The sequence below is a fragment of the Ovis canadensis genome, chromosome 15 (genome assembly GCF_042477335.2).
Source record: "Ovis canadensis isolate MfBH-ARS-UI-01 breed Bighorn chromosome 15, ARS-UI_OviCan_v2, whole genome shotgun sequence".
Taxonomy (NCBI): Eukaryota; Metazoa; Chordata; class Mammalia; order Artiodactyla; family Bovidae; genus Ovis; species Ovis canadensis.
The window spans coordinates 80,443,483-80,515,305 of NC_091259.1; the positions used below are offsets into that span (position 1 = coordinate 80,443,483).

General features: G+C 41.9%; 2 protein-coding genes and 1 non-coding gene across 7 annotated transcripts in view; all 3 read left to right on the plus strand.

Annotated features, from left to right (window-relative positions):
• The first annotated feature begins 19,823 nt into the window (after nt 1-19,823).
• Nucleotides 19,824-19,895, plus strand: TRNAC-GCA (transfer RNA cysteine (anticodon GCA)). Its single transcript has one exon. It is a non-coding gene; the product is annotated as a tRNA-Cys (tRNA).
• A 2,173-nt stretch (nt 19,896-22,068) lies between these two features.
• API5 (apoptosis inhibitor 5) lies at nt 22,069-49,992 on the plus strand. Of its 2 annotated transcripts, none has more exons than XM_069553946.1 (14): nt 22,069-22,310; nt 31,103-31,264; nt 32,344-32,437; nt 32,935-33,000; nt 33,528-33,679; nt 35,542-35,748; nt 36,443-36,547; nt 37,637-37,726; nt 38,878-39,059; nt 40,634-40,727; nt 41,573-41,629; nt 43,341-43,417; nt 43,931-44,067; nt 47,858-49,992. In XM_069553946.1, exons 1-14 carry the CDS (start codon nt 22,242-22,244, stop codon nt 47,938-47,940), a joined length of 1,575 nt encoding a protein of 524 aa, XP_069410047.1. In that variant the 5' UTR covers nt 22,069-22,241; the 3' UTR covers nt 47,941-49,992. The 2 variants fall into 2 exon arrangements, with proteins under 2 accessions (XP_069410047.1, XP_069410048.1); XM_069553947.1 differs by having other exon boundaries at nt 22,070-22,310; nt 47,863-49,992.
• An 8,552-nt stretch (nt 49,993-58,544) lies between these two features.
• The window catches only part of TTC17 (tetratricopeptide repeat domain 17), a 125,598-nt gene continuing 112,319 nt past the window's right edge, over nt 58,545-71,823 (plus strand). For 3 of the 4 annotated variants that reach the window (XR_011249252.1, XR_011249253.1, XM_069553945.1), the window contains exon 1: nt 58,548-58,774. Coding sequence is in view for 2 of the 4 variants with exons in the window: in XM_069553945.1 (XP_069410046.1) it covers nt 58,616-58,774 (159 nt within the window). In the remaining 2 variants the exon portion in view is untranslated. Of the gene's footprint in view, nt 58,775-71,823 lie in introns of all 4 variants that reach the window. The other variant, XM_069553943.1, reaches the window with a different exon arrangement.

Below are 71,823 nucleotides of genomic sequence, written 5' to 3' on the forward strand. Positions count from 1 at the left end.
CAGTGCATGGTCAAACATGACTGAGTGACTAAGCAACAACAAGCGTTACTAAGATCATCCATCTCAGAGCGCTGTTGAAGGATTAAATGATGAACCCATCCAGGCCATGGGTCTCAGTCCTGCTCACTAGACGTGGATGATGATGAATTTACACTAGACTCATAAGAGGAAGAGAGAAACAGCTGGAGCCTTGGGCCAGAGCAACTCCATAGGCAGGAAACTTTAAAAAGTCAATATTCTGGGTTCTACAATTTTAACTTCAAAGCAAGGATTCTGAAGGTAGCTGAGCTGAATGAGCCTCCAGACTGGTAACTCCCTGGGGTGATAGCTCTGTCCCCTTCCCTCCCACACAAGCCCAAAGGCCCTGCCTCCCCCTGCCTCCTGGTCCAGCTCTGGGAGTCCCCTGAGGGTTGCTGTGATGAGTGATACAGTTCCCCCAGCTCCTTCCTTCCTTGGGGTCCTTGCCATCAAGCCCACAGTGTCTTTTCCACATCAAAGGTTTGATTCCTAATCTCTGAAGGAGAAATAAAATACAACAAACTGGGGGCGGGGGCGGGGTGGGGGGGAATAGTACCTTAACATACTACCTTAAGATGCTACCTTATCCCAGACATAGATCATCGTCTAGGGCAGTGATCCCCAACCTTTACAGCACCAGGGACCAGTTTCGTGGAAGACAATTCTTCCACAGGTCTGGGGGGTGGAGGGGGGATGGTTCAGGCCATAATGCTCACCATCTACTGTTCGGCCCAGTTCCTAAGAGACCACAGACAGGTGATGGTCCGGTCAGCCTCCCAGGGGTTGGAGACCCCTGTCCTGGATGATGCCTGCAAATCTGACGGCCTCCTCCTCCTTCTTTCCTGAAGGCGGTGGTCACCAGTCCTCTATCACAGATGCCAAGCCCTCCTACCCGCGCAGGAATGACTTCCTGCTGGTGGAGTTTAGGAAGGCTCAAAGTGAATCATCTGCATTCATTCATTTGAAAGATATTTATCCACCATTTTCCAAGGGCACGTGCTACATCAGGCTCTGTGGGTGCAGCCATGAACCCTACACCTTCCAGGGCTTTACTGTCCATCAGGGAGCCACTAGTGATGGGGGGATATTTCTACTTAAAGTAATTGAAACCAAATAAATTTAAAGTAGATTTCCTCACTTTCACTAGCCACATTTCAAATACTCAAAAGCCACTTGTGGGACTTCCCTGATGGTCCAGTGGCTAAGACTCCATGCTCCCAACGCAGGGGGCCTGGGTTCAATTCCTGGTTAGGGAACTAGATCCCACGTGCTGCAATTAAGACCCTGTGAGCCAAATAAATAAATAAAAGCCACTGCGACTCTTGCCCACCACGTTGGGCAGTGGAGGTATAGAACATTGCCATCGTGGCAGAAAGAGCTATTGGAGAATGCTGGTGTAGAAAGGGAAAGATGCATTGAGCAAATCCACAAAAAAAAAAAGGGGGGGGATTAAATAATTGCTTCTCTCTGCGTCTCCAGAAAGGGTGGCATCAATCTTAAAGGGCCCCTGACCCACACAGGAAAAGCTGTGCCCAGTTCTCTCCCTGGGTCTCCTTACACCATGGGGGTCTGAGAGGGAGGGGAAGGGGGCACCATTTCTTGGGAGCCCTTCCCCACCTGGGCTCTGGGCTCTGAGTCTCAGGGCTGGGGCTGCGATACCTGCACTGATACAGCTGCGGGGACAGAAGCTGAGAGAAGTTACACCGAAGGGAAGCTGAGCTGAAGTCTCGCAGAGCCAGGACTTGAACCTGGATTTGACTCCAAGCCTGGGCTGCCTCCTGGCGGGGTTAAGAGCTCTCTTCCAGGAGGCAGAAGGTGCTGACAGAGAGAATCCGCAGATGGCTCCTGAATCCCAGGGCCCCGCTGCATTCGAGTGGATCCATATTCTCACTGTTATCCCTCGGATGGTAAGCTTTCTTGGGATTCACAGCCTCAGCTCAGTTCAGTTCAGTTGCTCAGTCGTGTCCGACTCTTTGTGACCCTGTGGACTATACAGTCTATGGGATTCTCCAGGCCAGAATACTGGAGTGGGTAGCCTTTCCCTTATCCAGGGGATCTTCCCAACCCAGGGATCGAACCCAGGTGGATTCGATCCACACTGCAGGTGGATTCTTTACCAGCTGAGCCACAAGGGAAGCTCTCTAAAAGGGTGAGAGGCCCCAAAACACAGTGTGAATAGTTTTTTGTTTATTTTTAAAACGAATCATTTATTTACTGAACCTGGGGCAGAGCAGATACGCATTCAATTTTACATTTACATCTTTTAGCTCAGTTATGGAGTGTTTACACACACATGCACACACACACACGCACACACACGCGCACACGCACACAAATTGGCATGCTATAGTTGTCCTAAGGTAAAACACAGTCACCCTAAACTGTTGCAAGTATTTTCACCCTAGGTTGAAGAACTGTTTATCCTGCACATGAAAACTTGTAACAAATTTAAAGTAACTATAGAAAACTCATTACTTGTAGTTTTTCCCTTGCAAAGATTCAAAACAAATGTACAGATAACCAATATATCTATCAGTCACACCATAATCCTGGCTCATCCCCACACCAAAACCAGATGCTCCTTGAATTTTAAACCCATCATCAGAGACCCAGAAAAAGTCATTCTGTGACTAGTGTGAATAGTTTTTATGATCTGGGTAATTTCATAGGCTAACAACTTGGAGGATTATTTCAACTATTTTGGGGAAGGGGTGGAGATTTCCAAGGATTGGACCACCGCCCACATTTTTAGCTTTTCTGGTTAGCCTCAGAACAGTCGTGGTGCTGGTGGGTGGGTCATTTAGCACCTGCTAATATATTACAGTGAGCATTTAAAGAGGCTAAGTGGTCTCCTGGAAGTCGAACCTTCCACCGTCTTGGACCAAGTTGGTTCTAACGGGCTTTTGTCCTACGGCTCTATCATTCTTTTAAAGGCTGTGCCCTGCCCCCTCCATCCTGTTTCCAAAGGACTCCCACAACTGAGGTATGGATCATCCACATTCATCATCTCACACGTGTGTGTGTGTGTGTGTGTGTGTGTGTGTGTGGACACTATGAGTTTCAAATGAAGCAGACTTTATGAACCACTTACCAGTGTCTGGCACAAGGCTGGCACTCACTTGCGTCATTATGGGATGACTGGGGAGACAGGAGAATGGGCAGAGGTTATAAGGGAACAAAACTTGCCACCCCAAAACGTGTCTTTTCGGCTTGAGAATTAATTTACACTGAAGCAAAGGCTCAGGATGAACTTTTACCTTCTCCCCATAGCTGTTCAAAAGAATTTAGATAAAGGGCCTGTTTTAGGAAAAACTATTCCCACGGATACAGTATAACGAGAGCCAGGTGCAGTAGTCAGGCAGGTTAGCAAGGCTGCCGGATCCAAGTCCTCTCTGCCTCGCGGTTTCTTCACGGCCCAGCAAACATCTCTACCAAATGTTTGCTCTTGCTCGTTTCCCTGTAAATGGCCCTCCTTTCCTTGGCAGTCCTAACCTCTACCCTCCTTCTCCTCCTCTTGGATGACATAGAAGCTTCAATTGACTCACTTGTTCTTAGGACCCATATTCTTATGAAACTACTGCTTGTATGTAATTAAATTTTATTTTCTCCTGTTAACCTGTCTCATGTCAATAGACCAGCCAGAAGAACCTAGAAAGGAAAGTTTTATTCCCTCCCTGACAAGCTCAAAAGTATATATTGGATGACCTCGTTTAAATCCTGGTTTGACCCAGCCAGCACTAGCTTTGTTTCCTGGGCAAGTTATGTATTGTCGTTGGTAAATTAAGGATAACAAAGTCTACCTTAAAGAGTCCTGGTAAGAAGTTAATGAGATGATTTCCATAAAGCACGAGGTATAGTAACTTACTAGGCACACAGTACCTTCTCATTAAAACCCGAGCAGGACCCTGTGGTGGAACTCCAGGGCATAAAAGTTTTTCCAGGTCCCCCATTTCTTGTTTGTAGGAAAAAAAAAGCTTTCAAGCATCTAGACCTTCACTGAGTTCTAAAGGGCAGATTCAAACAGTTACTAATTAGGAGAGTGAGGGAATACAGAAAGAAATAATATGCAGGATGGAACGGGGGCATGCCTGGTTCCTCCTCAAGGGTTGAACCTAAGAATTTGATACATACCTCTGAATTCCTCAACAGGATGGTAACTTCAGGCTGAGCAGCCAGACCTCAGACTGGTTGGTAATAGAAATTCCTGGCGACCACCCTGTTACTTCACCACCGACCTATCAGAGGAGGTTTACAAGCGCTGCAGCCTTCCCCACAGATTTTGCCTATAAAACCTCCCTGAAACCTATTATGGAGAGTTCGTGTCTTTTGAGCATGAGCCACCCGTTCTCTTTGTATGTTGTTGTGCGTGCTGAGTCGCTTCAGTCATGTACGACCCTTGCTATCCCACGGACTATAGCCAGGTTCCTCTGTCCAGGGGATTCTCCAGGCAAGAACACTGGAGTGGGTTGACATGTTCTCTTCCAGGGGATCTTTCCTACTCAGGGATCAAACCCTCGTCTCTTTACATCTCCTGCATTGGCAGGCAAATTCCTTATCACTAGCACCACCTGGGAAGCCCTGTATCCCTTGTAGTAATCCTTGCAATAAATCTTTCACTGCTCCAAACCCCGACATTTCAGTTTGGCTACAATCTGCACTGGGCGCATGAATGTCACTGTTAGCCATTGATAAGGCTACTACGTGCAGAGAGGAAGATGACCACGCTCCTGGCAGACAGGTTTCAGGAATAGAGGATGAGCGCCATCTAGTGGTCTACAACTGAAGGTCAAATACAACAAATAGCACGGCCAAAAGCACCAGAAATGTAATTCAATATTGTCATGAAAGATCTAGCCACCTCCTGCCCACTTCTTAATGTCAAGGCTTTAGAGGCTGATATAGAAGTAGAAAATGAGGAAAAAAGCAAATCAGACAGGTAGTTTTCTAAAGCCTTCTTGACTAGCCCTAGTAAAATGCTCAAAACCCATAAGCTATACCATCAGGACGTCTCGAAAGCCCTTGAAACATTATGGATGAAGTTAATGGAGTTCAGAGAAGTTAAGTACATGTACACCTGTACACATGTACACCTGTACACCACATGTACACCTGTGGTGGATTCATGTCAATGTATGGCAAAACCAATACAGTATTGTAAAGTAAAAAAATAAAAATTAAAAAAAAAGACTAATAGGAATTCTGGAGTGAAGGATGAATACATTAAACCTCTTATTAAGGTAAAAAAAGAAAAAAAAGAAGAAAAAGAAGTTTCATCTGAGCTGCCTTTTTCCCCCACCAAGTCATGGTCTTTCTCCTCTCTCCCAGTGTGCAAGTTGATGGCTGGGAAAGACCATCTCATATCTGGATTCAAGCCCCAATTCTGCCCACCTCTAGCTCTGATCTCCAGGAAAGTCCTTTAATCTCATTAAGCCCCAACATCCCCATCTGTAAAGTGGGTCTGTACTTCCCAGTGGGAGGAAAAACCAGCTCGACGTGAGAGAGCTGGACTCACGTCTGAGCATCAGTTTGGCTTTTCTAAACTACTTTTCTCTTCCACCAGGTGCAACAAGTAATTCCAGCCTTGACGGATTGTTAAGAAAATAACAGGACTGAAAATTTTTAAACCACCTGGCATTTAGAAGTCATTAAACATACGATAGCGTTCCTCCTTAGTTATTCTGCAGGTTTGTTGTGAAGTTTGAATGGCACAGTGTACATGAAAGCTCCTTGCATTTTGCCTGGTCCATAAGTAGAAGTTGTGTGTTATGGATGCTGTGGGTTGCCACCCAGATCCCCTCAAAACCATCAGCACGGAGTGGTGATAACTGAGAGCTCACAGCTGAGTCTCCCTCCGGAAATTGTTCTAGGCTAAAGACAGCAGCCTTGACCAAGGTCATATTCCTTACCAGGGTGGTTCACACCCAAAGAATGCTCAGTGTGTGGGTTAAAGTGGCCTTTAAAAGGCCCAACCCAATTGCCTCACTTAAGTCAACTCTGCAGGTTTATTCCAACTTCAGAGCTCGCCGTGGGATGACTGAGGCTTTGTTGCAGCTGAATCACACCGCTTCTTCCCCCTCTGCCCATTTCTGCTTTCTTCACTTCCCCACAGCTGTCATTCAGAGAGCACTTCCCAGTGAACTTGCTTCATGCAAACCTTCCCAGAGTCAGCTTCCTGGGGAATTGCCCTGCAACACTTCAGTGTGGGTTCTTTCTTAAAGCCCCCCCCCTCTTTTTTCCCTGCCTGCAAACTGAGGACCTGGAACACACACATTTGTCTCTTACCGGTTTCACTGGATGAGAATAAAGATAACTGGGGCAAAAAGAAAAAAACTTAATACCTCAATCTCACTTTCCTCCCCTTTAAATTGAGATTATTACTGTGCTATATCTTTCTAGAATGTTTTAGGCAAATCAATAAGACATGGAAGTGAGAACACTTTGGGTAAAAAGATAAATAATCTATAAAAATCGAAGGAATTAGGAAATGCTGCAGAATTGACTGACAGGTAATAATTATAATAGCGACAATTTACTGAATAGTAAGTGCCAGGCACTGTGACGCTTTACACGGTCTGTGTCATTCGTCACAAAAACCATAAAGGTGAATGCTAATATTACCATCATTTGATAACTGAGGAAACTTGGTCGTAGAGGATTACACGACTTGCCCAAGGTCATGGAGGGATTGAGCGGTTGGGAGGCAGGCTTGATTCCAGAACCAAAACCCTTCTCAACAGGTACACAGTCAACTAGGACTGAAATAATAACAGGGCAAGACTCTCTATTTCCTTGATGAGTATGCAGTCATTCTGAGTTTTGAAAACCATTATTTAGAGTTCCAGCAATTCCAAGAGAAATTCCAGGAAATCCAAGACTTCTGGGCAAAATGTGGATGGGTGGGTCAGAGCCACTGTTTTATGGGGACAACTGAGCCTCTCTGATGAGATAATGAGACTACCCAGCTAGGAGCCTTCCATTACATCCACTTCACTGCCCACTTACGCAGCACGCAGTCATCCCGCTCAGACTGCATGGAGCCTCGGGGTCCCTGAGCAGGGGGAGAGGGTGCCGCCCTCCACTCATCGGGAACTTAGGGGTCGGTGGCTTCCACTCCCGGTGAAAGGAACACTTCCACGACCGTTTCTTTCTGGCTTTTCTGGAACCTTTTGATGGGAAGCTCGAAGCACACGCCGCTGACTTTCCGCTTTTCCGAGGGCCAGGTCTGAGAAAGGAGGGCATTCCACCCTCGGGAGCCATCTGGGATGAAGGCACACGGCGGAACCGTCTCAGGAACGGGGACACCTGGGACGAGCCGGAGACTATAAAGCACGTTGCCTCCCTTATTTACTGCAGCAAAGCAAACCGTCCCCAAACTCACTGGCCTAAAACTGGGCCGGGAAACCGCAGCCCGTGGACCAGTTCAGCGCCCACCTGTTTTTGAAAACAAAGTTTGTTTGGAAGACAGCCAGGTCTATTTTGTTTCCGTGTCATCCTATGGCGGCTTCCACACTATAATGGCAGAGCTGAGTCCCTGTGACAGAAATTGCATGACTCCAAAAACCTAAAATATTTACTATGTGTCCCTTTCCAGAAGAAAAGGTTGCTGACCCTGGCTTGGCGACAATTTTTTATGTCTCTCAATGTTGCGGTTTGACTATGCTGGTTTCTCCCAAGCTCCCTCTAGCAACCACATTCAGCTGAAGGGTGAACTGGGTGAGGGGTTCAGCTGAGATTGCTGGGATCACTGAGCCTCTGCCTCCGAGGGTCTCCTTCCTCAAGGAGATTAGACCACATCTTCCCACATGGTGGTGGCAGGAACCCCAGCACTCAAGTGCTTATCAGGCCTCCGCCTGCATCATGCTTGTTGATGTTCCATCAGACAAAGCAAGTCCCACGAGCCAGCCCAGGCTTCAGGTGAAAGGGTATGAATACTGGGAGGGGTGGTTCACTGGGAGCCACCACGGCAACCGTGTATCACATTGGCTTTCAATATTTTTTTGGTTGAATAAATAAGTGCAAAAGATCTGGCTGGAAATAGTGTTCATTCATTCACTCATTCTGCAGAGATTTAATGAGCCCCAACCATATGCTGGGTCTGCTCTGAATGATTGCGTTTGTCCAAGGATTTATCTGAAAGTGAGTTGGTGATGTATGTTTCACAAAAGCTACATGTGTACTGATTCTCTTGCAGTGAAGACGTATTGTGCTTTGAGGTGTTACCTAGTACGTAAGCATTTTAATGTAGTCTAGGAGTATTCCGTTCAGTGCAGATGACACACCTCCCCAAAAGGAACCCAGAGTAATTGCATCTTTACTGTGTCCAGTTGATGAAATGAAACCTCACCTGTGGGAATGAAGCGGGGAGTGAATCATTTGCTACCATGATGTGTAGTCTGGGTGGCACTGATTTTAATTTTGCTTCAGACATCAAGCTCTTAACAGATATTTATTTTTCCTTATCAGAGTGCTACCTCCTGAGAGAAACGTCCAAGAGTGGAGAGCCAGCGTTCTAGATCCCCATCCTGGCTCCTCCAGTACCTCATTTCGTGTCAACGTAATGAAGCCAAGATCAATTTTTCACCAGATGTGAATATATTTTGCCAGCATCCTCTTTCTCTCTCCTTTAGGGCACAAGGAAAGTGTGCACTTCTCTGCCACTTGCAGTTAAGTGTAGCCATGTGACTCGCCCTGGCACACTACACGTGAGCGGAAGAGACCAGGAGAAAGGATGAAATCACCAGGGCTCAACTCTCCTCACTCTTCACTTTCGACAGCACACATAGATTTAAAAAAAAAAAAATGCAGTACTGAGTCATCACACGCAGGATGGCTGTCCCAAAAAGTTACCTAAACCTACAAGAAACACGGTACGTGCAAGAAATCAACCTTTTTTGTGTTAAGCTGCTGAGATTTCTGAGATGTTTGTTATGCAGCATAACAAAACTCAACCTAACAAAAGCAGATTTCTTGGAGGCAGCACCCCATCTGTTTGGGAAAGATGCTCTGATGTGTTCTCAGTGCAGAGAAGGAGCATTTCCGACACACTCAACGAACAAAAGATGAACTAAACAGCTATGTGTGAGACGGGAAAAGAAAGTTCAGAGAGGGAGATGCAGAAACGAAAGGGAAGGGGAAACCCACAGGACACGGACCTATGCCTGCTAACGGGACTCCTCCTCCTTGTGGCCTCTCCAAGTCGTCCATAAACTGGACTTTAAACACTTTTGAATGCTGAGTAAGAATGGAAAATCGTGATCATTTATCAATGTGCTTCTGTTTATTGTTCACTTGTTTGCTGTGGATTTGTGGGGCGGTGGGGAGGGGTGGGGGTGGTTAACATTTTGTTTGTTTTGGTGAGAGCTGGGAAAAGGCTGAATTTCGTTTAAGAATTTTTATTTATTTATTTAGGCCACACCGTTCAGCCGGCAGGATTTTTGTTCCCTGATGAGGGGTGGAATCCATGCCCCTGCATTGGAAGTGGGGTGTCTTAACCACTGGACCACCAGGGAGAGTCCCAAGAGGCTGAATTTCAAGACACTAGGAAATTAACACAAGAAGGAGCAGAGACAGCCTGCGCCACCACTCACAAGAACGCGAGGCAGAAAGTGACGGAAAGTAGAACTGCAAGTCCCTGGGGATTCACAGAACTCACTAGCACCAGCATACCACAATAGCTAACACACCCTGTGCCAGGCAATGATCTAAGCACTTTCTACTATATGCACTTTATGTAACCGCTTTATATGAGTTCCTTAAATCCTCATAACATTGCCAGGAAGTTCAGTCGGCTTGTTATCCTCATCTTACAGACGAAGACTCAGGCCTTGAGAAGTTAAATGTTGGCCATGCAAACAGCACCCCCTGGTGGACCCCTCTCCAAATGACCGGCTCCCTCTCACCCTTCAGGTCTTAAAGCAAACGTTTTCCTGGTGGCTCAGATGGTAAAGCGTCTGCCTGCAAAGCAGGAGATGAGGGTTCGATCCCTGGGTCGGGAAGATCCCCTGCAGAAGGAAATGGCAACCCACTCCAGTACTCTTGCCTGGAAAACTCCATGGATGGAGGAGCCTGCTGGGGTCACAAAGAGTCAGACACGACGGAGCGACTTCACTTTCACTTTGTCATCAAAGAGACTTTCCCCAGACGCTGTATGCACCTCTGCCATCCTGTCACAACACCTATCACCGTGCATGGCAAGATTTTAATATGTTTAATCTCTGTTTTCCTTAGTTAATTTGACAGTAAGCTCCATGACCACAAGGAGCAGCGCCTGCCGTGTCTACCGTCCTATACCACCAGCACAACGCGCAGCCTGAATGAGGCAACGTGAGGACCCAGAACCGATCCATCAGGAAGGAAATCAGAACGCTTTCAGCCGCCAGCCACAAACTACCTGATTAAATGGCTTTTTAAAAACACAATGTTTTTTTTTCTTTTCATGTAATCAAAAATACCCAGTATCTTACCTAAACTAGAATTTGTATTTTTCTCTATAAATAGGGGGGAAATTTTTTCAGCAAAGGTACCAAAATGTTAAGAGTTTGTTTCAGCAAACATATCAAAATGTTAACAGAGTAGGAGACATTTCCTTCTTTATGCTTTTTTGTTGTTCCAACTTTTTTCAGTGAATATCTATTATGTTTGCAATAAAAAATAAACAGGGACTTTCCTGGCAGTCCAGTGGTTAAGCCTCCGATGAAGGGGCACAGGTTCGACTCCTGGAAGGGGAAATAAGATTCTGCATTAAGTATGGCGCAGCCAAAAGAAAAAGAAAGAAAGAAAAGAAAAATGAACATAAAGACTGTTGGTACTTTTTTTGAACATCTCTGCCCTCGAGTTTGTGAATGAATTCTGGGGTCAGTCCCTTCCAAGGCTTCTCTTTCTCTGGGCAAAATTAAGCCAATGCCAATCGCATCACTTTGCATACAGTAGGCATTTCTTCCTGTTTTGATGAATGAACGGGGAACATGGAAGGAATTTTGGAAAAAGAACAGAATCTGCTCGTTCTCCATGAAGGGAAAGCAAACAGAGGGAAGACTTCTCAACTGGCTTCATTTCGTTGCTGCCATGGAGGATGGTGGAAGAGACATAAAGCTGTGGACTCCAAGAGCTCAGGATTTGAAGTCAGACGGATCTGGGTTCAAATCCCACCTCTGTCTCCAATCAAGCTGAGCAACCCTGGGAAATGTATGTAACCTCCTGACATCTCTGATGTGGCACGGAATTAAGCCTTTTCTTCACAAACCAGAAGGGATCGAGGGAGATTCCCACAAGGAAAAGCAGAGAGAAATTGATCAATATGTTAGCTATCACTTTTTTTAAATTAATTTTTATTGGAGTAGAGTTGCTTCACAATGCTGTGTTAGTTTCTGCTGTACAGAAAAGTGAATCAGCCATAGATATACGTATATCCCCTCCCTTTTGGCCTTCCTTCCCAACCAGGTCACCACAGTGCATTGAGGAAGGTTCGCTCTGCTACACACTCTATGCTCATTAGTTATCTGTTAAATATGTGTCAACCCCAATCTCCCAACTGCTCCCGCCCTCCTTTCCCCTTTGGTATCCATACGTTTATTCTCTACATTTGTGTCTCTGTTTCTGCTTTGCCAATAAGATCGCCTATGCCATTTTTCTAAATTCCACATATATATATGTTAACATACCATACTTGTTTTCTTTCTTACTTCACTCTGTGTGACACTCTCTAGGTCCTTCCATTCCTCTACAAATGACTCAATTTTGTTCCTTTCTGTGGCTGAGTAATATTTCACTGCACACCCCACCACGTGTGGGGGGATCTTCTTTATCCGTTCCTCTGTCTTTGGATATTTAAGTTGCTTTCATGTCCTGGCTGGGCTTCCCAGGTGGTGCTAGTGGTAGAGAAGCCACCTGCCAATGCAGGAGATGTGAGAGATGCAGGTTCTATCCCTGGGTTGGGAAGATCCCCTGGAGGAGGAAATGGCAACCTGCTCCAGTATTCTTGCCTGAACAAGTCCAGGGACAGAGGAGCCCGGCAGGCTGCGGTCCACGGGGTTGCCAAGAGTCAGACACGAGTGAGCACACACACATGTCCTGGCTATTGTGAACAGCGCTGCTGTGAACTCTGGGGTGCATGTATCTTTCTGAACTGTGGTTTTCTCTGGGTATATGTCCAGTAGTGGGATTGCTGGGTCATGTGGTGACTATATTTTTAGTCTTTTAAGCAACCTCTATACTGTTCTCCATTGTGGCTGTACCAGTTCACACTCCCATCCACAGTGGATGACGGCTCCTTAGCAATCACTTTTGTGCCTGTCATTACCATTAATATCAGGGGCAAATGCTACATCATCTCAGCTGCTCTCCCTCCCTTTCTGCCTCCCTCCTGCACTCTCCACCCAACAAAACCCTAAAGGTTATCAATCAGTACAAGCTGGGAGGGTCCTCCAAAATCACTGCAGATGGTGACTGCAGCCATGAAACTAAAAGACGCTTACTCCTTGAAAGGAAAGTTATGACCAACTTAGACAGCATATTAAAAAGCAGAAACATTACGTTGCCATCAAAGTCCAACTAGTCAAGGATATGGTTTTTCCAGTAGTCATGTATGGATGTGAGAGTTGGACTATAAAGAAAGTTGAGCGCTGAAGAATTGATGCTTTTGAATTGTGGTGTTGGAGACTCTTGAGAGTCCCTTGGACTGCAAGGAGATCCAACCAGTCCATCCTAAAGGAGATCAGTCCTGAGTGTTCATTGGAAGGACTGATGTTGAAGCTGAAACTCCAATACTTTGGCCACCTCATGTGAAGAGCTGACTCATTTGAGAAGACCCTGATGCTGGGAAAGATTAAAGGCGAGAGGAAAAGGGGACAAGAGAGGATGAGATGGTTAGATGGCATCACCAATTCAATGGACATGAGTTTGGGTAAACTCTGGGAGTTGATGATGGACAGGGAGGCCTGGTCTGCTGCAGTCCATGGGGTCACAAAGAGTCAGACAGGACTGAGAGAATGAAGTGAACTGAACTGGGAGGGTGGGAGCTGGTCCAGCCTCCATTGCACTTCTCTCTCTGTTATTTACAAATTCTCAAATGTCCTGATGATCGTGAGCAGACTATACTTATGAAACATTTTGCACCATATAGAGCACATTGCAAAGCTTTTTGAAGAAGATGCCACCCTTCAGAAAAACTAGGCTTTCTTTAGAGACTCATTCTCAGTGATTCCTTTCAGTTCCATGAACTCTCTAGTTAGTCAAGAAATCTAGAGCAAATTTCCAGAGCTTTAAGCACTTTGCAAAATGAAGTGGCTCTACACATGTAAGGCTTTTTCAAGTGCACGAAATAAGTGGTGCCAGCTGTTAATAACTTGTAAGTGAAGTCTCTCAGTCGTGTCTAACTCTTTGCGATCCCATGGACTGTAGCCCACCAGCCTCCTCCATCCATGGGCTTTTCCAGGCAAGAGTACTGCAGTGGGTTGCCATTTCCTTCTCCAGGAGATCTTCCCAACCCAAGGATTGAACCCAGGTCTCCCGCATTGTAGGCAGACACTTTTACCGTCTGAGCCACAAAGCTTACTGGGCCCAAATTCCTTCAGATAAAGCAAGTTGATCACCTTCAGTGTACTTTTCACTTACATCCTTTATATCTTCGTAAACATCAATGTATAAATTACTCTTTTCTGCAAATAGAAAAGGTGATTGCAGGGGAGTAAAATTTTGAGTCACTAGCAAAGAAGCCTGAACAATAATTGCTGTCATGAATCTCTCGGGGTCTTACTTAACCCTAGCCTCAGTTGTTTCATCTTAAAAATGGGGACACCCAGGGGCATGTCACCGAGAAGCACTCAAATCTTGGTAGCTATTATTATTATTACTATTGGCTAGTCACTTTGTGATAGGCTCTGGGCAATGTGCTCTCTTTTTAACCCCACAATAGGCCTTTGATGGGGCACTATTGTTATTCCCATTTTAAGATGGGATTACTGAGGTTTGGAGCAGTCTAGTAACTTGCTCAGAGTCACAAAAATTTAGCTGGCCCCCTCTGTCAGGTTTCCAATCGAGTGCTCTTCTGTAGCGGGACTGTACTGATGAACATCTGGGGCTACTGCATTCTGGGCAGCAGATAGAGGAAGTGTTTTCCTTAAACAGGTGGTCCACCTGGAGCTTGTTTCCAGGAAAACAATTCAGCTTTCCTATGGCTCTTATCCCACCCTTAATTAATGCTTAGGAACCCAGTCTGGGTTATTGGGCTTTGTGATACATCCTCAACCAAAGTTTGCAGGATCAAATGGCTATACTTTTAAAAAAATTTTTTTTGGCCATGTCGTGTGGCTGTGGGATCTAGTTCCCTGACCAAGGGTCGAACCTACATCCCCTGCACTGGAGGCTTGGAGTCCTAACCACTGGGCTGCCAGGGAAGTCCCAGGTTAAACTTTATTCTAGGCATTTCTGCAAGGATGTTTTTGAATTAGATTTACATTTTAATGGGTAGAATAAGGCAGATTGCCCTCCATAATGTGGATGGGCCTCATCCAATCAGTTGAAGTCTTGAATAGAACAACAACAACAGAAAAACAATCCTAAAAATTTCTCCAGGGGATGCCTTCAACTGAAACTGCACAGTAAGCTGTCTCGAGTCCCCACCTGTCAGCTCACATTTCAGATTTGGACTTGCCAGCCTCCAAATATATCTATTTCCTGTTGATGCTGTTTCTCTGGAGAACCCTGGCTAATATAAGCCCATTGCAGTCTGAGGAGAAGGGGGTCAGCATCAGGACACAGAGAAGAGGAACCACTATCCTTGATAAACAGGAGGAAGAAGCACTTTTACAGGCTATCGTCCGGATAATCTATTCCTCCCTGCTTCACGGCCAGAACCAGAGCTGACTGGCTCCAAGCATCTGTTCTTAACCCCTCAGAGTGGGTCGAATGGCGGTCCCCAACATGTTATATTCACTTCCCAATCCCTAGGACCTGTGACTATAACCTTAGTAGAGGAAAAGATCTTTGAAGATGTAATTAACTTAAGGACCTCTGATGAGCTCATCCTGGATTTTCTTGTACTATGCTTAGTCATTCAGTCATGTCTGACTCTTTGCAACCTCATGAACTGCAGCCCGCCAGGTTCCTCTGTCCATTGGGATTCTCCAGGCAAGAATCCTGGAGTGAGTTACCATGCTCTGCTCTAGGGAATCTTCCCAACCCAGGCAGGGATCAAACCCAGGTCTCCCGCATTGCAGGCAAATTCTATTATCATCTGAGCCACCAGGGAAGCCCTTGGTGGCCCCTAAATCCCATGATACATGTCCTTACAAGAGACACATGGGAGAGATTCGATAGACAAGAGAAAGTGATGTAAAGACAGAGACAGAGATTAGAATGAGCAACCACAAGCCCAGGAATGCCAACAGCCATGAGAAACTGGAAGAGACAAGGAATAAAATCCCTGCTAGAGCCTCTGGAGGGACCACGGTCCTGCAAACACCTTGATTTAGACTTCTGACTTCTGATCTCCAGAACTAGGAGAACAAAAGCCTCTATTTTAGCCAGCAAGTTTCTCATAATTTGTCATGACAGCTCCAGGAAACTAATACACTCCTATTTCCAATAACTGGGATACAATAGAGGGAGCAAACTGACATCCACTGAGCAACTTACAGTAACCAAGACCATCCATTCTTGAAATATAAATGAGTGAGATCTTCGAATGGTACAAGGGAAGGAAACCAATGTTGACCCAGGGCTTACTGTGACCCAGGCACCGTCTTAGGCACTTGGTTCCATTATTTCATTTAATTCTCATAGCAACCTTATAAAGCAGGCACCATTAATGAGCATGTGAGGCTCTGCTGGCAAGATCTAAGTTGGGTTAGGAGGTCAACTATTCCTTGATACAGAACTGTGAGACTCCAGGCATGACATAACCCATCTAAGAAATCAATGCATTAGACAAGAGGTAATCAGGTATATCCATCAGAACAGAGTACCAGAGCAGCGTAGGAACCCCAAAATTCCCACTCACCAGCTGTGTGACCCTGGGCAGGTCCTTAACATCTGTGTCTTGGTTTCTCCATCTCTTTATACTGGAGTCTGCCTTACCTAAGGTCTTTGTGAGTTAAAGCATGGAAGATACGTAGAACCAATCCTGGCTGACAGCGGCCACTCCATAAGGGTTAGCAAGCATTTTACATAAGGGTTAGATAAAATTTTACCATGCTATCAAGCACATGGTAAACACTCAATGGATATTGACTATCATTATCATCATTAGTTCAGGTTAAGACCCAGCTCGACCTTAATCTTTCCCTGTTTCTTCTAGAGAGTCACAATCTTGATTCTGTTAGGCTTTTAAAAAGCCCTCTTTAAAAAAATTGGATTAAAATGAATGTTCTCAGAATGTAAGGACTCAGACTGATCCAAAGCACACAGCATATAAAGTAATGGCAGGAGAGGGGGCGTTTCTTTAAGCCTTTCAACACATATTTAGTAGAGAATCAAGCTTAATTTCAAAATTATAACAAAAATAGATTCAAAGATAGTCACAGTGCTTGAAATGCCACAATTTACTAGGGCAAAGGCCACTGACTGTTGGGTGGGTGGAGGGAGGAGAGGCAAGGAAAAAAGACAGAATGGTTTTCCTAAAAATACAATTGTAAAAGTAAAAACGAAGTGAAAAATTCCTTCCAAGCAATCCTCAGGATCTTCGACCACACTGTAATAAACTGGGGACAGAAGAGTTTGACTGTTTGCTTAGTCCTGAGTTCATTCTTTTATTCATTTAACATTTATTGCACATTAATAAGTGGCTCCAAGTTTTATTACCCAGGGCAGTGTCTTTAAACAATTTCAGTTCAGGCTAGAAAGAACTGAGGGTTATAGAGGAACAATAGAAGCGAAGAAGTGTTCACTGCAGATTGCAAGGGTACGTACTAAACCAGATGACTGCCCAGGTCACTTCCTGTCCCTGGAAAGCTCATTTCAGACCACGTGATCAGTCACATATCACAGTATCAGTACATACAATCTGCCTATTGGCTGAGTACACTATGTTGATGTCGTCAATGTACTTTTGTAAATCAAATATATTTTACTTCCGCATTTTGTTTATTGTTCCTCTCTCGCAGCAGGTATGTTTCATGCCTAGTTGTTTGCATTCTTAAACAGTGTCTGGGGACTTCCCTGGTGGTTCAGTGGCGTAAGACTCTGTGCTCCCAGAGCAGGGGGCCCAGGTTCAGTCCCTGGTCAGGGAAACTAGATCCCACATGCTTCAACTAAGAACTCAGATGCCACAACTAAAAAGAGAGAGAGAGAAATCCTGCATGCCTCAACCAAGACCTGGCACAACCAAATAAATGATTTTTTAATAAAATAAACCAATGCCTGGCTCACAGAAGGTGTTCGATAAATACTTGCTGATGAGGCAAAACACAGCCTCTATTCAAGCACTGAGATTGGCAAAGCGGAATCCAGATGGCCTTTAAGCCTCCCCATTGATAGAGGTGTGCGTCCTAAGTCACTTCCGTCGTGTCCAACTCTGTGCGACCCTGTGGACTGCAGCCCACCAGGCTCCTCTAACCATGGGGGTTCTCCAGGCAAGAATACTAGAGTGGGTTGCCATGCCCCCCTCCAGGGGATCTTCCCGACCCGGGGATCAAACCCATGTCTCTTGTGCCTCCTGCACTAGCAGGCGGGTTTTTACCAGTAGTGCCACCTGGGAAGCCCTGTGATAGAGGGTGCCATAGCAACACACTCCCACCTCTCCTTTCTCCGGGAACAGGCCCTCCTTCATCTGAACACATGGCCCCCGTGATCTCACTTTCTTGTTCCTAACTGACTGGACCAAAGCAGGACACATGCCCTGCTGCTGCTAAGTCACTTCAGTTGTGTCCAACTCTGTGCGACCCCATAGACGGCAGCCCACCAGGCTCCGCCGTCCCTGGGATTCTCCAGGCAAGAACACTGGAGTGGGTTGCCATTTCCTCCTCCAATGCATGAAAGTGAAAAGTGAAAGTGACGTCGCTCAGTCGTGTCCGACTCTTCATGACCCCATGGACTGCAGCCTACCAGGCTCCTCCGTCCATGGGATGCCCTAACCTGAGCCAAACCAATTCTCTTTTCTGGGACTTCATTCTGCCTTTGTAAGCATAGAGGGATTTTGACAAAATTGACCTGTGAACTCATTCACAGATCCAGCGGCCAGGAAAAACAAAACTACAAAAATAGAAGAGAAGCTGGACAATACGGAAAAGCATAGAGAAGAAAATTAAAAAATCACCCGTTTATCAGACTTTGTAGTAATAAAAAGTGGGCAACAACATACCCTTACAAAAGGAAGTGGATAAATGAACTATGGTACATCAATACTAGTCAGCGCTGTCGTGGAAAGATTTATAAAACATATTGCTAAGTAACCAAAGCAAGGCACCAACAAAATGTGCTGTGTTACTACATATACTGGGTTGACCAAAAAGTTTGTTCTGGTCTTTCATACCATCTTACCAAAAAACCCAAACAAACTTTTTTACCAACCCAACAGTTACGTATTTTCTTAAACAACGTATTGTGTATAAAGGTCTATAAGACTGTAAACTATACTGACAGCCATAGTTACCTCTGGGGAAGATAGATGTGATGAAGAACTTTTAGGTTTTATGCAAACTAATTTTATAGTATTTGACTATGTTAATATGATACTGTATTCCTACGCTAACTTGCTTAAAGGAAAAAAATCAAAATGATGAAAAGATCTGGGCTTCCTGGGTGGCTCAGACGGTAAAGAATCTGCCTGCAATGTAGGAAACCCAGGTCCAATCCTTGGGTTGGGAAGATCTCCTGGAGAAGGGAATGTCAATCCACTCCAGTATTCTGGCCTGGAGAATTCTATGGACAGAGGAGCCTGGCAGGCTCCAGTCCATGGGGTCGCAAAGAGTCGGACACGACTAAGCGATTAACACACAGTAAGAAGTAGAGTCCACTGAGATCAGAGACAAAGAAATCATTTAGGAAGCTGTGGTCATTGCTCACATGTGAGGGTACTGGCCTGAACCACTGAAGAAGGGATGATGAGAAAGAGATAAATGTGTGGATAGGTTTAGGGTGTAGAGTTGAGACCCATGATTGGTTGGATGTAGCATTGGGGGCCGGGGGTGGGGGAGGTGGTGTTGGGTATGAGTGACACTTTCAGAGTAAAGAGCATGGGCTTTGGAATTCAGCTGCCAAGACTCAAAAGCCCAACCCAGTTCTTACCTGCTGAGGGATATTAGGCAAGTCAGTTCACATCCCATCTCTGTCTGCTCATTTGTCAGTGAAGACGAAAATATCATTTCCTAGCTCGCAGAGCTTTTAGGAATGAATTTATGTAAAATGCTTAGAACTTTATCATTGCTCTGGATATATGTTGGTTATTACTAGAAGGACTCCTCTTAATATTACCATCACAATCATTGTCATCAAAATTATCATCACTAGGGCCAAATTTAGTCCCTGAGCCTAGATGACCGGTCGGAAATAGAGGAAAAAAATATAATTTGAACTGAAGCAGGACTGGGGGTCAGAGAAGAGTAAGGAAGCCAAGAAGAGTCCATAAGACTGATTACTGTGGTTAACTAAAGGGCAGCAATGAAGAAAGAAGGGTGAGTCCTGAGGGGAACTGCCTAGCAAGTTAGTTAAGGATTAGGTTTGAAGGAAATTGTATGAGTATGTATATTTTAAAACAGAAAAACACTGGTTGAGTCGTTCATCTTTTTTGAAGTTTATGCTTAAAAAATCAGGTATATAAAATTATAGAGAGCTTGTATATTATATATTATACTTGAGCTTCCCAAGAAGACTCCCTGGTGGCTCAGACGGTAAAGCATCTGCCTGCAGTGCAGGAGACCCAGGTTCGATCCCTGGGTAGGGAAGATCCCCTGGAGAAGGAAATGGCACCCCACTCCAGCACTTTTGCCCGGAAAATCCCATGGATGGAGGAGCCTGGTAGGCTACAGTCCATGGGGTTGCAAAGCGCTGGAAATGACTGAGCGACTTCAGTTCCCAATGGGCGCTAGTGGTAAAACAAACAAACAAACAAACAAAACACAAAAAACACCCTGCCTGCCAATGCAGGAGATGTAACAGATGAGGGATCAATCCCTGGGTCCATAAGATCCCCTGGAGGAGGGGATGGCAAGCCACTCCACTATTCTTGCCTGGAGAATCCCATGGACAGAGGAACCTGGCGGGCTACTGGCCACAGGGCCACAAAGAGTCAACAGGACTGAGTGACTTAGTATGCAAGCACATTATATTATATGTATATAATAATTTATTCTTACCGTAGTGAATTAAAATATTAAGCCAAAGCAACAGTCCCCTTGAAAACGCAGCCTCACTTCCTGCCCCAGATCACTTTCCTATTTTTATACAAACACTTAACACTATATTGAGTACCTAATGTAGTATATGAGATCAACATACACCTTTGTTATTGCCTTTCACTATCTCTTTAAAATTCATTAAGGTAGAGAAATCTTGTTCGAACACTAGAGGAAAATTCTGGCAGAGCCGGAACTTTTTTACTTGCTTTTAGTTAAAAGATAGTCCTCGATTCAGAAATTAAATTGTCCATTCCCACATGTGAACACAAACACTAAACTCAATTTTCAACCTGATCTCTGCTCCAGGTGGAACTTGCTTCCCATCCTGCCTTTCTGCTGTTTATTCCCCACTCCATTTGGTTGTTCAGTGGCTAAGTCATGTTCGACTGTTTGCAACCCCATCGACTGTAGCCTCACAGGCTCATTGGTCTATGGCATTTCCCAGGTGAGAATACTGGAGCGGGTTGCCATTTCCTCCTCTAGGGGATCTTCCCGACCCAGGGATCATCCCTGAGTCTGTTGCGCCTCTTGCATTGACAGGTGGATTCTTTACCACTGAGCCCACCTGGAAAATCCAAGATTTCTCTTTCAAAAAACCCTCACCAACTCCTCCTCTCCTACTTCCTAATATTTTAAAATATCCTTAATCTAAATGAGCAATACAAGGTCCCAGGAACTGTTTTGTAACTATTGTCTGTGTATATTCTGCACAAGTGAATCTGGGTTTGAAATTTACCATAGCTTGATGTTTCAATCTTGACTGTTCAATGTGAATACATGTAACTTTGTTTTGTATGATTTTTGTAATAAAAATGTGATCATTTTATAGCTGTTTTGCAACTTCCTCTTTTTTTTTTTTTAGTTTAAACTTGTATTTTACAGACTCTCATCAATAAGGATATGTGGCTTCAGTTAGTTATTACCCTCTTGACTATTAAACACAATCAGGTGGTCCTAACTCTACTCTGGCAGCAAGCAAAGATAAACAAACCTTCCTGGCAAGCCAAAATTCACTCCTAGACTTGTTTAGCTTGATGGACAAATTTTTTTGTTTTGTTTTTTGGGGTTTTCTGTTTTGTTTTGTTTGAAACTAGAGTCTTTTTTTTTTTTTAAGGACACCTGAGTGATTTTTGCTCAAAAAAAGAAAAATCCCAAATTTAAAAAGAATAAAAACACTGAATCCATTGCCACAGATTTGTGTTATCTTCCTTGAGTCCGTTGTAAATAGTTTATGACTTACAATGGAAGAGCTTACACTCTCATTCACCATCCTATTTTTCTCCCTGTAAAATCACTTTTCTGGCCAACTTGAGATTCTTTAAGGACAGAAACGCAGTCATCTTTGTATTTCCCTCCAAGCCGCAACCAAGAGCTCCTAGCCAGGCACACTGCAGTTCAGTCCCTCAGTCTTTGCGACCCCATGGACTTCATTCAGCACGCCAGGCTTCCCTGTCCATCACCAATTCCCGGAGCTTACTCAAACTCATGTCCATCGAGTCAGTGATGCCATCCAACCATCTCATCCTCTATTGTCCCCTTCTCCTCCCGCCTTTGCCAGCATCAGGGTCTTTTTCCAGGCCCAAGCCTTCCAAAATAAAAAAAAAGGACGCGCTTCTTTAATCGTCCTTGCGGCTTTTTGCACCTCCCTGCACTAGAGGGCGATCAAAGCCCATACGGCTCGTTGGCCGGTAACTAAGGCCGCTCCCGACGCGCACGTCCTTACGTAACGTTGGGGGAGGAGCCGCCCTGTGCGCGGTGACTGGCGGCGGCACTGGCGGCAGCTGGAGGCGGAGTAGTGCGGGTCGCAGGCTTGGAGAACTTCGGCGGCGGCGGGGGCGCCGTTGACGACGACGACGAGGACAGCGGGAGCGGGCCCCGGGCTTGTCGTTCACCATGCCGACCGTGGAGGAGCTTTACCGCAACTACGGCATCTTAGCCGATGCCACGGAGCAAGTGGGCCAAGTGAGTAACCCAGCGGCCTGCGGGCCCGGCTTTCCGCGGCCTCGAAAGCGCTCCCCGGGCCCGGCGGGGGCTGCCGCTTCGCCCGCCCGCGAGCTCCTGGCCGCCCGGGCTCTTTTCGTCGGGGTGGGCCCCTCCCGGGAGTGCAGATCCGGGCTTCACCAGCCAGAGTGCGGTGCCCGCGTCCCAGGCTCCTCTGCCTCCCGTGGTCAGCCTTTTCTCACCGTTTCCTAATTCAGCTTTTTCAGCACCAACCCCCACCCCCAGTTCGGTCTCTTCCCTGATCCTTGTCCTCCAGGGTTCCTTTGAAGTCCTTCTCCTTTTCGGTGGCTCTCAATCCCTTGGAAGATTAAATTGAGAGTTCAGAAACGCCTTTCTCGAGGCAAAAATCTGCAGTTAATTTAGGAAGAGCGCTTGGGAGACAGAAGTTTGTGAAATACCGAAGGGGCCGTTACGTCTAGACTTTAATGAGGGCTTGTGATTTCGTTATTTAGCCCATTAGATGAGCGCCTGCCAGGAACCAGGTTCTGCCGCCGGGCCCTGGAAGTACGAGAAAGACAGACCCGTGCTCTCCCAGGACGCATCTTTAGTGAGGAAGAGCAGTGATAAATAAGAAAGTTAGATGCTTCCCTCCCGCCCCACCCACCACACACACACACACACACTCACACACCCTGTGGAAAGTGTGAAGAAAATATAACAGGGCCATGCACGGGGGGAAAGGGGGGGGGGTGCAGCTTTAAATAGAGTTGTCTGGGAAGAGTTCCCTAAAGTGTTTGCCCAGACACAACTTCAGCAGTGCTGAATCGGCCCTCCGAGCCGCTGCTGCTTTGTGAGCCTTCAAGTGCAGAGTCCATTGAACTTGAGGAGTTGGTAAAGTGGTGGTGTGTTTTCTTGGTAAAAGAACCAGTCTCTCCCCGACATAATCTCCATCATTGTTAGAAATCCCATGCTGTATCTTTTCAGTGCTTAAAACGTCATTTGATTCTCCTGCTTACCCATACCAAAGGAGTAGGAAGTGGGAAATCCTAGAGACTGATAACAGTAGCAAAGCTATGGCTGTGCATCTCCCATCCTTTTCTTCCGAACATGTGTAATTCAGTTTAGTTCAGATGCTCAGTCGTGTCCGACTCTTTGCAACCCGTGGACTGCAGCACGCCGTGCTTCCCTGTCCATCACCAACTCTCAGAGCTTACTCAGACTCATGTCCATCCAGTTGGTGATGCCATCTCATCCTGTCATCCCTCTCTCCTCCCGCCTTCAATCTTTCCCAGCATCAGGGGCTTTCCCAGTGAGTCAGTTCTTCACATCAGGTGGCCAAAGTATTGGAGCTTCAACTTCAGCATCAGTCCTTCCAATGAATATTCAAGACTGATTTCCTTTAGGCTGGACTGGTTAGATCGCCTTGCAGTCCAAGAGACTCTCAAGGGTCCTCTACAACACCACAGTTCAAAAGCATCAGTTCTTCTGCGCTTAGCTTTCTTTATGGTCCAACTCTCACACCCATACATGACTACTGGAAAATCCATAACTTTGACTAGATGGACCTTTGTTGACTAAGTAATGTGTCTGCTTTTTAATATGCTGTGTTGGTTGGTCATAGCTTTTCTTCCAAGGAGCAAGTGTCTTTTAATTTCATGGCTGCAGTCACCATCTGCAGTGATTTTGGAGCCCCAAAAAATAGTCTGTCACTGTTTCCCCATCTATTTGCCGTGAAGTGATGGGAACAGATGCCATTATCTTAGTTTTTTGAATGTTGAGTATTAAGCCAGCTTTTTCACTCTCCTCTTTCACTTTCATCAAGGAGCTCTTTAGTTCCTCTTCACTTTCCGCCATAAGGGCAATGTCCTCTGCATATCTGAGGTTTCTGATACTTCTCCTGGCAATCTTGATTTCAGCTTGTGCTTCATCCAGCCCAGCGTTTCACATGATACACTCTGCATATAGGTAATCAGTCCATTGTTCCATGTGTGGTTCTGACTGTTGCTTCCTGACCTGTCTCTCAGAAGGCAGGTAAGGTGGTCTGGTATTCCCATCTCTAAGAGAAAGAGTAAAGAGATGTATAATTCAGGTTGAATCTTATGAGCTGAACAAAAAACTTATCTTGGGACCATATTTAGCTTAATGTAGAATTGTGAATGCAGTGGTTTCAAGTATCACATGATTTTTCTTTCCTGCACATTTCCACTTCAGTAGAGAATTTTGATGTCATCGATGGTAAATATTTACTGATAGTCTGTTGTGGATGTTTATAGGGGGTGTGTGTAAGTCAGCTGTGAAGGAAACGTTTTCTGCCCATCGAGTCAGGGTGGGGAGAGCTTTACATGGTCTCTCAGTTTAGCTTCTGTTGCCCTTGTTCCTTAAGAGAACCGGTAAGTGAAGATGTTCTTGTTCATTATGACTGAGTTGGGGAAGAGTGTAGCCAATTGTTCTGCCTAAAATTGACTTCATTGCAGAGAGGATGGGGGACAAAAGATAGAACAGTGATTCTCAAGTCAGTTGTATACATTGCTCTCCCAAAGAGGTGATTCAGGACTCTTCCCAAGAACCCAGTGCTGTCCCGTAACCCTCATTTTTTGCTGGACAGTCACCTACTTAGAGTATGTTAGAGAAAACAGAAGCCAAACTGGAGTTTTCCTATGCTATGAATTTGAGAGTTGTTCAAATTTTCCTCTTATGTCATCTTTAGTTATAAATCTACCAGCTTAGGTTGAGAGTTCTTCCTCAAGAGGTCAGTAATGTTTCTCAGAAGAAATCTGCTTTTAATTTAGGAAGAGTGCTTAGGAGACAGAAGTTTGTGAGAAACAGGAGGGCCACCTTTCACGCAGATCTGAATGAGGACCTGCAATTTCATTTATTCAGCGTCTTTTTTGAGTGCCTATCATGTAGCAGACACCATTGTTGATTTAGTCGCTAAGTCACCTCCAGCTCTTTGTGCCCCTGTGGACTGTAGCCCACCAGGCTCCTCTGTCTGAAGGATTTCTCAGGGAAGAATACTGGAGTCAGTTGCTATTTCCTTCTCCAGAGGAGCTTCCTGACCCATGAATGGAACCCACGTCTCCTGCTTGGCAGGTGATTCTTTACTGCTGAGCCACCTGGGGAGCCCACCAGACACTCGGCTGGACAGTAAAATTTTAGCATAGTTCTTTTAAGTGATGGCACATCAGTACCTTCATGACACTGTAATGTCAAGTGTCAAACAACTAAATAAGATAAAAAGATCTCTGTGTAATAAAGTGTCATGATTTGCTGAGCCTCAGACAGTAAATTCTGGTAGAACTGAAGCTGGCCTAAACTGTAATGCCAACTAATTCTGCTCTATTGTGTAATAATCCTTCCCTTTTAGAGAAAATTCCTAAAACTGCTCACTAAAGAAAAGTGTATTGGGCTTCAAGATACTGCTTATAAATTTTAATTGAAAGCAACAGCCAACTTACCAGAAGGGACACCATTCATGTTTTTTTAAGAAGAGGAAAAAAAAGTTTACATTCTTAATGTACCTAAGCCAGATTTTCATGTTACCTTAGAAGATTTACAGTAGAGATTTTGAATTTCCTGGCAGGCACCTCTCTGGACTTCCTGGTGGCTCAGATGGTAGAGAATCTGTCTGCAATGCAGGAGACCTGGATTCAGTCCTTGGGTCTGGAAGATTCTCTGGAGGAGGGAATGGCAACCCACTCCAGTGTTCCTGCCTGGAAAATTCCATGGATAGAGTATGTGGTCGCAAAAAGTCTGATACGACTGAGCAACTAACACACACTTCTCTGGACACTTTTGAAACCATGTTTGAGTTTCTTAGTCTAAAACGTCCTTCTAACTTTATTTTGATTTTCACCCTTTTTTAAAGAGGTGAGTTCCACAGTTGCTCAGGGAGCTGCCACTGAGGGGACTGCCCAGGGTTAAATTCTTTTATTTTTTTGTTTCTCTCCTTGCCTTGTCCCATGCCCTTCAGTAGAACATTTGAAGAAATACAGTCAAGGAATGAACAGGTGCATATTTACCACATAACCCTTGTTTTCAAGGAGTCTGTCTTAATGCAGAAGGGAACTTTAAACACACATACTCAGACATATTTAAACCATGATCATGTATGTTCTAAGGAGCAAACTGTAGGTCATAAATTCTAAGTGAAGCATTATTTAATACCTCAGAACTCCAGTCCTTCTGTCGTCTCTCCTCTCGTAACTCGTGTTGTCCACCTCCTTATCCGGCCCCCTTTCTCCCGCTCTGCCGCTGCCACTCCTTAGGCAGGTCTCCTTCCTCTGCTGTGTTTCTTATCCCTCTCTAAGTCTTTTCCTGGTCCCCGACAGGCCATAAAAGAACATGCTGTGGCCCATCGTTAAATTTTGTCTCAACTTTTTATGAATGTACTTAATTTTAAGATGTAAATATTTAATTTTATGTTATGTAGTTGAGAAAAACTTAAAGAAAAACCAAACAACTATTAAGGGATTTTGTCAGTTAGACTGAGGTAAGATCTGACCGATATAATACCTAAACTCTGATTTCTCTTGTGTTCTCTTACACAGGGGTGTATTGGCTTTAAAGGTGGACGAGTATAAACTTTACTGACTTACGTTTCATGAAATAGCATTCTTTCGGTACTTTTTTCTGGCATGCTTAAGCTAAAATCAAAGACCAACCAAGTTCATAATCCCTCAAAAATATGTAGAAGTGTTAACAGTTTAACACACAAACTAAGTTTAATTGAGTCTAAGGAAGGAAGTAATGTAGCTTAGTTTATCCGTCTTCTTTACATGTCATACTTGAGAAATTTGTTGAAACTGCATCCTTTTTTCTCTAAAGTAATGGCTTTACTTTGCACGTCACTGCTACTTACTAGTTGTGATTTCACAGTTGTAGGTAGAAGGTTTTTCTTTTAGAATGTGTCTACGGAATGTGAGTCAAATTGTAACTTTTTTACTTGAAAATATCTTAGTGATTTCTTTTGCGTTTGCTCTTTTTATTAGATACTAAAATCACAGATAAATATAGTTTTAGAAATGTATTAAAAATGTTTACAATTAAAGCCTCTTATTAGGATCATAAATCATTTATCTAGCTAAAATATGCAACTGTTGGAAAAGGAAAATGCACAGTGCTGTGTAGGATGTGAAACATTTTATTGTGTTTACACACCTACCTGTTACTGAATCACTGTGATCACTGAAAATATCACTTATATCTTGTTTCTTTGAAAACCAGAAGTAGTAACTACTTGAGGGAGATTTCTGTTCAAGTCTTGTCCGTATACTTCAGTTGAAAAACAGGTAATTTAAAAAGCTGACAAAGAAGAATATAATTTTATTTTGCATTTCATAAAGGATAATTAAAGTCTCTTAATGTCTGTGAAATTATTTGATAAAACTGATGACTATTAATGGTAGTTTAGCGATGTTAAAATGTCTTAACTTTGCAAAGGTCTTGCTGTTTAGGATAATACATTTCAATTTACATGCTTGTGTGAAGCCTGTATTTAGGACTCAAATTACCTTTGACAACCCTGGATCTGGCAAGCTTTTCTTTCCTCTTTTGTTAATTAAGATCTCAGGATACAAATTTGAAAGATTCCAATTAAAGAAGCTTGGTATTAGACACAGGTCGTGACTTAAAAACCCATCAGAACTATGTTTGGGTCCTGGATCTGCTACTTAACTAACTGTGTGGTTCTGGACAAATTATTTCACTTTTCTGAGCCTTGGTGGTTTTCTCATCTGAAAATAGGGATAGTAGTAACACCTAAGGCACAGGATTACTGTGAGGCATTCCACAGCCCCTTGTAGGCTTTCAGCAAATGTTGCTGGTGATCCCTTTTTGTTCTATTCCAGATTTTTTTTCCTTCATAGAGGGATGGGTTGTTTCAAGCAGGAATTCTTCATTTACTTTTAGACAGTGAATTTTCGACAATTCAAAGGTCTTTCTAAGCTTGAAATTCGGTTAAAGGAAATTGGACTGATAACTCTGCAAAAAATAAGGATGTCAGATGGCTCCAGACTTTGATATTATGACATCTACTGAGGGCTTCCCTAGTGGGAAGCCTTTACTTTCAAACAGTAAAGAATCCGCCTGCAATGCAGGAGACCTGGGTTGGATCCCTGGGTCAGGAAGATCCCCTGGAGAAGGGAATAGCAACCCACTCCAGTAGTCTTGCCTGGGAAACCCCGTAAACTGGCAGGGAAACCCCTGCCAGTCCCTGCAGTGTCAAAGAGTCGGACATGACTGAGCACCTGACACTTTCACTGTAACACTGAGCGACTAACATTTTCACTCTTCAGAAGCTGTGGAGCAAGCTACAGGAGTGTAATGTGGCAGAGAAGTCAGCCATGATTTTTTTTGAACCTTTGCACAAAAAAGTGGGTAATATACTTTTGAAGTAGTAATTCCTGAAGACTGAGTTTGTGTCTGCATTTCATGAGGAAGCTATCCTTATTCACAGAAATTTCTGTTATTTAGGGGTTGGTATTAATGTTTAAGATAGGAGGAGTTGTCATTAATTTAGTAAATACGTATGTATTAAAATCTGTATCGTTCAAAGATCTAATTGTGACCATAGCCTTTTGATACATAAAACACTATATTTTTGATTATTTTTTTAAAAAAATAGTGTCCTTAATTGAGATTCCAATGAACCTAAATCACTTTGCACCCTGCCTTTTTTTTTTCCTTGAGTCTGTAATCTACTGGATGTTCTTTAGTCATCCACTTACTTACCTAAAGCATTTAGAGGATTGCCTTTTACAGAGTAAATACTATGCTGTGTACAAATTTGGTTTAGTGGTATGTTTAAGGTTTTCCAGTAATTAAAAGTTTTCTGTAGTCACGATATGTATTGCTTTGTTTCCCAACTTGATCCATTAATAAAAGGGCTAGTTTGGAGGCAGGTGTGAAGTGGGGACTGGGAATTGGTCGACTCTTCATATTATGAGTATCTGAGGGCAAGCACTTCTGAAATTTTTTTTTAAAGGAAACAAACGAACTTTGAATATTATTTTAATGAAAAGTCTGTGACATTGGGCATGCAGAAAAAAATACCACTTTTATATTCTAAAACAGACAAAATAAAGCTTCCTAACTTTCCTCTTATTGCTTAATTTCAGGAATATATTCTGCCTTGTGCAGTGTGCCCATTGAAAATAGATCGGTATATCTAAATGTAACACAGTTATTTGAGAACTGTGTTTCTTCAGTCTGTTCACTTGCTCAGTCATGTCAGACTCTTTGCAACCCATGCACTGCAGCACGCCATGCTTCCCTGTCCATCATGAACTCCCAGAGATTACTCAAACTCATGTCCATCCAGTTGGTGATGCCATGCAACTGTCTCATCCTCTGTCATCCCCTTCTCTTCCTGCCTTTAGTCTTTCCCAGCATCAGGGTCTTTTCCGGTGAGTCAGTTCTTCACATCAGGCGGCCAAAGTATTGGAGCTTCAGCTTCAGCATCGGTCCTTCCAGTGAATATTCAGGACTGATTTCCCTTAGGCTGGACTGGTTGCATCGCCTTGCATCCAAGAGACTCTCAAGGGTCTTCTCCAACACCGCAGTTCAAAAGCATCAGTTCTTCTGCGCTTAGCTTTCTTTATGGTCCAACTCTCACATCCATACGTGACTACTAGGAAAACCATAGCTTTGACTAGGCAGACCTTTGTTGGCAAAGTAAACGTCTCTCTTTTTTAAATATGCCATCTAGGTTGGTCATAGCTTTTCTTCCAAGGAGCAAGTGTCTTTTAATTTCATGGCTGCAGTCACCATCTGCAGTGATTTGGGAGCCCAAAAAAATATAAAGTCTATCACTGTTTTCATTGTTGCCCCATCTGTTTGCCATGAAGTGATGGGACCAAATGCCATGATCTTAGTTTTTTGAATGTTGAGTGCTAAGCCAGCTTTTTTACTCTCCTCTCACTTTCATCAAGAGGCTCTTTAGTTCCTCTTTACTTTCTGCCATAAGGGTGGTGTCATCTGCCTATCTGAGGTTATTAATATTTCTCCTGGCAATCTTTATTCCAGCTTGTGCTTCATCCAGCCCAGCATTTCGCATAATGTACTCTGCATATAAGTTAAATAAACAGGGTTACAGTATACAGCATTAACGTACTCCTTTCCCAGTTTGGAGCCAGTCTGTTGTTCCCTGTCCAGTTCTAACTGCTGCTTCCTGACCTGCATCCAGGTTTCTCAGGAGACAGGTCAGGTGGTCTGGTAATCCCATCTCTTAAAGAATTTTCCACAGTTTGTTGCAGTGCACACAGTCAAAGGCTTTAATGTAGTCAGTGAAGCAGAGGTAGATGTTTTTCTGGAATTCTCTTGCATTTTCTGTGATCCAACAGATGTTGGCAATTTGATCTCTGGTTCTTCTGCCTTTTCTAAATCCAGCTTGAACATCTGGAATTTTCTCGGTTCACATACTGTTGAAGCCTGGCTTGGAGAATTTTGAGCATTACTTTGCTAGTATGTGAGATGAGTACAGTTCTGTTTATTACAAAATTTTAAAGCATGATACAGTCACAAGACTAAGAACAGTTAATCACTAAATGAAGAAGTGTTAGTACATAACAAACCTGTTTTTTCCACGTAAAATTAGAATCATTCTTCTCTCTTTCCCAAATCACAAAGATAATGTGAAGGGCAGGGAGCGGATAGTAGGAAGGTAGGTGTTAAATTTAAGCAGTAAAACTCCCAAAATAAGCCCTATTTCTTAGCCTGTTTGAAATTTTACTAATTTAAAGCAAACTTTAAAAAGTTTGTTTAGCTTCCCATTCTTCAAAATTGTATTTCTTTTCTGCTTTATTCTTTTATTTCAGCATAAAGATGCTTATCAAGTGATACTGGATGGTGTCAAAGGTGGTACCAAGGAAAAAAGATTAGCAGCTCAGTTTATTCCAAAATTCTTTAAGCATTTTCCAGAATTGGCTGATTCTGCTATCAATGCACAGTTAGACCTCTGTGAAGATGAAGACGTATCGGTACGTTTATGGTTGATACTTTCAACAAGTTTTCAGATGTTGCTTTTGCCACTTTCAGACATTTTCTGTGTGTAGCTGATGGAACTGAAGTAGCAGTCATATTAGTGCACGATAAAATACTGCCGTCGGGTCTGGCCTGGTGGGACAGCATCCCAAGGCCTCAATCTACACGTGAGAAAATGTATCAGCTCTTTCACCACCTTTCAGTTGTGAAAAATGCATACAATATACTTCATTTTGCTTATTTATTTTCTACTGTTGAAAACAGTTGCGGCTCACATCGTTCTCGTAGATTGTTAGGCAAAGTGCATATGAAATCAGACTGGCTTTAGCTTGTAGTCAATTTATGCTTTCTTGGATATTTAAAATAATAGCATTGCAGCATAATATGTAGTTTCAACACCCCTAAATATTTTTCATATCAGAAAAATAATTGAACTGTGAAATAATTATATGTCATTACTGGAATAAAAAGGAGTAGTTTTTTCTTGGAACAGAATTAACCATTAGCATTTCTGGCTGCTGATACAAGTTCCTAAGAATTTTCAACTATTAGCCCCTGGCTTTTCAAATGAAATTAGTGAATCATCAACATTTCATGCATAATTTGAATTTTTATATTAAACTAGATAAGCCAAGATCCTGTATTTGGAATTAAGTACACAGAATATATCCACAAATTTGCATACTGAAAATCCTAAAGTAAGTTGTTACCAGCCATGACCTTGGCCTCTGCAGCCATTCTTGAGGGATCCTGTATGGTGTGCCCACATAGTAAAAACCCAACAATTGTATGTAGTCAACATACAGACTGTTTATGATCTCCAGTCTGTCTACTCGAGTCAGAGAATTGTATTTAATGTCCCTTTCCACCACATTTTGTTTTAGTATTCTGTGAAGTTTGAATATTAAAGTGGAGCAAATTATCTCTAAAACTGAAAATCTCATGTTTTATATTTTTGTGGCTCATATGCCGGTAATTATGGTTTCTCTTGTGATTTTGTCCTCTTTAAAGGTCGAGGTGGTTGTTTTTATTCATGATAGTATTTGGTTAATTTTTTATTTGAAATTATGTTCAGATTCGACGGCAAGCAATTAAAGAGCTGCCTCAGTTTGCCACTGGAGAAAATCTCCCCCGAGTGGCAGATATACTAACCCAACTTTTGCAAACAGGTAAGGAATTTTATTATTACCCTTTTAGCTAAACGTAACTTCTCTGAAGTAATGATTCTTTTTTTTTCCCCCTGAAGATTTTGCCTCTGATAGAAATTTAAATTCTTTTTTCATTCAGTTAGTTTGCAGCTTAATGACTTCTGGCTGTCTGGTTTCTAGTTTTGTTGTGATTTTGTTTGTGAAGGTATAATGACTGGACTCTCCGGGGCATTGTGATGCGTCGCGGTTTCACCCCCAGTTCCCTGTAGTTTCTTAACTGTGCCCTCTTACCATCTTAGCATAAGCGCTGGCCAGGTGCACGAGATCAGGGTCTGTACCCTTAGAGGAGAGATCACTAGATCAGGGTCTCTACCCTTACAGGAAAGATGTATTTTCTTGGTACCTGAGATAAACGCTTAGTTTATGTCTCCTCTTAGTGTAATCTGTGACAAACTGTGTTGAGGCTTAAGTTTGAAAATGAAGCAGATTATACACTGTACCTCTTTCTCTCTATCCAGATGACTCTGCAGAGTTTAACTTAGTGAACAATGCCCTCTTAAGTATATTTAAGATGGATGCAAAAGGTAAGGCCACTTCTTGTTCTGAATTGTGTTTGATGTCCTAAAAAATTGGGGAGTTTGGCATTTCTTATTAAGGGTGAAGTCTGGGATTTACCCAGACATCTGTTTCATAAAAATTCTAAGTGTTCTCAGGGGAAAAAAAAGCAGCTTAACTCAAGATGTTGAGTGAAGATGACTCAAAAAACCAGCAGAAATAGTTTTTAAAACAAACCAAACTTTTCCCTTAGAAATATGTTGGAAAAACTCTGTTTCCCACTTGAAAGAATTCATCCAAAAATACTTGGGCTTATTTACTATTAATAATCATAGAAAAGGAATGTCATGCTCAAGCTGATTCTGAATCCATGAACAAAGTGTACGATCACTCTTATGGTTGAGACTGTAGAAAGTTTAGACTGGTTTAACCAGTATCAGTGATATTCATGATGTATAGTAATTCACTTGAAAAGAAATGCTGTAATTCCAGTTAACCTGAAGGATGTCATTCCTGTATAGAATTGACTTCCCGGATCAACTGTTTTGTTTTGCAGGGACTTTAGGTGGCTTGTTCAGCCAAATACTTCAAGGAGAGGACATTGTTAGAGAGCGAGCAATTAAATTCCTTTCTACAAAACTTAAAACTTTACCAGATGAAGTCTTAACAAAGGAGGTAGAGGAACTTATTCTAACTGAATCCAAAAAGGTAAGCTTCTGTTGTCTTTTAGTGAACTTCCCTAATGCCCAGGAGTGTAGTTGATTTTAGCACTGTTCATCAGTGCTCCACGTAGCTTGTTTATAAGATCACATATCCCGTAAGAACCACTGTAGAACTTCAGGGTTTTCTTCTGTTGTATTTTGCACTTTGGTCATTTTAATGGCAAGTGGAAAAGACAAAAGGAGAAGGGGGTGGTGGAGGATGAGATGGTTGGATGGCATCACCGATCAACGGACATGAACTTGGGCGAACTCCGGGAGATGGTGAGGGACACAGAGGCCTGGCGTGCTGCAGTCCGTGAGGTTGCACAGAGTCAGACACGACTTAGTGATGGAACAACAGCAGCAGCACTTGTAATGATGAATTATTGTGTTACTTTAAAGGGTTCGATCACATATAAATCCTTTGTGGTATTATCCTCAAAATCTATGCATTCGTCAGGTCTCTGAATGAATCATTTCCTTCAGGAAATTTTACTTATTTCCCACCTGTCTCCCTAATTTTAACTTCCCTGGTGGCTCAGAGGTTAAAGCGTCTGCCTCCAATGCGGGAGACCCGGGTTCAATCCCTGGGTCGAGGAGATCCCCTGGAGAAGAAAATGGCAATCCACTCCAGTATTCTTGCTTGGAGAATCCCATGGATGGAGAAGCCTAGTAGGTTACAGTCCACGGGGTCGCAAAGAGTGGGACACGACTGAGCGACTTCACCTTACCTTACCTTACCTCCCTAATTTTAGGATATTCAGCCGTAGGATTCTGAATCATTTCAAAATGGAAATGAAATCACCTTGAAATGACCTGTGGTTTTATACTGTTCCATGACATTATAAGCTCAGGAGACCACGCTTATTTGTCTGTGCACCCAGCACTAGCAGAGTTACGGTTGCTCAGATTTGAAAGGTGTGCCACAATTAACTTTTCATTCAAACAGCACCAAAGTTTGGGAATAGTTTATTTTCACATGTTCAGGAAAATTCAACGTTGTCTCTAATGGCACCACTCACTTGCTTATTGGTAAGATTTCTTCAGTGAGAGAGAAAGGAGCTGTGTATTTCACTTCTGTGTCTGGTGGGATATGTCTTGATTGCTTGATCCTTTGGTCAGTGAACAGAAAGGTTTAGACCCACCAATACAGAGGACTGAAAATTTGCATGGTCTCCTGTTTTGTTTGTGTTCCCTTGTGGCTCAGCTGGTAAAGAATCCACCTGCAGTGCGGGAGACCCGGGTTCGATCCCTGGGTTGGGAAGATCCAGAGAAGGGAAAGGCTACCCACTCCAGTATTTTGGCCTGGAGAATTCCACACTGTAAAGTCCATGGGGTGGCAAAGAGTCGGACATGACTGAGAGACTCACTTTTCCTGTTTTGTGTGTAACTACCATGTTATGTGAATGAGGCTGCTTTTAAATATAAGGAACTGAATCTGATTTAACAGTTTATTGCCAGATTTTCATGATTTTTTTTTTTTTTTTTTGCTATCAGCCCTTGAAGAGCCTTTTTAGATATTTTAGATTTAAATAGTATCCTTAGCCACTCTCCCATGAAATTTTTAACACCGCAGATATACTGTATATCTGTTTATGTACTGTGTGTACATCTGTGCTTTAGACGTAAAAAAAGAGTAAAATTTCCCGAGAACTAAGTGTTGTTCCCTTGGAAACGATACAGTGCACCACTGAGAGTGCGTGGCTTGCTCTGAAGCTAAGTCGACTGAAGCTTGAAGTTCTCTCTCCAGTGTTTCAGAAGTCAGCAAACTGGCTTCTGCAAAACGGATTTGCTGTGCAGTTTCAATATTGCCCTTTCTTTTCCATTCAAGTGATAAAGATACTAATAACTATTCTGAATGGTCTCCAGGTGCTAGAAGATGTGACTGGTGAAGAATTTGTCCTGTTCATGAAGATACTGTCTGGGTTAAAAAGCTTACAGACAGTGAGTGGAAGGCAGCAACTGGTAGAGCTGGTGGCTGAGCAGGCTGACCTGGAGCAAACCTTCAACCCCTCGGACCCTGACTGTGTGGACAGGCTTTTGCAGTGCACTCGGCAGGCGGTACCCCTCTTCTCTGTGAGCTCTTTGTTCTATATAGCTAATATTTTGATTACTGGCTTGTAATTGTGTAGATATACACTTGACCATTCTCCTCAAAGCTCTGCATAAAAGTATTAACACAGTGGAGCAGTCATTTGTTTTATGCAGGCCTAGACAAAGAGCCCAAAGCAGCAAGAAGTTTCTTTAAAGTCTTGCCGGAGACTTCTGAAAAGTCTTGAGAATTTTATGTCCTACTTTGTAGTGTTCACTGAGTTTTTTAAACAGTTTAGTAACCTAACTTCTTTTTCTTAAATTGTCTAGATTGTTGTTATAGGTAAGTTTGCTGTTTTCTCTCTGGCTTTGGGCCTCCTCAGGCGCTGAATCTTTTGAGATGTATGTAGCAAAGTTTAAAAAACACAATTTAAAGGAGCTGTCGTTTTGGGGAAATGTATACTCTAAAATTCAACAATGAAGTCTTCCACACAGTTTGACCTTAGAATCAAAGAGTTCAAAGATGTATAAAAGTCCCATGCTCCAGATTACTTTGCAACTAAGTATATGCTGTGTGTTGAGGTTACTGATGAGATGCTCTGGGATATGCTCCCCCATTGTATTTTAGCTGTAGTACTTGATGCTTTGATACTGAGCATTTATTGATTGACATTCGACTATTAAATTTGAGAGAATATGTATTTTTTTTGACAATTCAGTATTCTTTGGATTTTTACAGAAAAATGTTCATTCCACAAGGTTTGTGACTTATTTCTGTGAGCAAGTTCTCCCTAACCTCAGTTCCTTGACTACCCCAGTGGAAGGTCTTGATATACAGTTGGAGGTAAGAGAAAATTTCTGGCTTTAGCACTGAAAAGGCATTGCCATATTTCAACCTGAATGTAAACCACTAACTTGATCTGATTGCTAAGAGATTTAAGGCTTGGTGGTGGCTAGCTAATAACCTGTCCCAGGATTAATTACATGGGAATGCTTTATGGATTCATTGAGAGTTTGCTGTAGTGGGAAAGCAATGCCTATAGTTTTCATTATAGTCATTCTGTACCTTTGTAGCCTAAATGCTTTTAAATACATTGTTCAGTCATGACAGTTCCTATCTCTATAACTGACAGAGCCAGGTTTAAATAGATTAACACAAAATGTCGTTTATCCCTTCTCCAATAGAATTGACTGCCCTCTCTCCCTTCTATATCGACTGTAATGTACATACACATTTTTTCAGAGCATATAAAAATACTTCTTTCTCCCCAATTTAACCTTATTCCGCTTGGAATCTCCAAAATCTAATGTAGAGCCTGATTCTGAAAAGCACCTGATGATGTTTGTTTAGTTGAACTGAAATATGGAAATACACCATTTCCTCATGGGTCTTTAGGGGAGGGGAGGCTCACAGTGCACTTAACTGTGGTTGCTCCACATGTCCTGGGTGTGACTTACCATACTGGGATTGAGTAAAGCAGAGATGAACCTCAGGAACAGTGGCGGTTACTGACGCTTTGATAGTGTCCAGAGACTGCATTTGATAGCAGAGGAAGCCCAGCCTACATATTAGCAGTGAAGAGCCCTTGCTCGTCATCTCTTCCTTGTACATCATTGTCCTCTAGCGGAGAGCGTCGTGTGTGTTCCTCTCCTTCCTGATCCCCAGAGGCATATTGAGAGCCATGAGGTCAGGGTTTCAGGGTCTACGCTGCCACTCACATATCTCGTGACTTCGCCAAGTTACACTCTCTCTATGACCTTCAGTTTCCTCAAAGTAAAATAGAGCTGCATCTCTAAATTTTTTTTTCCAGTTCAAACATTTTCTGTAAAAGCCTATTTGAAAAATAAGCAGTCTTAAATAGTTATCTAGAATACTATCTTACAACCCTTGCTCATTCAAAGAATGCTAATAACAGTAAATTGTGTGTTTTAGGTATTAAAACTCTTGGCCGAAATGAGTTCATTTTGTGGTGACATGGAAAAGCTAGAAACAAATTTAAGGAAACTATTTGATAAATTATTGGTAAGAATGTTTTTCTTTTCTTATGGCCTAGTCAGTATAGCGTCCCAAAGCTTAGTAGTGTAGTGTTCACAGATTATTCAGAGCCAGATTTTGAAGTGACTTAGGTAATAATCCTAATAAGTGTTCTTAGCTGCTCAGGCCACAAAATTGTCTACTTTTTTTTAAAAAAAATCTGTTTTAGTCTTTTGCATTTCTTCTGTTGTTGATGCTGTAGACAAAATATAATACGAGATTTATATAGTAAGTTTTTCTGCTATTTCTTCATCAAAATATTGTAAATGTTTGCTCCAGAGCACAATCACGGTTACTGCCCAGGGCCAAATAGCTTTCACAGCCTAGAAGTAAAGTCATTAAGTCATCATTGTTTTTTATTTTGTGGCTTACAATTTAGATGTCATATTCAAAAAATCATTATTGCCATGACCCACGTCGAGGAGCTTTATTCCTATGTTTTCCTCTAGGAATTTCGTAAGAGACAAACATCTTACAGTCTGGTTTCCTCTGGCATGCTTTGCTTAGTAATGATCTCTAGGTCTGTCCCTGTGGCTGCAGGTGGCGCCGTCTCCCCACTTCTTGTGGCTGGGGAGCACTGCAGTGTGTGCAGAGACGCACCACATCCTGTCTGCTTGCCTGTTGATGGGCATTAGGTCGCTTCCATATCTTGGCTATTGTAAATAGTGCTGTGAACATTGGGATGCATGTATCTTTCTGAATTAGTTTTCTCTGGATATTTCCCCAGGAGTAGAATTGCTGGATCATACTGTAACTCTCTTTTCAGTTTTTTAAGAAACTGTTTTTAAGAATACTGTTCAAGGAGCATCAGCTTTTGTTGCCAAACCTAGATTGAATCCTGACTCTTTAGCTGGTTTTTTACCTAAATTCTCAGAACTTCAGTTCCTTCATCTGCCTAGTGCTGGGTTGGGTACTTTTGTTGTCAGTAGCAGCAACAGCTATACTATTGGTTAATACGGATTGTTGACCGGTTGGGTCATTGATCCAAAATGTAAAAGGGATATCTTATGTAAATTTCTTATCTTGGTAGTTTTTAATGTTTCATGTCTTAAAAGTGTGTCCTATAATTACTTGAGTATGTTTTATAATTAGAGTGTCTAGAGCAGATCTCGTATATCTCTTGCATTTTCATTTCTTAGGAGTACATGCCCCTCCCTCCAGAAGAAGCAGAAAATGGGGAGAACGCCGGTAATGAAGAACCCAAGCTGCAGTTCAGTTACGTGGAATGTTTGTTGTATAGCTTTCACCAGTTGGGCCGAAAACTTCCAGATTTCTTAACAGCTAAGCTGAATGCAGAAAAGCTCAAAGATTTCAAAATCAGGTGATATATGATTGAAGTGCCTCAGTCCTTGTTAAAGGTGAAAGCTATCTTGAAGCTGCCTTGGTTTTGTTTTCATTTTGCAAGAGCTTTTTCCCCACCCTTTCTTATTACAATGCAAAAGAATGCAAGATCCACAAAACAGGAATGTATACAAAGACACAGCTGTGGTGGCATGACGAATGCTTGGCAGAAGATGGCCTTTTACAGAAATGGACTCTGGCTCTCCTCACTTGCTTTAGGATATTGGGCGGGTTCTCTGACCTAACACCTTAAATTGTCCTCAGCTGTTCAATTTATAGATAACAGCACCTGCCTTATAGAGTTGTGAGAATCAAATTATCCTCAACTGTTAAATTTATAGATACTAGCATCTACCTTATAGAGAATTAAATGACAGTAATGAAAAGCTTTAAGCACAGTGCCTGGCGTATACTGGGTATTTGGTAAACTATAGCTGCTCTTAATCAGAGAAGGCAATGGCAGCCCGCTCCAGTACTCTTGCCTGGAAAATCCCATGGGTGGAGGAGCCTGGTAGGCTGCAGTCCATGGGGTTGCTAAGAGTCGGACACGACTGAGCAACGTCACTTTCACTTTTCACTTTCATGCATTAGAGAAGGAAATGGCAACGCACTCCAGTGTGCTTGCCTGGAGAATCCCAGGGACAGGGGAGCCTGGTGGGCTGCCGTCTGTGGGGTCGCACAGAGTCAGACACGACTGAAGCGACTCAGCAGCCGAAGCTGCTCTTAGTATCTTACAGGGTTTTTATTATGCTATGGTGTGGCTGGAGGAGCAGCACTGGAGAAGTTAATTTAAGTTGTTTCTCAGGAAGATACTTTGTATTAAATCATTGTTAACAAATTCTCTTCTTGAGCTACTGTATCACCTGTTATTGTCCTCTATGCTTTGTAAGGCAGAGGTCTATTACTTGCTGAAACATTTGACCAGAAGCAAACGTCTTAGGAAATTACTCTGAAAGTGAAAAAAAAACAGTGATGCCACATTGTTATCATGCAGAATTCCTAGAAGGCGGCAGGCTGGAGTTACCGTAGCACTTTTCCACACATACTACCTGGAAACAAATTTGGAAAAAAGATTACTCAACATCCTTTGCAAAATTTACAATTTTGTTTTATTTTTAAACTGGACCCTAAGGTGCAAATGGGTCAGACACCATCCCTTGTTAGCAGATAAACACAGAGATTAAGTGACTTGTGTCTGTCACTTGAGCTTCATTTGACTAGTAGAAGAGAAGAATCCAGGCCACCTGATTCTAACCCATGGTTCTGTGTTGTTTCTAACTTAGGTTAACCTTGCAGGTTAATGTAACAAGCTTCCTTAACCCAGTTCTAGAAGTGTTTCCATTGCCAGGTTGAGTGTGGATCTCTTGCAATTTTTGACAAAGAAAAACTACTTTTATTTTACTTATTTGTGTATCTGTTATGATCATACATTGATAATTAAAAGAAATTCCCCCTCAAAATTTACTCTTTATTGGTAAAGGCTGTAGTTTTCTTCAAATTTAAAAACAGAGTTGAAGTGATGATTTGTTAATTAATAAATACTTCTTCATTTAGGCTGCAGTACTTTGCACGGGGCCTGCAGGTTTATATCAGACAACTTCGCTTGGCTCTCCAAGGTAAAACAGGCGAGGCCTTAAAAACAGATGAGGTAAGAATACTGGGTTATATCTCATTAGGAAATTTTTATAATAGCCACAATTCATTACAAATTCAGACTGAATTCATATATTGAAGTGTACCATTCAACTTTATTTGAACTGATGATTTAAGTCTAAAAGTTGAAGATAAAGTGTTAGAAGACTGCATATTTAGCTATATGCTAAGGTATCTAAGAAGCTTCTACCATTGTTGAAATGTCTTGAATGTTTCCAACGTTTGTGAACAGTGTTTGTTACCACACTTTGATACATACTGATCTTTCACTGGGGTCTCATTAGCAGCACATTTTGTTTAAATATTTGATTAGTGATTGTGACACTTTAAAATTTTACCTTTTTGAAACCCAAACATTAGTTTACATTAAAATTAAAAGTATTAAACTACTAATTCTGTACCAAACTATATCTTGTGTTTACGTTGGGATCTTTGGTTTTCCCTGATCGCATCTATTTTGATCAGTCTTCATCCTACTTCATCCTAGTCCTAATGAAATATTTTAAGTTTCCTTGTGCCTTTCTGTAACGTATTCTAGTTTCTTTTGAACAACTGATACATGCCAATGACCTGTCGCTTACTTGGTTTTCAGGTAAACTGTTAACAGTTTAATGTTCTAACCTGTTGAGGGAAGATAAAAGATTATTTGCTGTCTTTGCCATCGCCACATTTGTTAATTGTCGAGAAATAGGAATAAGCATTATCTGTAGATATAAGCCAATTAATTTCCTAACTGTAGAAATGATTCTGAAAAAGAAGTGGAGTTCAAGTTTTATATGGGAAAGTAATATATCATAAAAGTTACTGGCATTTTAATTTAATGTTGTTTTCCTTTTACAGAACAAGATTAAAGTCGTTGCATTGAAAATAACAAATAATATTAATGTTTTAATCAAGGTAAGTCTTCCTTTCTTACTCAGCCATCCCAACTAGCTAGAAAGTTAGTGCAAGGGATATGTCCGTAATGGTCTAGTGAAGGAGAAATGCCATTACGTTGCATACATTTGGCCTTTTAAAGCTTTATGGTTTTTATAATACCAGGTAACACTTTTGTAGCTATTATAATTCATTGTTTTATTTATTTAAATGTTATTGCAGAAGATACTGTAAACAAAGGGAGGCATGCACAGTTCTGACAAACAGCGTTGGAACAGATACATTAGACTCAGAAATTTCACTGACTTAAGCTCTTGTAGTTTTAACGCTATTGGTTCCTTTTGAATGACCAATAAAACCCTGCTTCACTTTTACTAAGAATGGACAGTCTTATGTGGTGCATGACATGTCCTATGCTCTTTTCTGTTAATTTCTCTATGTAATAAATTGAGAGTGTTCTATACTGTAGGCTAAGGTGTACCTTACCATTAAACCATAAATACGGTTCAGTTCCATTTATCCTCCTCAAGTATCTGTTAGCCTAAACAAAAACTAATAACCTGAAAGAACAAAAGAGCAATCACAACAAAGAACCCATCATTTGATATCATAAGTTAACGGTATTGTCACAGTTAACAGTATTGTAGCCAGGTGGGAGAAAGAAATATTTGTCACACAGCACAAAGCCTGACAGGAACAAAATCAGGGCTAGTGGTATGTCTTAAAAGTAGTCTGGTAAAAATCCCATGGAATACTTACTTTTTATCAGAAGAGAAAGGGAACTTTTCAGAGAAAGCAGTGAGACATTAAGGGATGAATTATCAGTGCCAAGAGGAAAAGGGAAAGGGCATTAAGAGGGAAGAAAACTGACTCACACCTCAAAGAAAATTTTTATAATAGGCTCCATTTATTTCAAATCTTAAATATAAATCATAGTTTGAAATGGTGAATTAATACATTAAAATGTGAGATTTTACTTTATTTGAACTGATACCATAAATCAAAGTTGAAGATAATGTTTAGAATAAGCAAATACTGTGAAAGAAACTCAGTTTACTTTTATCAGATTTTACCTATATATAAAAATTAGGGTAAAACGATAAATATAAATTCATCATAGTTTTGAGGGTATAATGAGGACTAGATTACTTCACTTCTGAATTATTTCAGTATTTAAATTTAGCAAATATTTGCATTGCCATATATTGATAATTTAGTATTTAAATAATGTGGAATTTTTCATTATTGGTAATATATAGATATTTGAGGGGAAGAAAAACATGATTACCCAGACCATTGGTTTTGTTCTAGTATTGAACCACTTAAAAATCTGCAATAGCAAATGCAGATTGCACCATTATATTTTCCTTAAAGCACCTTAGTGACTGCATCTGTGCAAAAGAAACCACTTGGTGATTTTATTGAAGTTGATAAAAATTGATATTTTGTCCTGTAACCTGAAACGACATTTGAAAAAAGTTAGCTGCACTTTCTTAAGTGATATGCACAAAATAACATTAATTAGGTAATGTATGTCATTTGCAAACCAAATTGTCCTTGTTTACTTTCTCATGCAGTTTTCCCTAGGTTCTTGTTTTAGTCACTAGCACAAAAGCAAGTGGATAAGTTACTCTCCTTCTAAGATTAAAGATGTGTCTTCCCGTTTCCTATCTTTACTGCCACTTGCCACACCACCAAATACTTCAGAAATCTCTTCATTTTGTTTCTTCAGGATCTCTTCCATATTCCTCCTTCTTATAAGAGCACAGTAACATTATCCTGGAAGCCTGTACAGAAGGTTGAACTTGGGTAAGAAACATATTTAAAAGGGATTAAAGTGTTCTAATTTGATTTATAAATATGAAAAGTCTGAATTCAGATTATTGCATTTCCTGTACAAAATGGTACATTATTAAATGAGTCTTAATAAGATGTTAAAATATAGCTATTAGAAGCATGACTTACATAGAAAATCTAATCTAGTGTTTATAAAATAAACTGGTGGAATACAACTCTGGAATTTTCAAACCATTGTTTGTATTGCTGTGGCATAAGACTTTTTTGGTAAGTTCTATGAAATGAGTCACTTGTGTATAATCTATGAAGCTACATATTTCACATTGTTTTAGAGCCTTGTAAATGCCCTTGTGACAATGTCTGCATAACCGAAGCAGAGTTAATTTGATGACATCAGATGTTATTTCCTTTTTTCTGATGTGACTATCATCTTTAGGGTGTCTTTTGTGACTAATATGATAAATTTATTGCTAGCCTCTGATATAAAAGAATTTTTTTTCATTGCTGCTCTTCCTACCGTTATAGGCAAAAGAGAGCCAGTGAAGATACAACTTCAGGTTCACCTCCCAAGAAATCTTCAGCAGGACCAAAAAGGGATGCCAGGCAGATTTATAATCCTCCTAGTGGGAAATATAGCAGCAATTTGAGCAACTTTAATTATGGTGAGCGTTTCCGTTTGGGTACAAGAAATATGAGAGATTAGGCAGAAACTGTGTTATACTTGATTTTAAATAATAATTGAAGAGTATCATAGCTCTTTCAGGTTACTTTTTTTGCGTTAGCGTGGGGAACTTGAACTGCTGGGAAAACAACTTATCCTATTCCTTTCTAAGTCACCCTTGTGGGTTCACTGACCTGAGCATGTAACACTAAGAACCTGAAAAATAAGCCTGTTGTATTCAGAGATGCCAACAGAAAAAAAAAAAGGAAGGAAGATGACATGAACCATCCATTCCTGATTGTCCCTGTTTTAGCTTCAAAGCAAGAAGGGTTGTCCATTCTCCCTCAGGAACAGATACAGCCTCTGGCAGATGTGGTATTAACGATCCTTCTTGGGCCTCGTCAGCCTCCTGCTTGTCCTCCGGTTGTCTGTGCTCCTTCAGGAGGAGAAGCCTGGAAGGCAGAGGCAGGCGGGAAAGCACCGGCTGGCAAAGATGCGTCCTCTTGCATTCTCCTCCATGCCCAGTGCAGTCCTCTTGTCGACTTCCACTAGTCCAGTCTCGCTCAGGCCTGTTGAATCAGAAGTGAAGTTTGTCTCATTGGCTTATAAAGAAGAATGGACATAAATATCACTGACTCAGATCCCTAATCTTGCTGAAGAAGACAAAGTTTAATATCTAGAACCAAACATACTTGTGATTGGTCTTGATTACCAATCAGAATTAATTCTACAGTAATTATTCCCCCAAAAAAGTACATTCTGAAGCATATACTCCCTATAATTGTTTCCAGGATGAGATGATTTGACATTAAGTAAATGCCTTCTATAATAGCAAAATTCCTCCAATATCCAAGCAAAAAGATTATGAAAAGGCAATTTCAGATTGTGAAATGAACCCTTAAACTCCAGTCAGACTCCTTGAGGCAACTTTAGTGTAGAAAAGATCACTGAACTCTTTTACTTATATAATAATAGGTAAACATGCCTCTCTTGGCTTCTTGTTTTATCTGAAAAATAGGGATAGCAGAGAACTTAAAAACTTCAAAAAATATTTATGATAGCATTTTGTAAATGGAAAAGATTCTGTTACTCCATTCACTAAATATTGTCTGTCCTCTGTCACTTGTATGATCTAATGTGGTACTTATCAAAACCTTTAACATACATCAGCTATTCTCTCAGATACCATCTTCATTTGATTTAGATGAATGTAGTCAACTATGGAAATACATAGAGAATTATATTTATTTTCACTTAGGCAAGTCAATTACTCTGAATTTCCATGAGTATTCTGCCCTGTGACATTCATTGCCTGCCTTAGAATCAGATGATGTAATGCATGTGGAAAACAGATGTGAAAAATGCAAAGCCTTAGGTTGTGTGTGATTTTTTTAATTATCAATACAGAGGGGGGAAGCAGTTTTACCGAAGACAAAAATCAGGGAATTTCTTGGCCATCCTGTGGTTAGAATTTCGACCTCACCCTGAGGGCCTGGGGTTCAATCCCTGGTCAGGGAACTAAGATCCCATAAGCCACACGGCAAGGCTAAGGGAGAAATCCAGGAGTCCCTTACAGCTTCAGTTGTTCCTTAGTCAGCAAAGTAACAGAACGACAAACACGCCTGATAACTGCCTTTTGTGTCTGGTGTTCCTATACTTCAGTAGTCCTACAGGAGCAACCTTGTAATTGGAGTGCTTGTCATAAATTGAGTTACAAAGCAAACTAGACTCTGATTGTTCTTTTTGGAAAGTAGGAACAAAATTTCTACTAGTATTTTTATTTGGGGGAGTTGAGATGTATCAGGTTATAAGTATTCTCATAGAAACAATTTGAAGAGTTTTCTTGGATTTCTTTCACCCATGCAGCTGAAAACAGTTCTCAGTATTACAGATGAAAATTAGTTGACCTATCTACCTCAAATTTTTCTACCTTTTAATGTCCTTTCCTTAGGGAACTGACAGTGGGTCAGGAGGAAAGAGAAACAGTGTTGGATTTTTTTTCCTGGGGTGTCAGTGTTGCCTCAAGACAGAGGGAGAAAAATGTTTTGTGTTTAGTCTTTAATACTTAGACTTTATTACCCATATTTAATCATTGAAATTCTACTTTCTATGTCAGCCAAACTCAATTTTATCATATCACTGTCTTACTACAGTGACCAAGTCTGCTGCAAAGAAAATAGATTGTGCCAGTGACTTGGGCCTAAACTAGTTTTATGCACAGAGGGAGCCAGAATTTGTAATTTGTCTGTGAGTCCATGTAGGCATAGTTAGACTTTTTTCCTTATCAAGGTTTTTCACTTTACTAACCATCATCTCTATTATTTGCTTTATCAAAAAGTGTTTGTTCCCATAACTTGGTCCAGCTTCCTGGTGCATTTTCAATCAAAGTATTTGCACATACCCATGTTTAGCTTTCCTTCCTGTAGAACAAGAGTTCCCTGGTAACCCACAAGTACTAATTCTATATTTTGTGACTTGTGTCCTTCAACTTTTACCTTTTTTGAATATTAAAGTAATTTTTTAAGTATAATTTTAGCTAGTAGCAGTATTAGTTTAAGCTTGAAACCATTAAAAAGATCATTAAAGTGATTTTTTTAATGTAATAGCTCATGCTGGTTTCATTTAAATAGTTGGCATACCAGTCAATTTAGAAAAATTTATCATGACGTGAGAGGTGACTTTGAATCAGATTCCATTCTGTTGACAGGTAAATGTTGGTTAAGCTGGGGAAAGGTCTAGTTAGTTTTCTAACTCAGTTTCTGGAGGGAAAAAAATAAAGCATCACCCAAAAACAGTAACATAATTCTAGCCATAATGGCAAAAAATGGATTGCAGTACTGACTGGATAGGAATTTTCAAGCCTCCAACATTATGGATCAGAAATGGCAACAGCAGGTTCTTCTTATTGCTCCTAACAAGATTCCTGCAGTGAAGAAGTTTGAAGGTTCCAATGAGGAGATTGGATCTCTGGAATTAGAAGTTTGAGACTCTTACTCATTTGTGTATGATGAAAGGTCCAGCCTTGCTGATACCATCAATCAGTTTTCTTCACTGGAAAGACTCCTTTGAGGAATATTTCTCTGGACCAGTGAAACAGACTGATAAGTAAACCAAGGACTTATTCTATCATATGATCCAAGGGACTTGATTTTTTAGCAAGAGATATGCTTAATTTACATCAATAACCCAAACACTGTAATATATACATACAGCCTTTTTGGCAGCACTCTGAGCAGCTCATACATAGCTGACAAAGCAGTGAGAAAAGCTGTCAGAATTTGTAACATTATTTTTCAGTGTGGTGACCCAAACAGATTGCCTTTTCATTGCATTTGAAAGGTACATTTTTCATTCTAGCCTAACTTTTCAGAATTGATCACTGGTAGTTTAAGATATTTTATATATATGACAGTAACTTTTGAAGGCCTATAGCTTTAATCCCTATTAAATATAGACACGTTTATAGTTTCATTAGTTATCTTTGTGATAGGCACCAAAATAAAGAACTAAATGTAGTTATCGTTAACATTGTCACCTTGAAATATTTTTAATGGGATACATTTAATTGAGTACATACTATGAATATGTTTGGTACCTTGAGGTAATGCGCTTTGGTATATATGATGCCCTGGTTTTATGTAAAGATTTGAACTTGTAGATGTGCTCGCAGAATACCATGCTGTTTTGATAGAGCCTCCTGCTGCATTCAGAGCTTCCAGCTACATTTCTTCTGTGTGTGCTGTCCCATGAAGTCCTGAACAAGACCTAAACCCTTGTTCGCTTTTTCGTAGAGCAGAGAGGAGCCTTCAGGGGAAGTAGAGGTGGCCGAGGTTGGGGCGCACGAGGAAATCGTAGTCGGGGAAGACTCTACTGAAAGAGAAGTCACATTCTTCAGCATTGTCATGAGCTTAATATACTTAATTCTACTACTCATTGGATTGCCGGGGGTGTCCCTTTAAAAAGACTGCTGCCTTCAGCTAAAAACTTACTGTTCTTTATACCTTTGTATGTATGATCTACTTTTGTAACAAACCATGGTTGTGTCCAAGGTAAAAACCACAGCGATATTTTTGGATGCTTTGTCTGCAATCTTGACTTGTTTTTGCAATATCGTCATTATTCAGACTTCACATTGTGAATCTTTTAAACATCTTGATAATTTGTTATTGAGAGCTATTCAGATCTAAACTGTAATAAAATTCAGTCCATTTCTGATAACTGGTAAAGATCATCAGTGCTGAAAGGTTCCTGACTTTCCTGTCCCCTCTGTCTCCCCGATGCCAACATATGGAGAAGAGTAATGGTCAGACTTAACATTTATTTTCATGGTTATTTAATAAAGCTGCTAGGCAATGGTACAGTATTCCTGCGTGTCAGAAAAACAAAAATAATCAGCTTTCTTAAAATGTAGAAATGACATGACATTTTTAGGAAGAAGTAAGTTGCTTTGCATTGCTTACTTAACTCTTCTCCATATGTTGTGATATAAACTTTTGAATATGGGATCTTACTATTTGCATAGAAATGTGTATGTATAATATACATACATACATGAGCATATATCTGTGTGTGTGTGTGTATATATATATATGCATGCTGTGAAACTTGACTATACAACATAAGTCTTTTTTTTTTTTTTTTAATTCCAGGAACGGGTAGTCTTTGACACGGTGATTATCCTCTTGAGGCTGAATTCATTATTCACTTGTTATTTAGGTTTTCCTCCCAGTAGTGAGGGCTTTTGAGTCAGTTGCACTTACATGATTATTGTTATTTAAAACTAAAACAAAGGCTGCATTTTCAAAGATAAATTTGAGATCCCTGTTGGAGAAATACAGCCAAAATACTGAATCTGATGTACATACAGGTTTCTGCAGGATGAAATAGAGTAATTTAGAATTTGGGGATTTGATAACCAGGGCAGCCCAGGAAAAGTGACTTGGTAATATACCAATAAGTAAGGGATGCTCTCTCAGTTTGCTTTTGCCACTTTCAAGATTTTAACTTCTCAGGTTATTAATCAAAATTATTGTATAAGTTAGTCAATAGAATCTTTAGGTTAAAACAACAGATGGGGGGTTTGTGGAGTGTTTAATTGTCATGGGCATTTTTAGTAGCATAGGCCCTTTGCTCTGCATTTGAATGTTTCATATATTTTTGTTCCACAATTAATCTTCCCTCCCCAGGTTTGTTATTCAAATCTAATGCCTGAGTGACATTTTCTAGTAGTTTGACCTATTTTTTGAGGAATAGTTTGTGATTCCAATGCAGGTGTCTTCATTGTGTTACCTCTATACTGGGGGAATAGACAAAAAAAAAAAAACAACAAAACCTTTGTTAGAATTACTGCACATGTTTCTGGAGAAAATGTTTTTTGAAGACTAGAATGATACAAGTGAGCAAAAGAAGTTGGTCAGCTTGACTATGGAGTGGTGGCAATAATCTCTAAACATTCCGAAAGACTATGAGCTGAACTTAAGCTCCCTTGGTATCTGAACAGATACAGGAACATGGAATTGCCATTTGACAACTGTGACCAGGTAGTCTGGACCTTAGAGTCAGATCAGCCAGTGGCCTAACGCCATTTCAAGTACAGAAGCTGTTTTGGGACTACATTTATATAAATTTGAACATTAAGTATAATTTTTCCTCTTTTTCTTTTTAATATTTGTAAACTCAGAGCTAAAAAGTGACTTTACTTTCTAAAGTTTGATATTAAGTTGACTGTGTTCCTTCCCTTACCGCCTCATTGTTCCCCTTCCCTTTCCTAAAGCAATAGTGCACAACTTAGATTATTTTTGCTTAAAAAATTTGAACGAAAAATTTCATGCCATGGATTTTTTCTTTTGCAAGACACCTGTTTATCACTTTGTTCAAATGTAAATGTTCCCCTATGCTTTTGAAATAAATTTCCTTTTGTAATTTTGTTTTGTGTCTTGTGTTATCATTATGGTATCTTCAATTTCTTAGATATTCATTAACATCTCTTGCTTCTTGTATGCCAAACAGTGTGTCAGACCATGAAAATACAAAGATGGACAAAATACTGCTCTTCATTCAAAGAATTCAGTATTGCCAGTTATCTTTAATCTTCAGCCTTTTGGATTTATTTTTAGAAGCTAATAACCTTCTGAAAAAAGAATTGGGTTGTTTCTATCAAAGCAAAACATCAGACACTTGACAGACATAATGGAATAATTTCTTCCCTCAGTATGTAAAGGAACTTCTTGATTTGACTATCAGACTTTATTAAAAAGATTTTCCAGCCTTTGTTAAGAAGCACCAAGGAGGGATCAGTACAAGCTACCTAAATTTGCTTAGTGATCACATCCATTCCTATGGCTCTGATACCATCTACGTGCTGAGGACTGCCAAATGTCTATGTCCATCCTTTCTTGCCTGGAATTTCATGATAGCCTCCCGATTGATTTCCAAGCTATTACACTTGACTGTATAGCTTGCTCTAAACACAGCAACAAAGAAACATCCACTCTTCTCCTTGAAGATGTTCCATGACTCCTTCCTCATTTTAGAATAAAAATCAAACATTTCTGACTTTAGCTGCTACTCTCATCCTCCACTGCTCTGCCCAGTAGCTTCATGCAGGCTAGGCCAAGACACGCGCCTACCTTGCAGTCTGCACTTCTAGTCACGTATCTGCCTAACTCCACCGCCTCAACTCCTCAAAGGTCGTCTCAAAGAATCCTGTTTAACACCACAACACCTGCTTTGTTCCCTGCCAAGACTCCAGAATCCACTTACCTACTCTATGTGCTCTGGAGCATTTGCCAACTTCTAACAAAATTATAATTTAAAATATACTATATTCTTAGTGTCTCCCCCTGGTAAAATATAATGTGGCTAGAAAGCCACAAAGGTTAGGGTTTTTGCATTTTGTTAACTGATAACCGAAAGCACTGAAAACAATGGTGGTAAGCATTCAGTAGTAACTTGAAGGCAGTGTTTTATGCTGAGGATATAGTGGTGAACAAGATAGGCAAACTCACATGGAGTTTACATCCTGTTATGCAGAGCCTGATAAGCTGATTTCAGAGAGAAGCATCATGAGGACCCTGAAGCATTTAAGGTGAATGTCTCTAAAAGCTAGCATAGAAATGGTTAGAAGAAGTTTGTGGAATTCATTTGAGCGGAGTCCTAGATGATGATTTGGAGCCAGCCTAGTGGAGATTTCAAGGAAAGGCATTTGAAATAGAGGCAATAAAACATGCAGAACACCTGGCCTTAAGAATACCAGTGCTTAGCTTCATAATCCCAGAATCCCTAAACTCATCTGTGGTGAACTACTTTCAGTAACTCAAGGGGCTCTTTCTGATACTGGGCAGGCACCTCTGTCTGGAAAATCTTTGTTCCCTGATTCTCTCTCCTACACTCACCAGGCTAACATTCCTTTTTCAGGTCAGACTAGATTTCACTCCCCATGGGAAGCCTTTCTGCCCAAGCTGGGTACAGGGCCACCTGAGTGCTCCCTCAGCTCACTATCCTTCCTCCCCATTTTCTGTTCTGATGTGTAGAAAACAGCAAGTGGGATTTAATTATAGCAAGTGTGATGGAAGCTAAAACTTAGATAAATGAAATCTATCAAAATCCTAAGAAACTCTAGATTTATTCCTAGAAGTTGTATGTTTAACATAGCCACAAGTAAAATCAAGTAAAATTCTGTTCAACATAGATGATAATTGAAATAAGATGAGAGAAAGCCAAGATAAACTAGTACATACACTTCCAATTTGTGTTCAAGAAATAATGTTAAGTAGAATTGGAACCAAGAAAAGCAAATAAAAGAGGGAAGGGTATTTCTAGAAGAAACAACTAAAACTTAGTATGCTGCTATAGTGATGGGTAAGATCAAAAGACACAAACTCACTAAATAGTTTTAATAGAATTCACTTGAATTTAATCGTGCTTAGTCGTTCAGTCGTATCCGACTCTTTGCAACCCCATGAAAACAGACTGGTTCCAAATAGGAAAAGGAGTACGTCAAGGCTGTATATTATCACCCTGCTTATTTAACTTACATGCAGAGTACATCAGGAGAAACGCTGGGCTGGAGGAAGCACAAGCTGGAATCAAGATTGCCGGGAGAAATATCAATAAGCTCAGATATGCAGATGACACCATCCTTATCGCAGAAAGTGAAGAGGAACTAAAGAGCCTCTTGATGAAAGTGAAAGAGGAGAGTGAAAACGTTGGCTTAAAGCTCAACATTCAGAAAACTAAGATCATGGCATCTGGTCCCATCATTTCATGGCAAACAGATGGGGGAAACAGTGGCTGACTTTATTTTTCTGGGCTCCAAAATCACTGCAGATGGTAATTGCAGCCATGAAATTAAAAGACGCTTACTCCTTGGCAGGAAAGTTATGACCAACCTAGACAGCATATTCAAAAGTAGAGACATTACTTTGTCAACAAAGGTCCGTCTAGTCAAGGCTATGGTTTTTCCAGTGGTCATGTATGGATGTGAGAGTTGGACTGTAAAGAAAGCTGAGTGCCACAGAATTGATGCTTTTGAACTGTGGTGTTGGAGAAGACTCTTGAGAGTCCCTTGGACTGCAAGGAGATCCAACCAGTCCATCCTAAAGGAGATCAGTCCCGGGTGTTCACTGGTAGGACTGATGCTGAAGCTGAAACTCCAATACTTTAGCCACCTGATGTGAAGAGCTGACTCATTTGTAAAGACCCTGATGCTGGGAAAGACTGAGGGCAGGAGGAGAAGGGGACGACAGAGGATGAGATGGCTGGATGGCATCACCAACTCAATGGACATGGGTTTGGGTGGACTCCAGGAGTTGGTGATGGACAGGGAGGCCTGGTGTGCTGTGGTTCATGGGGTCGCAAAGAGTCGGACGAAACTGACTGAACTGGAACTGGACTGAAACTATATAGCCACCAGGCTCTTTTTTCCATGGATTCTCCAGGCAAGAATACTGAAGTGGGTTGCTATGCCCTCTTCCAGGGGATCTTCCCAACCCAGGGATTGAACCCAGGTCTCCCTCATTGCAGGCGGATTCTTTACCAGCTGAGCCACAAGAGAAGCCTAAGAATACTGGAGTGGGTAGCCTATCCCTTCTCCAGAGGACCTTCCCAACCCAGGAATCGAACCTGGGCCTCCTGCATTACAGGTGGGTTCGTTACCAGCTGAGCTGCCAGGGAAGCCCAGATTCAATCATAAAATCAGGACACTGAAAGTTGGGTGTATGTGAGGGAGTAAAAACTGGGGGCGGGGGTGGATATGACCTTTAGTTACTTAGAGACTGAACAGTCACAATACAATCACTCCACAGAAACTCTCATTCCCAAATGTATTAACAGCTGCAAGGATTTGGATAAATTAATGGCTGGTAAGTCTGTATCAAGAAAATTCTTTATTTTAAATTATAGTTGATTTACAATGTTGTGCCTATCTCTGCTATACAGCAAAGTGACTCAGTTTTATATATGCATATATATATATATATACACACACACTCTTTTTTATATTCTTTTCCATTATGGTTTACCACAGGATATTGAGAATAGCTCTCTGTGCTATATATTAGGACCTTACTGTTTATCCATTCTGAATGTAATAGTTTGCATCTACCAACCCCAAACTCTCAGTCCATCCCTCTCCCTCCCTGCCACCCCTCTGGCAACTACAAGTCTGTTCTCTGTGTCTCTGGTTCTGTTTTGCATATAAGCTCTTTTGTGCCATATTTTAGTTTCCATATGTAAGTAATATTGTATGGTATTTATCTTTCTCCTACTGACAACTACACTTGGTATGATCATCTCTAGTTGCATTCATGTTACTACTGCCGATGGCATCGTTTTGTTCTCTTCATGGCTAAGTAGTATTCCACTGTATATCTATACCACATCTTCTTTATCCATTCATATGTTGACGGACATTTAGGTTGTTGCCATGTTTTGGCTATTGTGAACAGTGCTGCCATGGGGTGGGGAGGCGTGTATCTTTTTAATTATAGTTTTGTCCAGGTATATTCCCAGGAGAGGGATTGCTTGATCACAGCATTAAAAAAGTCCTGTTTTTAGTTATCTGAACCCCATACTGTTTTCCCTAGTGGCTGTACCAACTATTATTCCCACCAACAGTGTAGGAGGGTTCCCTTTTCTCCATACCCTCTCCAGCATTTGTTGTTTGTAGGCATTTTAATGGCAGCCATTCTGTTGGTGTGAGGTGGTACCCCACTGTAGTTCTGATTTGCATTTTTCTGATAATTAATGATGTAGAGCATCTTTTCACTTGCCCACTGGCCATCCATGTGTCTTCTGTGGAGAAATGTCCGTTAAGGTTGTCTGCCCATTTTTTGATTGGGTTGTTTGGTTTTTTGTTGTTTTGTTTGTATGGATTGTTTATATATTTTGGAAATTAAGCCCTTGTCTGTCCCATCATTGTCACATCATTTGCAAATATTTTCTCCTATTCCATATGCTGTCTTTTCGGCATTTGGGGGTTTCTGTGCAACTTTTTATGTTTGCGTCAGGAAAATTCTTTCGAGGCTGACCATCACGATATGCTCAGAGCAGCCCTGGTGTCACTGTGAGTTAGAATCCGGAGCTGATTTGACACTTGGTCTCATCCAAAGTAGTCCTCGTGCTTCAGACTCCCTGACTATTTCTAAATGAAATTACTGTATTTCATAATTTCTAGTGAAATTACTACTTAGGTATCCTTTGTCCCCCTGTTGAAACTCCTCTTCACTTTGCATACAGCTGTTGGGAGATATACCTATATAGCCCTTCCTCTGTGACTAGCCTCCCTTCCTAGTACAGAAATTCACCCTTTCAACCCGCACCAATTCAAAATCACTAAAGGAATTAACTACACGTAGTAGGCTGCAGTCCATGGAGTCGCAAAAGAGTCGGACACGACTGAGCAACTTCACTTTCACTTTCATATACTGGAGAAGGAAATGGCAACCCACTCCAGTATTCTTGCCTGGAGAATCCCAAGGACGGGGGAGCCTGGTGGGCTGCCATCTATGGGGTCACAGAGTCAGACACGACAAGCGACTTAGCAGCAGCAGTAGCAGGCTGCCAATAGTTCCTTCTATTCCTGACCAAACATGCTGCTTCACTTATCAAGATGAGTCTATTTCCATTTCCCCTTAAATCTGGGCTAGCCTTGTTACCTTCTTTGATCAACAGAATGCAGAAGTGACCCTTTGCCAGTTCTGGGCCTGGCCCTCAAGGAGCTTCTACTTTCACTCTTTGGGAGCCTTGAGCCACCATGTAAGAAATCTCGGTAACTACTGGGACTGAGAGACAGAGGCCCGGACAACCCTAGCCATTTCAGTTATTCCAGGTGAGCACTAGACATGAGTGGAAGCATTTGGGAACATGCCAGCCCCAGCCGAGGTCCCAGCTGAATGCAGCCTCATGAGTGACCCCCAACTAACAGCAGGAGGAGCAGAACTACCAGCTGAGTCCAGCCAAAAAACCTATGAAATATAATAAATCATGGTCTAAAGCTTAAAATTTATGCCACAGAGATTTACGTTGGTTCACCATGAAGCAAAAGATAATCAGCAGAATTTAAACCAGGGTGTTATAATAACTCTCTCAGGCATATTTATAGCTTAAGTATTTTCTCTAAGAAATAAAAAAGTACAGATCCTTTGCAACATTCAGATAAAGTGGCCCCAGGGAGGAAATGAATAATCCAGCAAGATCATTTTACCACTGTCCAAGTCTCAGCTTAAAAAGTCTATAATTTATGATAGTGATTAAGGGCATATTTGCTAAAATATTTTATGTTGAAAAACCAAATTACATACAGTTATGAGCTTTCCTATCATTTGTTCAACTAAGAATTGAATCACAATTTACAGATTATTAGCAATTTTGATAACTACCATCTTATATTTCGAAAGGTTTTATCTAACCATAAAGAACAAGTATGTGCTTAAAATGTAAAAAGAAATATCAAGTCTTAGAATAAAAAGACAGGTAGCAAGTGATCTGGGCTTCCCAGGTGGTGCTAGTAGTAAAGAATCCACCTGCAAATGCAGGAGACATATAAGAGGAGGGTTCAGTCCCTGGGTTGGGAAGATCCCCTGGAGGAAGGCATGGCAACCCACTCTTGTATTCTTGCTTAGAGAGTCCCACGAACAGGGGAGCCTGGTGGGCTACAGTTCATGGGGTCCCAAGAGTCGGTCCCAAGGAAGGGCTTCTCAGACTTTTATGTACATACCAGTCTGGAGCAACTGAGCATGCACACAAGTGATCTATTTGGATGTCAAAAATTGGCAGCAACAGTTTTATTTGAGTTAGAATTTTTCATTGCTTTATTCACATAAAATGGGAAAGCTACCTTTTGGGGAGTATAAAAATGAAATAAACTAACCACTTAAGTATCAAGCTTTATGGAAGAAAAAAATAAAAACACATTTCTTATACCGCCCTCAGATACTTCCATTCTAGCTGGTTGAAGGAAGAACTACTCGAGAGTTTAGCGTTCAAAATGTACAAGGTAGTATCATAAAGAAACCTGATATTGTCACATTCGTGTTACAGAATTCAGAGGAAGCAAACAGCAGTTGACGGATTTTTTTCTACAATCCAGGATTTAAGCTGTACCTTAAATTATATATATATATTATATATATATATATATATATTTTTTTTTTTTTTAAAGAGCAAGGAAAGATGTTTTTGCTCATATTGTTTCTAAAGGCAGGGAATAAGACAAGCAAAAGCACTTTTAAGGGTTACTGTGACGCTCAAAACATAGTTCAGTAGGACTAGAGGAGTGGGACTTGGCAGTCAGAACCTGCGACAGGCAGAATTCTAATATGACTCCCCAATGATCCTTGTTGTTATTCAGTCACTAAATCGTGTCTGACTCTTTGCGACCCCATAGACTGTAGCCCGCCAGGCTCCTCTGTCCACATGGGATTCTCCAGGCAAGAATACTGGAATCAGGGTAGTCTGCTTGGCCCACAGGTTGGTTCACCAGAAGGAAGTGCTTCTCAAACTTTTATGTACATACCAGTCATGTGGGGTTCATGTTAAAGGGGAAAACCTGCTGGAGACATAGATAAGAGCCAAGAATGCGCTTTTTTAATAAGCTCCCAGGTGATGCCAGTGCTGCCAGTCTCCAGATCTACACCCATGATGTTCAGTAAGGTAGCCACTAGACACGTGGGGCTATTAAGCTCCCAAAATCTGACCAGTCCGAATTTAGATGAGCTGATAGGTGTCATTCAGAAAACTAAGATCATGGCATCCCGTCCATCACTTCATGGCAAATAGACGGGGAAACAGTGGGAACAGTGGCTGACTTTATTTGGGGGGGCTCCAAAATCACTGCAGGTGGTGACTGCAGCCATGAAATTTAAAGACGCTTACTCCTTGGAAGGAAAGTTATGACCAACCTAGACAGCATATTAAAAAGCAAAGACAATACTTTACCAACAAAGGTCTGTCTAGTCAAGGCTATGGTTTTTCCAGTGGTCATGTATGGATGTGAGAGTTGGGACTGTAAAGAAAGCTGAGCACAGAAGAATTGATGCTTTTGAACTGTGGTGTTGGAGAAGACTCTTGAGAGTCCCTTGGACTGCAAGGAGATCCAACCAGTCCATCCTAAAGGAGATCAGTCCTGGGTGTTCATTTGGCCACCTGATGTGAAGAGCTGACTCATTTGAAAAGACCCTGATGCTGGGAAAGATTGAGGGCAGGAGGAGAGGGGGACGACATAAGATGAGATGGTTGGATGGCATCACCAACTTAATGTACATGAGTTTGGGTAAACTCCTGGAGTTGGTGATGCACAGGGAGGCCTGACGTGCTGCAGTCCATGGGGTCACAAAGTCGGAAAGGACTGAGGGACTGAACTGAACTGATAGATATAAAACATACCGATTTCAAAGACAAGATACAAAAATAAATAGTTCAGTAGTTTCTATAGATTTCACAATGAACTAATAATATACTGCATATAGTGGGTTAAATAAGATGTTGGTTATCTCCATCTTTAAAAAAAAAAATTATGTTGTGGCTCACGGCTCGCGTTATGTTTTTACGTTTCTGCTGGACAGCGCTGTCCTAGACTAACAATCCTCCCAATTGTGAAGCTCCCCCTATTGTGAAATTTTCAGAATAAAAGAGAACCTATCCCTTCCCTTAGGTGTTTCAAAAGCATACCTTTTATTTCCCAACCATTCGAAACAAATAAAAATAATCTTTTTTTTAAAGTAATAATACATATATGCTCTGAGTCCTCTCATTTTTGCTGAGGCTCCAACTGGAACACTACTTTTCTCTCCCTCTGGTTCCCACGCTACAAGATCGTATCGCGCACCACAAGAAAACAATAACAAAAAAGCGGTCTCCGACCTGAAGCCAAACAGGGACAGGGCCTAAGGCATCGCTTCCGCGTCGCCCAAACAGAGGCGGAGGAAGCCGCTTGTCAGCCGGCGGCACCACCTCGGCTCCTCCTCCTCTAGCGTCGACCTCCCCAAGATGGCGAACGGCAAGGGCTCACTTCCGCTTCCGGTGCGAGTCGCCGGGCCGGGGGGGGCAAGATGGCGGTGGCAGTAGGGGTCCGCGGCCGGTGCGAGCTGCCGCCGTGCTCTAGTCCAGGCTGGTTCCTCAGCCTGTCCGCCTTGCTGAGTGTAGCAGCTCGAGGGGCCTTCGCCACCACGCACTGGGTCGTCACGGAGGACGGGAAGATCCAGCAGCAGGTAGCGGCCAGGGTGCCCCTCTCCGCCTGCCCTCGCCCGGGGGGAAAAGATTGCCCAGACCGGCCCGGCCCCTGGGTATTAGGCTCCGCGCGGCTCCGCCCCCGGCTTACCTTCTCACGGTCCTGGTGTCGGGGTTCGGGCGACCCCCGCGCTCTGACCCATCCATTCCCCGCTAGTGGACTGACTCTGGCCTCTGCCGTCTGCAAGTTCTCAGGCTTCCTTCCACCCCTGGGGTCGCGCGCCGCTCGTGGAGAGTCGCCCAGCGGTGAGGGGATCGGGCCCTGGGGACCTTTTCTGGCGCTCTGGCTTTAGAAACCGGATTCATTATTTCTTCCCTGGTGCCTCTCGGGCCCACGCGTCACCAGCCCTCCCCGAGGAAGTAGAAAGCAGGTGGCAGCGCCCGGCTGTGCGCGAGTCCCAAGGAGGTGACAGCTTCGGCCCCCCAGGCAGTGTGTCAGCTAATGCTTCTTCCCTCGTCTCCTCTCCCACATGCTGGCGTTCGTGTCAGGCTCGGGTGCTTTCAGCTGGGACCGTTACCCGGGTCAGCAGGGGCTTATTACAAACCGCACGCACACTCTGTTTGCAAAGGAATGCTTGAGAATGCCTCTGGTGGCGTTGCCTGCATCTTTTCAGCCGTAAACTGCCCTGGTTTCCTAGTGTTCTTTGCCCAGTTTCTTTACCTAGTACCTTTGACCCGGCCCCGCAAGGAGGATATGTGATTTCTTAGAAGGTTGAATGAATTACTCAGAGGAAAGGCTGCTTTTCTTACATAACTTTCTGATGGCCTGTATTTTGTGAATGCTGCTGATGCTTGAAGAATGCATGAGTGTGTATTCTGCTGCAGAAACTCGGTACATTTAATGTACCTGTAAAGTCCTGTAAAGTCCAGGGAACATTTACAGAGTGATGTGCGTGCCCCATGCAATTTCATTTGGTCCGCTGGTCCGAAATGTATTAACCATTGTCCTGTAAAAGTCGCGGGTTGTTTGTAATGCTTGGTGATAGGAGCACAATGCCAGGCTTGCGTTTGGGTAAACTGAAGTTCACATTTAGAGCCACCGTGTGATGGCAAATTTTGTCTTAAATATAATGAATGAATAAAGCAGTTTAAAAGTCATTGTTGGTTTCGGTGAGTGGCTTTCAGTGTATATCTGAGAAAAGGCTGACTTCTTTATACTGGGTGGTAGTTTCTCTATACCCAAGTTATTGCATTAGAAAAAAATTTCCTTTTCATGGCCATACCAAGTGAGATTTAAAATACATATGTGTGTTTCAGACACCCTAGACAACACTTACAAATTCATTTCTAACAGAAGATTGGAAATTTTTTCTGCGAGTCCTGGTTGCTTCTGTCCTTCTGTCTCCCAATAAAGGATTTCCCTGAGGCCCTGGTGGAGGGGGATGTGGAATTAAGTCACTCCTGCTGCTTTTGGGGGAACTGTCTCCTATTGGCTCTTTTGCAGTGTTGTTTTTGGCCACAGCTATTTATTACCCCCGACACCTGACTTCTTCCCATTTTGATGTCTTGCTGTTCAGCTGAGAAACTGGCCTATCTGAAAAGTGAAAGCTGGTAGAAATGTAATATATGCTGAACATTGCAGTGGGAAAGTTGAATCTGATTCGGTTTTTGTTTCTTCAATACGGCCTTTCTTTTTGCACATCGGGTTTTGGTGGGGAAGGGTGGAAGTTACTAGAAACTTGCTTGAGAAAGGGGCAAATCTACAGAATCATCTGTGTCTCTTCCAAGTCACCCCTATAATTTGTAGTTAGGCTTAAAGTTAGGAAAGCAAGATTTCTTTACTACATCTTTTTTTAGTGATCCTCTTCAGTGAATTGTCCAGTACTTTGCTAAATAACATTACAATGTTAAGTTCAGGCAACTGCAAAATTTTATACCAGAAGTAAAGTTGGTGACTACAGTGTGACAGTAAGAGGCTAGCGAAGGGGAAGTGAAGTGAAGTCGCTCAGTCGTGTCCGACTCTTAGCGACCCCATGGACTACAGCCCACCAGGCTCCTCCATCCATGGGATTTTCCAGGCAAGAGTACTGGAGTGGGGTGCCGTTGCCTTCTCCAAGCGAAGGAAAGTTGGATTTAATCTGAGAAGAAAGCACATGTAACTAAAGTGAGAGTTGAGCATCAGGGTCAGCCCCTGAGTTCCACTCTGATAGTTATGCGTGCCTTACCCATGCTGTCTTTTCTGGGAAATTGGATTTAATCTGAGGAGAAAGCGCATGTAAATAAAGTGAGAGTTGAGCATCAGGGTCGGCCCCTGAGTTCCACTCTGATAGTTATGCGTGCCTTACCCATGCTGTCTTTTCTGGGAAATTGGATTTAATCTGAGGGGAAAGCGCATGTAACTAAAGTGAGAGCTGAGCATCAGGGCCGGCCCCTGAGTTCCACTCTGATAGTTATGCGTGCCTTACCCATGCTGTCTTTTCTGTCCATAATTTGAATGCAGGAGAATCAAAACCTTAATTTAGATTTAGATTAATTATCACATTTAGATATATTTATCAAAGAACTGAAAGATTTCTTTAGAACATGAATTTGCATATATTGCAGATGCGGAAGACCTTGGTTCGATCCCTGATTTGGGACGATCCCCTGCAGAAGGGAACAGCTACCCGCTCCAGTATTCAGGCCTGGAGAATTCCATGGACTAGTCCATGGGGTCACAAAGAGTTGGGACACGACTGAGCAAACTTTCACTTTTTCAGATCTATTCATACTTTCAGAAACACAACTAATTTAGTATATATCTTGTGTCTTACCGGAAATGCCAAACTCCTTTCTATTTGTTTTTGGTTGTATTAGCTGAGAGCAGTGGTATGATTTCATTTTTATTTGTTTATTCTGGCTGTGCCACGCAGCTTCCTGGATCTCAGTTCACTGACCAGGGATTGAACCCCAGTATGAAAGCCCCAAATCTTAAGCACAAGGCCACCAGGGAGCTCCATGATTTCATTTTTAAAGTTAGGGAAAGGGGTAAGGACAAACTGAAATAGCAGACCTTTGCAAATACCTTTTGAAACTCTTCACACAATATTTAAACCTATCCAAATTAGGTATAATAGGTCATTGTTTTCAGAGTGAATGTGAAGTGCTCATGAATTAAAAATCTGAACTGCCCAAAATACAGACTTAGATAGGAACATTTTCCACCATTATAGTTAAAGTTTTAAGTACAGTAAGCAGTATTTCCCAGAAGAAGATAACATTTATTTTGGCTTTTCTGTTTCAAGCCTTAGATGATAAAGATAGACACCCCTAAGTTGCAGAGTGGTAAACCTGCCATATATATTGGAAGGCCTGGATCTGTAGAGGGGTTGAAATGAGTCTTTCAGTCAGGGCCAGGAAGCGAACATTAGACTTCCTAACAGTCAAAGCTGGGACTGCTTCTGGTAGCAGCAGGTGTCTGGTCCTTGGCATGGCAACCCAGGGAATTGTTCCTTTCCACAGTCCCCACTCTGTCTAGGAAGCACACCGTCCATGTTTTTAGGCTCTGTGTTTACTGAGCCACTGAACTCCGTTGTCCAGGCAGTTACTGGAGCTGGGATGTGAAGCAAATGCTCCAGTACTAAGTCCATTTCCCACTGAGTCAGAGGACTTCTAAGAAAAGGCACTCCTCCCCACCTCAGCTTTTCTCCAGGCTCCAGGCTTTGGCATACTTCTGAACTAGTATCCCTGCACCTGAAAATTAGTAAGATTCTCTCACTTTTTTTAAGCAGGAGTTCTTAACTTGTGATCTATGGGCTTGAGGTGTGAGATTTTATAATCTAATTACTAGGAGGATCTCCAGTGTAATCAGGGCAGTGGATCTTTTGTATGACTTCAAGATAAATTTTTGTTTGTTTGTTTCATTTTGACAATTCTTTTTGCTTAATTACTAGTATGGAGACAACCCTATTTTCATTTTTAATCTAAAGTGTCTAGCAATTCACCAGCATTGAAGGTGAAATAAGCTTTTGTGAATTAGCCTAAGAACCTCTAGTGTTTGACCCTTGGGTCAGGAAGATCCCCTGGAGTAGGAAGTGGCAATCTACTCCAGTATTCTTGTCTGGAAAATTCGATGGACAGAGGAGCCTGGCGGGCTACTGTCCATGGGGTTGCAAAGAGTTGGACGCAACTGAATGCACACACACATGCATGCACCTTGTCATATCACTTCTTTGGAGAAGTTTTTGCTTTATTTTCCAAATCAGCAGCTTACAGATCAATTTTTGAAATGTTACCACTTAGTTGTGGACTTACTGAATCAAGAATTTGAACTTCTAGCACAGGATTTATTACCTCTGATAGTGTTTTCATAAATGGAAGTCTAAAAACCTAAAAATTTAGAGTATCAACCCTTGGCATTTTAGATTTGGAAAACATTCTTAAAGAATATATGGTACAACTCCTAGGAGAGAAAGTCACCTGAAGACACTAATGAATGGTATTTAGTGGTAGCAAGAAGTAAAGATGTATTTATTTGTGGTAGCGTGCAAGTGAGCAATTTATGCAGTTTGAAGTGGTTTGGTTTTTCTTAACCGTTATAACACCTACAAAGGAAGGAATATAAAGAAAAATAAAACCAAATGAAGAAAATGTCTTCTCTTTTCCAGTTTGCTTTACCTTTGCAGAATGTTTTATGATAACTTCGAATTGGGGGTGGGTGGGTGGAGAAGGTTCCTAAATAGATGTGAGTTAATTTGGGGTCACTTAATCATTCTGCCTCTTATCAAGGGGATGTCTTCAGAGTTCAGATCATTTTAACTGCTCAGAACAAATAAGGCTTCCTACAAAATGCCCTGAAGCCTAGCAAACTTGGCAAAGAACAGTTGATGAGCAACTATTTCAGCAACTATAATATACCCTAAGGAGGAGCTATTATATTTAGTTGGACAAACTGGCTAAATCTTTATTTACTGATCTTTACTAACTTGTAAGTGAAGGAGTGGTTTAATTTTGGTCTCATGTTAAGTGATTTGGTTAATCTGGGAGAAAGCATCCATATGGTACTGTGGAGCTAACAACTTCATTTCAATGCTTTTCAAAACGGAACCCATCTTTTTGGCGCGGAGCACTGTTTCTGTGTTTTTACACTTCAGGGATTTACTTGGACCTAGAGGTCATGCTAGTTAGTTACTAACTAGCCAGGCACCTGCCAAATCTTTGGAATTTATCCTCAATGTTGACATCAAAGCGTTTCTTACACAATGCATTTTTTAAAGCTATTTCCCACTATTATTTTTCTTCGTGTAAATTACCTAGGTGTTAACTGTGTTTATACGGGAGAGTAGTTATAGCTTGGAAATATACAGATAAATTACAGCTTTAAGTTCAGTTCAGTCGCTTAGTCATGTCCAACTGTTTGCGACTCCGTGGACTGAAGCACACCAGGCTTCCCTGTCCATCACCAACTCCCAACTCCCGGAGCTTACTTAAACTCATGTCCATCTAGTGGGTGAAGCCATCCAACCATCTCATCCTCTGTCATCCCCTTCTCCTCCCACCTTCATTCTTTCCCAGCATCAGGATCTTTTACAGTGGTCAGTTCTTCCCATCAGGTGGCCAAAGTATTGGAGCTTCAGCATCGATCCTTCCAATGAATATTCAGGACTCATTTCCTTTAGGATTGACTGGTTAGATCTCTTTGCAGTCCAAGGGGCTCTCAAGAGTCTTCTCCAGCACCACAGTTCAAAAGCATCAGTTCTTCAGCGCTCAGCTTCATTTGTAGTCCAACTCTCACATCCATACATGACTACTGGAAAAACCATAGCTTTGGCTAGACAGACTTTTGTTGGCAAAGGAATGTCTCTGCCTTTTAATATGCTGTCTAGATTGGTCATAGCTTTAAGTACTTCTCCCAATAATTTATTGAACAAATATTTATTGACAGCTTCCTTTCTTCACCACCCCACAGTGCTTTGAAGGGTATGTTCTTTTCCATTGGCTACAATTCTCATTTTTTCCTAGATGGTGAGCAGAGCACCCCTCCTTCTTGAACCATTTTTTGGGGGACAGGGGGCTCTTCCACCTCTGCTTATCTTCTAGATCCTGGCTTTCAAACTTGACTGTGCACAGAAATAATCCAAGGTGCCTGCTTAGGATGCTGATTCCCAGGTTGCTGAGAGTGTCTGATTCAGTAGGTTGATGGTGAAGCCAAGATCTTTACATTTTAATCAAACTCCTCAGGAGGTTATGGTGCAGATGGGTCACCGAACATTATGAGAAATTCAGTTTTAGATCTTGCTCTTCCTTTGCCTTTTTTTGCAAGCTTCTCTTTTACTCTTTGCATATACCTGGGCAGTCTTATCCTTTCCCAGGACTTCAGTTACCATATATATGCTTGGAATATCTACCTTTCTACAACTCAGATTTTCTTCTCCAGAGTTATAAGTTCAAGACTTCTGTGTTAACTCCACGTTGAACGTCCTCTGTGCACTTCAAACTTCTTATTACCAAATCTAAACTGTTTTACACCTACCCCTGTGTGATGCTCTGTTTCCCCAAACTTAAAGAAAGACACCGCGTTCGCCATCTGCCGCGACCACTGCTACCATCGGACAAACAGGTAGTACTTGTCTAGTTGTCCTTTCCCATTTCTCCCTCCTCCTTACCAGCATTTTTCAGTTTTACTTTATAATTATATCCTGTTTCTTTCCGTAGCCACTGGCATTGCTCTAATTCTCACTGCCTCATTAATTGCTGTGACTTCCTAACTGCTCTCTCTGCTTCTAGTCCTGTCTTGCTTCCAGTCCATTTTCTCCACAATACAATTAGAATAATCTTTCAAAACCTTCTTTGTTTAAAAATTCGAGTTACAAAATTGATGTGTGGCATTGTAAAAATAAATGCCCGATGCTATGGGAGTATATAAAGTCACAGAATGAAGCCCTCCTACCTCTACTTATTATTACTCCCCAAGAAAAAACACCTTTAAAACAGATGAGTACATACCCCAGAATATGGTTGAGGTTCGTTAACAACATGTCTTGAGTTTTGGCCTTCCCTTCGCTCTAGCCTGTCTCTGCTCATCCTTGAGGGCCCCACTCTCACTTCCGAAGGTACACACATAACACACTTAGCCATACTTAAGTTTTTTGTCAGTATCCCCAAATATGCTCTGCTCTCACTTACTTCTGGGCCTTTGTACATGGTCTTCCCTGTAAATGTCTCAGTCCGCCTAACTCACACTCATCACAACTTAAACATCAGTTTGTCAGGGACGCCTCTCTGATGTACAGATTGGAATAAGCTGTTCTCTCAAGGTGTTTTCAGAGCATCCTGCATTCCCCTGTGAGAGCATTTGCCCGGCCATGTTGTGTCTTTTGCGCTTTTCCACGTTTACTTTTGTAAATGTCCTACTAGACTGCTGTATGCTCCGTGAAGGGAGTAGCTATATTCTTCTCTGCAGCTCCAGTATCTCTCACTGTGTCATCACAGAGGCTGCAGTGGTATCTGTTGAATGGATGATGTAAGGAAGCATGAGAAGTGGTTCCCACTTTTTAGAAATTTACCATTATGTGAATGAAGCCTTACAGTACTAACTAGTGTGGAAATCAGCTGGGGACTAGCCTAAAGGAAGCCTCAGGAGGTCTTGAAATCTCCAAGTAACCCATCCGTGCACCAGCCCCGAGGCCGTCAGAGACCTGCTGTACACAGGTGAGATCCATAATTTCAGAGATTGCTCATGCCTCTCTGTGGTGGTCAGACTGTGTATGCAAGAGAAGTCATCCACTCATCGCTGACGTATCTGAAAGGTCAGCACTTGCTCAGTCATTAAAAGTAGGAAGAAGCGACAGGAAACTGATAAACAAGAAAAGCAGAAAAAGCATCAGAAAGGGCTGAGGTGAAGTAGGAGGGAGCTGGCAGCTGCACTGTTGAGGATGGATTAGATCAGCCGTGGGGTTCAGCAGTTGTTGCAGTTGAAAAGCAGCGCTGGTGGAAGTGAACAGAAGGCTCTCTGACAGCCAGCAATAAGAGGACTTGCCAGCAAGTCAGGTCAAAAATTAGAACAGCTTTGCGCTCCACGGTGTAGGGAGCTGGGTGTGGGCAGGGCCTGCATCTCAGCTGTGCACCACGGGGGCAAGAGCAAGGGGAATCCCTCTGCCAGCAGACTTGTCCGCTTCCAGACTCCCTTCCTCGCCACACGGGTCTCTTTTAAACCCATTCCGATCGGTCCTTCATCCGCACCACTCTTGTCAAAATTCCCAGGGCCTTCCATATTGCCTCATTCAGTGCTCAGTTCAGAGGCATCTTTCTGAACCTCTTAGCAGCCCAGCAGTTACCCTCAGACTTCATCAAACTATTTTTTTTACGTGACTTTCGGAATGTATATTCCTGGTTTTCCTTCTAAATCCCTGCCACAAGCTCTCATTCTTTTCTGCTGAATTTGGTTTGTTAGTTTTAAATATTTAAACTTTTTTGGTTTGTTAGTCTTAAATATTGGAGTGCCCCATTTCTTCCCTCTGTGCGTGTGCCCACCAGATGATCTGATGCCATCTCATGGCATACAGTGTTGTATCTGCAGTCCCTGGACCCTATCTGCAGTCTCACCCTGAACTCCAGTTCGTGCAGCCAGCTGCCTACTCAGCCTCTCCACCTGACTGTCGAATAGACACCATGCGTGTATCCTGTGCTAAATTGAACCCTGGATTTCCCGCCCCACCACACCTGTTACCAGATGGTTCATGCCCCCAAATCTTGGTATTGTCCTTAACTCTTTCCTGTCACATCTCATACCCAGTCTATCGGCAACCTGTCAACTTCCGAAATGCATTCTGAATCCTGCCGGGTCATTCCACCTCTACTTTCCCAAGCCTAGTCCAGGCGATCGTCTTCTCCTGAACCTCTGCAGTAACCGCCTAATAGGTCTGCTTGTTTCTCTGTTTGCTGCATAGAGTCTGTTCTCCCTAGAGCAACCAAAGTGATCTTTTAAAAAGCAAAAGTTTTGGTCGTGCCACTCCTTGAGGAGTCTTGGAGGAAGGGAAGCAAAGAGTCTCAGAAAACCTTCAGTGGTTTCCCGTCACTTAAACGCTTAAACACTAAAACCTAGTTTTCACCAGGACCTGTAGGCCCTGCAGGATCTGGGACCTGGCTCTTGGCCACCTCTCTGCCCTGATGCTACTTTCCTTGTGTGCTGTGTTCGGTCATATTGGCCTTTAGCTGGTTTTCAGAGTACCAAGTTCACTTGTTTTGGGTTGACCAAGACCTTTGCCTTTGCTCCTTCCTCTACGTGAAACACTTTTCTGCAGACATCAACATGGCTCATCCTTTCTCTTCTCTCAGGCCTCTGTTCTCATGTCCCCCATTTCTGACCAGACTGTCTAAAACAGCATCTCTTTCCTCACTCTGTCTTCTGTATGTTTCTTCATGGTATTTATCGCTGGCACTATATTGTAACATACACTTTATTGCATGTCTCTCTGCAAGAACATAATAAGCTCTGTGAAGGCAACAGCTTTGTTCAGTGAAGTAACCCAGTGCTTAAAACAGTGCGCTGACACATGATGCACACTCAGGAAACACTGAAGAAGTGAAAGAGAGAGTGTAGGCACATCTGTGTGTGCAAGCAGTGATTACTCCTGTATTAGCTCCCGCATCTCATATGGGCATACTGAAGGGCCACCATTGCTGTAATAGTCTGGAGGAGGGAGGTGCATTTACTTTAAAGGAGCCAAGCTAATTCACTCATTCTCCCCATTACCAGTGCGAGGTCTGGACAGCCTAAGAATTTTTTAAGCACATGGAATGTCTAACCCAGAATTGTAAAATGGTGCCTCAGATAATCTGCTCTCCTCTTGGCTATTTTGGATATCTTGCTTCTCCAACCTTATGGTACACTCGAGCTCGTATTTGAGATTGTGACATTTGTGTGTGTGCATAGCTGCTCAGTCGTGTCCAGGTTCTTATAGCTCTGTGAAATGTAGCCTGCCAGGCTCCTCTGTCCATGGATTTTTCAGGCAAGAATACTGAACTGGGCTGCCATTTCCTCCTCCAGAGGATCTTCCCAGCTCAGGGGTCAACCCCGGGTCTCCTCCATTGCAGGCAGATTCTTTACTGTGCCCTGAGCCACTGGGGAAGCCCCTGCGGCATTACTTGAGTTAATTGAATATTGTATAAATGTAGGTAAGTCACTTTATATTTTGCTTTCAAGACATACTATTTGGAATTCACACTGTTGTGCTTCCCATGTTTGCTTAGTCAGTAGTAACTGCTTCATGAGTCTAACTTGAAAAGAACTCACTTATATATTTACTAACGTTTTCAGCCTTCATTTTCTCTCTGAGGAACTTAGTTATTTCAGTTAAAATCAGGTGACTGGCAAGAGGCTCTGTCCCCAAAGGTCAAGCCTTTCCACCTTCAGTCTGATTGTTTGGTGGGGAATTGAGATGGGTAGTTAATCTTTAGATAGAACCTAAGAGAGCAGTACATGACAGCAGTGGTCAGGTGGAGTCAGGGAAGTTTTTATGGGAGCAAGTATTTGCCGAGTGCTTTTCGTGTGTCCATCACTGCTCTTGGCACACTTGGGTCACTCATTCAGTACATGCTTGGATGCTTTTTGTGTTAGGAAATTGAAATGCAGCTGTGAGGGAGATAAAGTCCCTGCCTTAATAGAGTTTGCATTTTTTATAGTCATACATGGAAGTGACTCATAATTTAGGATATCACCAGGTAACTTTGATTGTAATAAAAACCATTTAATGTCTGTAATTCACTGAACCCTTTACCAAATGTTTTCATATTCATTATCTCGTTTTATCATCATACAGACTCAGGAAAATGTGGTACTGATCTTTTATTAAAAAATTTTAGAAAGAATGTGGTTAAATTATTAGCCTGAGGCCATGCAGGTAGGAAGTGGCAGAGTGTGAACTCAAGCTCAGATCAGATTCTAAACCCTCTTCTCTTTTCTACAGCGCTAAACGTTGCTACTAACATAAAGAAAAATATTTCTATAATTTTATTTGTAAAACAAATACTCATAAATATTAAAAATTTTCTTTAAAATTTTTTAGTTTTAAATTGAACTAAAGACTATAAAATATATGATAATTAAAAGTTTTTCGCACTATTTAGTTTGTTATAAAATGAAAAGTTAGAATTTCATGACTACCCATAGTCTCTCTTCTGGAAACAACTAGAATTATTTGTGTATTCTTCCCTAAAGTTTCTGTGCATTTGCAAACACACAGTTTTTTTGTTTGTTTTTTTAAAAAATACGAGACTAGGAACATTTGGTCTCACTGTTAGCTTTTATTCACTTCAGAAGACTTAGACATCTGTCCATATCAGAAATAGAAGGCTACCCTTTTTTCTCTTAAGCATGCATAGTGTTGGGTTGTATGGATGTTCTGTAATTTATTTAAGCAGTTCCCTAATGATGGACATTTAGATTGTTTCCATATTTTTACTACTACAGACATTCTTGCAGAGGGTGAACATGCAAATGCATATATTTAATTTTCTTAAATTTGCTAAATTGTTCTCTTAGCAGACTGTGTCAACAGTGTTTGGGATGTGCAAAAAAAATTTCATAATCCAGTTCTAATGAAAGACCTCTATCCACTGCCTTTAGCTAAACAGTATTGTGACCATCAGTGGAAATAAGAACAGAAAGGGAGCTTCAGTTAGATTTTTTTCATCTTCATAGACAAAATTAAACCTTTGTCATTAATGTTTATTTTACAGTTGCTGGGACTGCAATAAAAGAGATTAGTCAAGCTGACTTCTTTTCCCCCATGGTTAATACTGCCACTATTTTGATGAATAATCAAGTTGAACTTTTTCCAGTTGTCTCTTATAGACTATCATTTTCCAGTATGAAATAGCAGAGTCATTTCCTGGCCATTGAGTTTGCCATCATCTGAATAATGATGAAGTTACTAAGGTTTATTTTCTGGCCCTGATTTTAATTTTCCAATATTTGATTGGCAAATCTGTCGTAGCTTTTTGTTGTTCAGTCATTAAGTCGTGTCAGACTCTTTTTGACCCCGTGGACTGCAGCATGCCAGGCTTCCCTGTCCTTCACTGTCTCCCAGAGCTTACTCAAACTCACGTCCATTGAGTCAGTGATGCTGTCTGAACCATCTTGTCCTGTGTTGCCACCTTCTCCTCCTGTGCTCCATCTTTCCCAGCTTGTCTTAGCTTGGGCTGCCATAACAAAATGCCATAAACTGGTGACTTAAACAACCAAGGCTTATTTTCTCACAGTTCTAAAGGCTGGAATCCAAAATCAGAGTGCCAGCATGGTTGGGTTTCTAGTGAGACCTCTCTTTCTGGCTTGCAGACAGTTACATCTTCCTCCTCCCTCTCATGGCAGAGCAAAAGAGAAGACAAGCTCTCTGGTACCTCCTTAAGCTTACAAGAGCACCAGTCCCGCCGTGAGGGCCCCAGTCTCACGTTGTCGTTTAGTCGCTCCGTCGTGTTTGACTCTTGCAGCCCCATGGACTGTAGACTGCCAAGCTCCTCTGTACATGGGATTTCCCAGAAAAGAATACTGGAGTGGGTTGCCATTTCCTTCTCCAGGGGATTTTCCCTACCCAGTGATTGAACCTGAATCTCCTGCATTGACAGGTGAATCCTTTACCGCTGAACCATCAGGGAAGGCCCCCAACCTCATGACCCTCATCTAAATCCAATTACTTCCCAAAGGTCCAGTCTCCGGTAGATGGTAAAGTGTCTGTCTACAATGCGGGAGACCCAGGTTCGATTCCTGGGTTGGGAAGACCCCTTGGAGAAGGAAATCGCAATCCACTCCAGGACTATTGCCTGGAAAATCCCTTAGACAGAGGAGCCTGGTAGGCTACAGTCCATGGGGTTGCAAAGAGTCAGATATGACTGAGCGACTTCACTATATATACACTATAGGACTTCTACATATGAATTTATAAGGGGGGACACAGTTCAGTCCATAGCATCCCTCTGGTGCACATGTTTTTTCATCACCAAAGTGCCTGGTATTATGTCTGGTACTTACTAGATTCTTGTGTTAGTTTTCTATTGCTGTCATTAAAAATGACCACAAATTGAGTGGCTTAAAATAGCACAGATTTATTATCTC

Bases quoted from the DNA above. Each gene is read 5' to 3' on its own strand.
- API5 (XM_069553946.1), top strand. From the start codon at position 22,242: ATGCCGACCGTGGAGGAGCTTTACCGCAACTACGGCATCTTAGCCGAT. The intron at 33,001-33,527 runs GTAAGGCCACTT...TTTGTTTTGCAG, and splicing joins ATTTAAGATGGATGCAAAAG to GGACTTTAGGTGGCTTGTTC. The intron at 43,418-43,930 runs GTAAGAAACATA...CTACCGTTATAG, and splicing joins GTACAGAAGGTTGAACTTGG to GCAAAAGAGAGCCAGTGAAG.